At 45.5% G+C, this 72089-nt stretch overlaps 1 protein-coding gene across 1 annotated transcript; it reads left to right on the top strand.

The window, feature by feature from the left end:
- The first annotated feature begins 10628 nt into the window (after window positions 1-10628).
- On the top strand, window positions 10629-48950 carry LOC142257470 (uncharacterized). The gene is made up of 4 exons (XM_075329600.1): window positions 10629-10746; window positions 10828-10895; window positions 11097-11199; window positions 47080-48950. The coding sequence occupies exons 1-4, from the start codon at window positions 10662-10664 to the stop codon at window positions 48942-48944; spliced, it is 2121 nt and encodes a 706-aa protein (XP_075185715.1). The 5' UTR covers window positions 10629-10661; the 3' UTR covers window positions 48945-48950.
- The last annotated feature ends 23139 nt before the right edge of the window (window positions 48951-72089 follow it).

Raw genomic sequence — 72089 nt, forward strand, 5'->3', positions numbered from 1 at the left:
CAACAAGCATGTGAACGCCAGGCGGTTCCGGATGGAATCCCTCCGCTCTGTCATTGCCTCAATGTCTCAAGGAGATTTCCTTGCATCAATAGACATCAAAGATGCTTATCTCCATGTGCCGATTGCTACAGAGCACCAACGTTTTCTACGTTTCGTGATAGGAGACGACCATCTCCAGTTCGTAGCTCTGCCATTTGGTCTGGCGACAGCCCCACGGGTTTTCACCAAGGTCATGGCGGCAGTGGTAGCAGTCTTGCATTCTCAGGGACACTCGGTGATCCCTTACTTGGACGATCTACTTGTCAAAGCACCCTCTCAAGAGGCATGCCAACACAGCCTGAATGTTGCGCTGGAGACTCTCCAGACTTTCGGGTGGATCATCAACCTTTCAAAGTCAAACCTGGCACCGACTCAATCACTAACGTATCTTGGCATGGAGTTTCATACTCTCTCAGCGATAGTGAAGCTTCCGCTGGACAAGCAGCGGTCTCTACAGACAGGGGTGCAGTCTCTCCTTCAGGGTCAGTCGCACACCTTAAGGCGCCTCATGCACTTCCTAGGGAAGATGGTGGCAGCAATGGAGGCAGTCCCGTTCGCGCAGTTTCATCTGCGTCCTCTTCAATGGGATATTCTCCGCCAATGGGACGGGAAGACAAATTCCCTAGACAGGAAAGTCTCCCTTTCTCAGACGGCCAAGGATTCTCTGCTATGGTGGCTTCTTCCCACCTCATTATCGCAGGGAAGATCATTCCTGCCCCCATCCTGGGCAGTGGTCACGACAGACGCGAGTCTGTCAGGGTGGGGAGCAGTGTTTCTCCACCACAGGGCTCAAGGGACGTGGACTCAGCAGGAGTCCACCCTTCAGATCAATGTTCTGGAGATCAGGGCAGTGTATCTTGCCCTATTGGCCTTCCAGCAGTGTCTGGAAGGCAAGCAGATCCGAATTCAGTCGGACAACTCCACAGCGGTGGCATACATCAACCACCAAGGAGGGACACGCAGTCGGCAAGCCTTCCGGGAAGTCAGGCGGATTCTGATGTGGGTAGAGGAAAGAGCATCCACCATATCAGCAGTTCACATCCCGGGCGTAGAAAACTGGGAAGCAGACTTCCTCAGTCGCCAGGGCATGGACGCAGGGGAATGGTCCCTTCACCCGGATGTGTTTCAGGAAATCTGCCGCCGCTGGGGGGTGCCGGACGTCAACCTAATGGCGTCTCGGCACAACAACAAGGTACCGACCTTCATAGCGCGGTCTCGCGATCAAAGAGCTCTGGCGGCAGACGCCTTAGTGCAAGATTGGTCGCAGTTCCGGCTCCCTTATGTGTTTCCACCTCTGGCACTCTTGCCCAGAGTGTTACGCAAGATCAGATCCGATTGCGGCCGCGTCATAGTCGTCGCCCCAGACTGGCCGAGGAGGTCGTGGTACCCGGATCTGTGGCATCTCACGGTCGGCCAACCGTGGGCACTACCAGACCGTCCAGACTTACTGTCCCAAGGGCCGTTTTTCCATCGGAATTCTGCGGCCCTGAACCTGACTGTGTGGCCATTGAGTCCTGGATCCTAGCGTCTTCAGGATTATCCCAAGGGGTCGTGGCCACCATGAGACAGGCTAGGAAGTCCACTTCTGCTAAGATCTACCACAGAACGTGGAAGATTTTCTTATCCTGGTGCTCTGCACAAGGAGTATCTCCCTGGCCATTCGCGTTACCTGTCTTTCTTTCCTTCCTGCAATCTGGGTTGGAAAAGGGCTTGTCGCTCGGCTCCCTTAAAGGGCAAGTCTCGGCACTATCCGTGTTTTTTCAGAAGCGGCTAGCACGACTTTCTCAGGTGCGCACGTTCCTGCAGGGGGTTTGTCATATCGTACCTCCGTACAGGCGGCCGTTAGATCCGTGGGATCTAAACAAGGTCCTTGTTGCTCTACAGAAGCCGCCCTTCGAGCCTCTGAGGGATGTCACTTTCTCGACTCTCACAGAAAGTGGCCTTTCTGGTAGCGGTCACGTCTCTTCGGAGAGTGTCCGAACTAGCGGCGCTGTCCTCCAAGGCTCTTTTCCTGGTGTTCCACCAGGACAAGGTAGTGCTGCGCCCCATTCAGGAGTTTCTCCCTAAGGTGGTATCCTCTTTTCATCTTAATCAGGATATCTCCTTGCCTTCCTTTTATCCGCATGCAGTTCATCGGTATGAAAAGGATTTACATTTGTTGGATCTGGTGAGAGCACTCAGAATCTACATTTCCCGTACGGCGCCCCTGCGCCGCTCGGATGCACTCTTTGTCCTTGTCGCTGGTAAGCGCAAAGGGTCGCAGGCTTCCAAAGCCACCCTGGCTCGATGGATCAAAGAACCAATTCTTGAAGCCTACCGTTCTGCTGGGCTTCCGGTTCCATCAGGGCTGAAGGCCCATTCTACCAGAGCCGTGGGTGCGTCCTGGGCATTACGACACCAGGCTACGGCTCAACAGGTGTGCCAGGCAGCTACCTGGTCGAGTCTGCACACTTTCACCAAACATTATCAGGTGCATACCTATGCTTCGGCGGACGCCAGCCTAGGTAGAAGAGTCCTGCAGGCGGCAGTTGCCTCCCCGTAGGGGAGGGCTGTCTTTGCAGCTCTAACATGAGGTATTTCTTTACCCACCCAGGGACAGCTTTTGGACGTCCCAATCGTCTGGGTCTCCCAATGGAGCGCCGAAGAAGAAGGGAATTTTGTTACTTACCGTAAATTCCTTTTCTTCTAGCTCCTATTGGGAGACCCAGCACCCGCCCTGTTGTCCTTCGGGATTTCTGGTTGTTTTTCGGGTACACATGTTGTTCATGTTGAATGGTTTTCAGTTCTCCGACGTTACTTCGGAGTGAATTTGTTTAAACCAGTTATTGGCTTTCCTCCTTCTTGCTTTTGCACTAAAAACTGGTGAGCCAGTGATCCCACTGGGGGTGTATAGCCAGAAGGGGAGGGGCCTTACACTTTTTAGTGTAATTGCTTTGTGTGGCCTCCGGAGGCAGTGCTATACACCCCAATCGTCTGGGTCTCCCAATAGGAGCTAGAAGAAAAGGAATTTACGGTAAGTAACAAAATTCCCTTCTTTTCTTTACGAGCACTAGTGGAGCTGCCCAGGGGCTACAACTATCTCTGATAACCCCAGCCTCCTTCATTTCTCGTAACATTTCCTTGGCACACTGATACTGTGCGGGGGGTACAGGGCGGTATTTCTCTTTAATGGGATGATGATCACCCGTGGGGATTTGATGTTTAACCCCTTTCACCTGCCCAAAATCTAGGGGGTGTTTGCTGAAGACCCGCTCGTACTCCTGTACCACCCGGTAAATCCCATGCTTTTGGTGCGAGGGGGTGGAGTCAGTGCCTACATGTAATTTTTGGCACCAGTCTTCCAGCTGCCCCTTGGAGCCCATTGTCTTCCGCCTGGTCGGACGGGATCAAGGGTTCCACTGCTTTAATGGTATTGTTGCTGACAGTGTACAGTTTTGCTACAGTGGCGTACCGGGGCAATTTGGCCTCCTCCTCCCCACAATTCAAGACACGGACGGGCACTCTCCCCTTGCGGACGTCTGCTACCCCTCTGGCTACCAGGACTCCAGGCCTACTATCCGAATACACTGGTTCTACCAAGGCATGGTAATCCTGACCCTTGAGGCCTATTGCTGCCCGACACCATATCAACATTTCACTTCTTGGGGGTATTGCAATAGGGAGGGGGTCACTTACCCTCACACTGCCAATTTCTCCTCCGGCCAGCTCTACCTGCTGCCTTCTCATCAGGGCTCTGATCTCCCTCTGTAGGGCACGCTGCTGCCCGGAGCTGGCAGTTTCAGACGCCTGTTGCAACAAAATTATCACTTCGGCAATACAATTTTCTATCACATTTGTACCAATGGTTAGCAGTGGGTCAGATTCTTTGCGATCAATATCTACAATTATCATCCCCTGACATGGCAATTCCACCCGCCCCACTTTAATGGTTACTTCTTTGTACCCAATTTGAGGTAAGGGCTGACCATTACTGGCCACAATTGTTAAATCATCATCTGGGCCATGGTCAATGTCTGAATCAGCCCAATATCTTTTGTACAGTTTGTAGGGGATGGTTGTTACCTGGGACCCCGTATCCAGGAGGGCATTCAAAGGGATCCCATCCAGCACAATGGGAAGGACCGGTCGTCCTCCCACATACTTGCTGCGGCTGGGGTTTGAGCCGGGCTTCCTTACACCTGGGGGTTGGCTCCTGGCCCCAGGCTCGGCCCATTTAAAGGACAGCGTCGTGCAATGTGGCCCGCCTGGCTGCAGCGGCGGCAGATCGGTTGTCCTGTTGAATCATACCGGTCTGTGTCTCTGCCTCGGGTCGGCGGAATCCTCCTCTGTCGCATCCATGGGACGTAATCTGGGCTGGAGGCCAACTCGATTTTTGCAGGCGAGGGGGTCATTTGTAGAGACTGCACGGTCTTGGCAAGGGCAGCCACAGTCTTGGCCAGCTCCTGGAACTGCTGCCTGAGCTCTGCAGTGGGATCCTTATCCAGGGACTGCGCCTCAGCCCCTGCAGTGGCTCGTGTTGCAGGCACCACCCCAGGGTACGTGATAGCAAGAGGCCGGAGGGGTACTGGGTCATTCGGTGTAGATTCTCTCAATACCCTGATGGCCTGGTCCTTAAACTTTGCAAAGTCCAGAGCAGGGTTCTGCAGGACCAGGATACGCAGCTGGGTCCTGTGGGCATCTGACAGGAGCCCCTCTATGAACTGCTCGGTTAGGAGTTTGTCTCCTTCACGCACACTCTCTGGGTCCACCTGTTTAACTGCTTTCAGGGCCTCTTGCAGGTTTAAGGCATAGTCCCTTATGCTGTCTGTGGCCCGCTGCTTGCACCCAAAGAATCTCATCTTTATCTCTGCTGCGGTGCGGGTGTCAAAAGTACTCTTCAGCTTGGCCAGTATCTGGGCTGCTGTCCCTTTATCTGTATCAGGCCAGGACTTCGCTTCACGCTGGGCTGCGCCGGCTAGCTGTCCCATTAATATGCCCACCTTCTGGCTCTCAGTCAGCGGATACACCCGGAATAAGCTGTGCAGGCTTTCTCTGAAGTCGCTCAAGGTATGGGACTCCCCGGAGTACTGCGGCAGCCATTCTGCTCCCGGTATGTACGGCATGGTGATCGGCATTACCGGCGCTACAGTGGGGGCTGGGGCGACGGCGACTGGGACTGCTTCGGCCGGTGCTGCGGCGCCTTGGGCGATGGCAGCCACCTGCTCTCCCTCTGAGTCGGACATCTTCCTCCCCCTTAGTGAACCTTACCAGGCTCCGTTCACTTTTCAAATTTTCTTCTGGGTCGCGCGGGGTTAACAGCGCTCTGTTCTGATGGCGCGCTCCCTTCGCGCTCTTTGTCAGGCACGCCCCCCTTCTTCCTGCGCTCGGCGCGGCTAATGGTGGCGGCAATTTACAACCAGTACACAGTCTTTTAAGCACAATTCCTGCAGGCGCACAGTACCCGGTGGGACCGGGCACGAAATCCTGTTCGTGACGCCAAAAGTTGACTCGCCCACCCCAGGGCTATGGGACACCCGGTGCCGGGCCGGACTAGTCCGGTGGTGGCTGGGCCCGGCTCCGTGGCCCTGGTGGGTGTCAGTAGAATATGTGGCTGATGACTTTAAGTTTGTGTTCGTGACGCCACCTGTGGTATGCGGCTAATAAGCCGCCGCTGCTGTGTAAGGCCTCCGGGGTGATGAAGTGGCAGCAATGATGGTACTGCTCCCCACAGGTGGAGCGGTGCCCCGGGACACAGTTGGTGCTTGTGGAAGTCTATGGTGTTGTGTGACTAGCACGGTGCAGGGCCGACAAGCAATGAAAGAAACAGGCACAAACAGTAGTCTCTTTACCTTCTCCTCTTTTACTCGGCAGTAGTTTAGTCCAGGGAGACCGTCACAGATGGTAAAGATGGTCCGGCCGGCCTGGAAGTGCCTGGGGTGATCTTTGGCCAGTTGAGTATGAGGCCTACTCCTTAATCTTTCTTTGCTGTTTAGGACACTGCACTTTGGGTTAGCAATTGCCCTCTTTCTGCTGGGACTGGTGGTTCGTCCCTTCTTCTGTGGGGTAGACTGCGCAGGCCTCTCTGGTGCTTCACTGCTGGAGTCCACACCAGGCCCTTGGGATGCAGCTGTACCCTCAGTTTGCTTCTGGGCCAGGGGCTTGCAGCTCCCCTGCCCTCCGGATTCAGCCACCAGGGATGGATTTTATGCCCTGGCAACCACAGACTCCGATGTCCGAGTCTTCTCTATGCCTCTCTGCACCTCTTGCTTCACTGGGCCAAGCTATTCCAGCTCTAGGCCCCAGTTCCACAAGGCAGCACTACTCTCTGTCTGTCCTCCTTCACTCCTGTCTCCAGACTAACCACTACTTCCTCCCTTCAGCCAGACTTAAGGAATGCTCCCTGAAGTTCCAGGTTCAGAGCTCCCCCTGCTGGCCGGAGGGAGAACTGTGTTGGGTGTTAACTTACTGGCCAATAGATCTCCCAATTACCTCCAGGCTCAGCATTAACCCTTTGGGAGGGCAATGCTGTTGTGGCGACCAGGTCCTGGGGCGCCACAGATGCCTCTTGTTATGGATTGGGAGCTGTACTCAGCCAGGTGAATGCAGCTGGGGAGGAGCACCCCATCGCCTATCTCAGCCGGAAACTGCTGGACCGAGAAGTGGCCTATGCAACTGTTGAGAAGGAATGCCTGGCTGTAGTATGGGCCCTTAGGAAACTAAGGCCGTATCTGTATGGACGAGAATTCACTGTGGTTACTGATCACAATCTCCTCACCTGGCTGAATAGAGTCTCTGGGAACAATGCACGCTTACTACGATGGAGCCTGGCTCTTCAACCCTATAACTTTACAATACAATATAGAAGGGGCAGCCAACACCAAAATGCAGATGGATTGTCCAGGCAAGAGGAGCCCTGAGTCAGGTCCACCATGTTTACGTGTACTTGACAAGCGACCTGTTGAGGTCACTAGTCCGTACACAAATTGAGGGGGGAAGGGGTTTTAACAGAGTGTCCCTCCCCCGCCTGTGCTCATGTTGTAATAGTCTATCTATCCTTGAGTGTCCTCTATGTACTATTGGTGGGGGATTGTTTGTTCTTCTCAGCATGGGACTTCTCCAATCCACAACTTGGTAAACAGAACAGAGCCAGGAGTCTAAAGTCCATTCATGTATCAAGTGTCTAGGTGGAGTTGGACTCTTCTGCCCACCTAAGGGGCTGATCCCAGGAGAGAAGAACAATGAGACCCATGTTAGTTCAGTTAGTTGAATCTTGGCTGGAGAAGGACTAGGATCTATAGCTGAGGCTGGATCCTAGAGCCTGTGTATGGACTGTTACAGATTGGAGATCAGTGGCAACGTGGGATTGTGTTTTCTTGTTCACCCTGTTGGACTCAAGGAACTCATATAAAGACCATTGCCATATTTTCCCTGGCGTTGGAATACCGGGAGGCGCCCCTGGATCTTTTGTTTTGTTGTGGACTCCTTGCAGACTTTAAGGATCCATATTTATGTTTGGTGCTTTATCTTTGTGGTTCCAATAAAGCCCTTTGGATTGTTCCTTGGCCTGGCGTCCCTTACTGCTCTGCCGCATACCCAGTCACAGCCACGTCCTTCACTGAGGGATCCCTGAGTGTGTGCGACCCTGTTGGGAGTGCACGGCTCTCGCTTGCTCCTCTGAGCCGGCGTCCATTTTCCCATCCTCGTATTCAGAAACTGCTGTGCAAGAATCGCGCCACATCGGGGATTTATTTTTATTATTTATCATGACTTTCGGCATGCTCTCTTCTTCACTAGTATACTCTATCCTCTGTGAGCTCCCACTATGGGTGCAACAGTAAGTCCTGGACTATACATTGCGGGGGGAGAAAGCGACACACCCTGAATTACACATGGGGGGGAAGAGAGACAGACCCCGCACTACACATGAGGGGGAGAGAGAGAGCGACAGACCCCGCACTACACATGGGGGAGAGACCGACAGACCCCGCACTACATATGGGGGAGAGAGAGAGCAACAGACCCCACACTACACATGGGGGGAGAGAGCGACAGACCCCGCACTACACATGGGCGAGAGAGAGCCGGTTCGTGCCATGATGAGCACCAGCCGATCCCGGATAGTCGGCGGTCACTGCTGGTGCCCGTGAAAGTCTGTTAGTGAAGTGTCTCCGCACTACACATGGGCGAGAGAGAGCGACAGACCCCGCACTACACATGAGGAGGGGGAGAGAGAGCAACAGACCCCACACTACACATGTGAGAGAGAGAGCGACAGACCCCGCACTACACATGGGGGAGAGAGAGCGACAGACCCCGCACTACACATGAAGGAGAGAGCGACAGACCCCGCACTATACATGAGGGGGAGAGAGAGAGCGACAGACCCCGCACTACACATGGGGGAGAGACCGACAGACCCCGCACTACACATGGGGGAGAGAGAGAGCAACAGACCCCACACTACACATGGGGGGAGAGAGAGCGACAGACCCCGCACTACACATGGGGGAGAGAGAGAGCGACAGACCCCGCACTACACATGGGGGAGAGAGAGCGACAGACCCCGCACTACACATGGGGGAGAGAGAGCGACAGACCCCGCACTACACATGGGGGAGAGAGAGCGACAGACCCCGCACTACACATGGGGGAGAGAGAGCGACAGACCCCGCACTACACATGGGGGAGAGAGCGACAGACCCCGCACTACACATGGGGGAGAGAGCGACAGACCCCGCACTACACATGGAGGAGAGAGAGCGACAGATCCGCACTACACATGGGGGAGAGAGAGCGACAGACCCCGCACTACACATGGGGGAGAGATAGCGACAGACCCCGCACTACACATGGGGGAGAGAGAGCGACAGACCCCGCACTACACATGTGGGGGAGAGAGCGACAGACCCCGCACTACACATGGGGGAGAGAGAGAGTGACAGACCCCGCACTACACATGAGGAGGGGGAGAGAGAGCAACAGACCCCACACTACACATGGGGGAGAGAGAGCGACAGACCCCGCACTACACATGAGGGAGAGAGCGACAGACCCCGCACTACACATGGGGGAGAGAGAGCGACAGACCCCGCACTACACATGGGCGAGAGAGAGCGACAGACCCCGCACTACACATGGGCGAGAGAGCGACAGACCCCGCACTACACATGAGGGAAGAGAGAGCGACAGACCCCGCACTACACATGGAGGAGAGAGAGCGACAGACCCTGCACTACACATGGGGGAGAGAGAGCAACAGACCCCACACTACACATGAGGGAGAGAGAGCGACAGACCCCGCACTACACATGGAGGAGAGAGAGACGGTTTATGAGTAGCTCCTTTATTCTTGGTCCTAAAATTGTCCAGTTTTTAAAGTATTCCAGTCGCCCGATCTGCTGCACAGTCTCCTCCTCAGATCGGATTCAGTTGGTGCCGACAGAATAGAGGGAAGACGACATCTTATCTTTTCAAATAATTTCCCTTATTCTCTGCAGTTATTTTTTTTGTGTTCTTAGTTGATTTTTCTCAACATAATCTCATCCTCATTACAATAAAGGATCTTCTGTCGTTTTCTTTTGATTTTTCCTGATTGACCCATAAAAGATGAATAAGGACAAAGACCAAATTATGGAGAAGATATTAAACCTGAGTCTGGAGATAATCTTCCATCTTACTGGAGAGGTGAGAGGTTCTGATGTCGTCACATTACATCATTATCTATGGGAATAACAGAGGATATGACCGGGGAGGTGAGAGGCTCTGATGTCATCACATTACATCATTATCTATGGGGATAACAGAGGATATGACAGGGGAGGTGAGAGGTTCTGATGTCATCACATTACATCATTATCTATGGGAATAACAGAGGATATGACCGGGGAGGTGAGAGGTTCTGATGTCATCACATTACATCATTATCTATGGGGATAACAGGATATGACCGGGGAGGTGAGAGGTTCTGATGTCATCACATTACATCATTATCTATGGGGATAACAGGATATGACCGGGGAGGTGAGAGGTTCTGATGTCATCACATTACATCATTATCTATGGGAATAACAGAGGATATGACCGGGGAGGTGAGAGGCTCTGATGTCATCACATTACATCATTATCTATGGGAATAACAGAGGATATGACCGGGGAGGTGAGAGGCTCTGATGTCACCACATTACATCATTATCTATGGGGATAACAGAGGATATGACCGGGGAGGTGAGAGGTTCTGATGTCATCACATTACATCATTATCTATGGAAATAACAGAGGATATGACCGGGGAGGTGATGGACTCTAGAAATGTCTGTAGTGATATTATTAATGTCTCCACACTCAGGATTACACATTAGTGAAGACCTCTAGTGATCGCTGTCAGGCCCCTGTGTCTGAAGGACGGGCAGGAACCCTGAGCCCAATCCCGGGGCCTCCACCTCACCCCCGGATTCATGAGGACATCAATGACCAGAAGATCCTAGAACTCACCAACAAGATGCTGGAGCTGCTGACTGGAGAGGTGACACTGCTGGGAATGCTGGGACATTATACAGGACGGCACTGGAGGATTCTGGGTGATGATGATATCATTGTGTTGTCAGGTTCCTATCAGGTGTCAGGACGTCACCGTCTATTTCTCCATGGAGGAGTGGGAGTATCTAGAAGGACACAAGGAGCGGTACAAGGAGGTGATGATGGAGGAGCCCCAGCCCCGCACATCACCAGGTAATAGACAGGACTGAATACACCCGGCCTATAATTATCTGTATGTAATAATGATGTCCGTCCTGTCTGTGTCTCCTGCAGGTCTCTCCAGTACGAGGACGACCCCAGAGAGATGTCCCGCTCCTCCTCCTCCTCCACAGGACCCTCAGGTAGATGGAGATCTCCCCTATGAGGTGTAGACGGCTGTGACCTCCTTGTGTTCAGTCTTGTTTTCTCCTCCAGTATTAGATGTTTTATACTTGTGTAATGAGAGCGGTGGAGACGGCAGGATCACCGCTGACCACAGACCTCACATGTCCGGATCTTATCTCCATTATTCCTGGGAACTTTTAAAATATTTTGTTTTGCAGCTTTTGGATCCGGATAAAGATCTGAGTAAAATTAATTCTCCAGAGAGAAATGTGAGGGGCGATCAGCGGAGTAACGAGGAGATTCCTACAGTTCACCGCCCCGGTGAGTACAGACCACCCAATAACGCACACAAGTCACACATTCCTATTTTCCACTCTTTGCTGTGTCAGTTTCTCCAGCGGTATATTAACCCTTCATGTACAATACACATGAAATGTGAATGAATCTGGGATCCCGGTGCAGGTGATAACACGGGATGTGCAGTTATGTTATAGAGGAGAAATACAGCTGGACATGAATTCTGCCGATGTGAGCTAGGATGAGCTCCAACTCTTTCCTATTATCCGCGGTCAGGGCTGATGAGGGGTTTCTCCAGTTTAGGGACCAATAATCCGTTATCTATCACACTGATGTCAGTGTGTGACAGATACAGAACATGGAGACATAAAATTAGGGTCCAGTGTGTTTTAAAAAAAGAATTTAGGGGGTTGTGACCTGGCTATGTCCCATCACGAAGCATGGGACTTTCCCAGTCGCTAGGACAACCACTGGGGGCAGCACCACATGGGGTAGAAATACACTAGAACAGAACCTTCCTGGGCTCAGCTTGGGGTAACACCTAGCACTGACAACTGGAGTTTGCGTTTGTCATTCTTCATGGGCCCGTGGCTTGTAGCAGGAGGCTCGGCCCAGGTTCCGTATAGCAACTGTGAGACACTTCACTAACAGACTTTCACGGGCACCAGCAGTGACCGCCGACTATCCGGGATCGGCTGGTGCTCATCATGGCAGTGGACTGTACTCTGGGGCAGCGCCTGAACAACTTGTGAGTAATTGACCTGCCTCTCATTTACCGGTGCCGTCGCCCAGCGTTGCGGTGTGAACGGAGACTACCACCACCCCCGTACTCCATCATCCTCCCCGGGGTAATCCCGCTCCGCCTGTGGGGAGCGACACCATCCCGGCTGCACCCAACATCTGCCCCGGTGAGAGATCCAGCAGCGGCGGCCGCATACCTGGCCGTGTATCACAGGTGGCGTCATGATCATCTAATAGACTTTTCTAACCGTCACCCCCATCCTGCAACTACCGCCTCCATCCTTCCTACCACCCTTCGCCATCCCTTCCTGTATGCCTCGGGGCAACGGGACTGGGCCAAACCACCCCGTGATGGTACAGAGGATCTGCACTCTGGACCCGGTGACAAGTAGGTGAAAAACACCTGCCCCGTGGGATGCTTCATATGGATGATACCGAAAATAGGAGCTGCAGAAAAAATATTAGGGTACGTTTCGTGCCAGAATCTGTTAAATCCAAAGACCTTCCTTGTACACTACAAACCATCTTTAACGAGATCCTAGGCGAACCCCCTAACAAGATGTTGGAACTAGATAGAGCTCTTAGGGCCCTGGTCCCTAAACCTGTGGAAAATGACCACCCGAGAGATGTGATATGTAGAGTGCACCGCTATATTCTGAAGGACCCTATTATGCTCAAGATCCACAGTGGGGCCTTAGTTTCATTTGAAGATGGACAAATCCAAATTGTGCCTGATTTGTTCTGTTTCACTTTGCAAAGGCGGAAGTCCCTGTAACCACTATTGGACATGCTTTGCTCCTCTGACATCCTGCACAATTGGGGCTTCCCATTCCGCCTTCAGGTTCGCTACACAGGACGCATGCAAATCCTTTGATCCCCCTCTGATATGCCTTTCTTCTCTGCGGCCCTGGACATCCCCTTGGTTGCCATTGAGGACTGGCTACACTTTTTGATGGGACCGAGGAATGCTGTGCCCTCAAGTGATCAGCAGTGCACTCTCCGCCTGGGTGGAGGGGGGCAAACAGTTTCTCACCTCCCTTGATGGGTCGTTTTCCATTCCACATGGAATTGCTGGACTGCCCCGTCACCAGATCCATTTGACGGAATCGAATTCATACCTACTATTGCAGGAGACGCACTTCAAGAATGGCTATCTCCGCTGCTTCAAGGATAGGTACTATACCAAGTGGATACACCGCTCCAATCCAGAATCAAAATCAAAAGGGGTATCAGTAGGTAGCCATGAGGTTTTAGGCACAAAAGTCGACTATAGGGGTGGTTTAATTTTTTGAAAATAAGTGTTAATTCTTCCCTTTTCACCATTGATAATTGGTATTTGCCTAATAGAGACCCGGCGACAACTTGCTCCTCCCTCCTGTCCTCACTGGCTGACTTTGCAGTGGGGATCCTCATCGTAGGCGATGACCTGAACTTCACTGTTGACCCTAAGGGCTCATTCACATGACCATTCCGTTTGTCCTGGTCAGTTCCTGTTTTTTTGCGGACCTACTGACAGGACCATCTTTTCAATGTCTTTTGTGTAGGATCGGATGGCACATAGAAGCACTTCCGTGTGCATTCGATCCTACAAAAAAACACATCGGATGCCGTATGTCCATTCCGTTATTATGGAACATGTCCTCTTCTGCAGTGCGAGCAGCTGTGGGGATGATGAGTGTTGCTGTCAGGAGGATAGTAAAGTTCATTACCTGCGGTGTTTCTGACCGCCGTGTTCTTAAATCACCTCTCGCGGGCGGCCCAGACTGTGACTAGCGGTGACGTCACAGGCCGCTCGCGAGAGGTGATCTGAGAATGCAGCGGTCATTGAACTCAGTCTCCAGCGCTGACATCAGGAGTGCAGCGGTTTCCATCACCGCAGGTAATGCACCTAGCTAACCTCCTGAAGTCAGTGCTGGTCATGCCCTGCAGTGACCTGGGCTGACCTATTGATGTTAGCTCAGGTCACCACACTGCTCCGCCAGCCAATGGGGAACATTCTGTTCTTCATTGATTGGGACAGTGAGTATGGATCGTCGTGGGACCCCCTTATTGGATTACGCCAGACCCGGATTTGTTTGTTCTTTCTAATTGGTGAAAATCTTTTTTTTTTTTATTTTATTTAATTTTTTTATTACTTACTAGGTCAGTGATGTCGGGTATCTGATAAACGCCGTGACTTCACTAATGCCAGGGCTTGATGCCAGGTGACATTACACATCTGGTATCAACCCCATATATTACCCCGAATGCCACTGCACCAGGGCATCGGGATGAGCTGGAGAAAAGCACCAGGATTGGCCCATCTAATAGATGTGCCACTTCTGGAGCGGCTGCGGCCTATAGGGCAGCTGTTCTGATGTGACTGATAGACTGGCAGTTTCACAGAGGCTCTAAACAGTGGGTTGGGGTCAAGCAGGATAGCTCAGAGATACCATTACACTACTTTCTGTGGACTAGTAGGGGAGGGCAGGGTTCGGGTGGAAAGGGAGGTAAACTTTCTTTGTACAGTTCGGGTGGTATGAGGTCAGAAGGTGCTCTCTTTTGGGGCACGGCCCGCTAACCAACCTCTTAAACAACTTGGAGTCTCCCCTGGGTCTAACTTCTAGACGTTTTTTGGGGTTTAGGTGTTCTGAGGAACACCGTTTTTTCCATGTTCTTCTAGGAAGCGTATTGCCAAACTACAATGTCCTTTTGGCCAACAGGCAAGATCTTTGTTAGAATATGTTCAGCTGAAATCCTTTTTATCCACTCAGGACAGGGAGAGGATATTCATAGCCCCCCCCACTCAATTCAAAAAGCTGTTCCTACGTAACTCTCCACCTGAACATTCCATCTCGTTTATCTATCCAAAGGGATTCGACTGACAGGCCCAACTTTATCTCTCTGTGGAGGGAGGAGCTAGGGGTCGACATTTCTGAGGATGGGTGGAACAGGGCATTTCTCTGGTCTCTCAAATTATCTCTGGCATGTGCAGCTAAGGAGAAAAATTAAAAAAATACTTACCTGGTGGTACCAATGCCTGTCCACGTTACATGCTATTTTTCTTTCAGTATCTGACAGGTGTTGGCAATGTAATACAGAAAAAGGGTCGATGTTAGATATCTGGATGTTGTGGTACACTGCAATCATTCTGGGAGTCAGTATTCTCCGTATGCCAAAATGAGTTGGAAAGTGTGGAGGATCTCGCCCAGGTGGCCCTTCTCTTTGTGCTCGCAGAAGAGGGACCTGCTGCGCTTCTGCTTAACTGCAGCTCGAATGATCATTCCTAGAGGCTGGAAATGGATATGGTGTCCCACTTTGATGGATTAGCTAGAGGAGTTGGCCAGTCTCTGGAGAATGGAGAATCTCATGGTAAAAATTGGTGGATCCACTGATAAATTTATCCGGGTGTGGGGGTCTTGGATCATGTTCTTTGATTCCCCAGAGTTCCAATAGATCGTTGGGAATTCTTGAGGGTGGAGTGGCTTTCCCCTCTCGTTTGTCTTTTTTTTTTTTTCTTCCTTCTTTCCCCTCTTTCTGTCCTTCTGTTCCTCATACTTATTCCTTTTTTTGTTTGGGAGCAGAGTCATACGGCCTGTAGATTGTTTTGCCTGTTCTTCCTGTATGGCACCCGCACGCTCTGTTTATTCAGATTTCTATTCCCATTGTATACCTGTATTTTATGTATTGTCATGGGACCCTACTGAGTTGACTTTCCTGAGGTCCTATTATCAGCAAATGTAATTACTTAGGTGTCCTGTTCTTATAATATGAAGGGAATCATTTCCTCAAAGCTGTGTTGAGACCCTAATTACTTTATTATGAGGTGTCTATTTTGTCGGTCTGTTACTGTAAGTCTTATTTTACTGATGTAAAAGGAAAAATGTAATAAAAATAGATTTAATACATAAGTTATTTAGGCAGGGTTGATTGCGGTAAATTAGCTGCGGCTCCAAACAAAACACTATTTTAATGGGAGAATACTAAAATTGCTGCTATCTGAGAGTGTTAGTACTTATAGAGTTCAATGGCGTTGGGTCGACCAAAGTATCTCACAAAAGCCAGTTACGCAGCAGTTGATGGCTTTCAATTACCTGGTCCAGTCCCAAACAAAACACCATTTTAAAGGAAGATTTCTAAAATTGCTGCTATCTGCTGCAAGATCAAACAAACAGTCCCAAGGGATGATTCCAATACATTCTATTCTGTAATAAGAGTTTGCTTACGTACGTACCTAATTATACATGCTCAAGTCATGCGTTAAGGGATGGGGAAGTGGACATGGTGCTGAAGTTGGTCTTTTTGGCTGTGTGACAGGGCAAACTTTGCCTGCTTCTGCAGGAGGACCTCAAACATCCCCTTGTTCTAAGTTCCTATTTTACATAGTTACATAGTTACTTAGGTTGAAAAAAGACCTAGGTCCATCTAGTTCAACCTTCCTCCACCAGTTCTACATTTAGTCACTAAGTCATTTATAACCAACAATGTTTTGTGTACTGGAAATCATCCAGCCCTGATATAAAAGCTGTTATAGTATCTGCCATTACTACCTCTTGTGGTAGTGTATTCCACAGTCTGACCGCTCTAACTGTAAAGAACCCTTTCCTATTTAGGTGTCGGAATCGCTTTTCTTCCACTCGCAGTGAGTGCCCCCTGGTCCTTAGTACTGTCTTTGGAAGAAATAAGTCATGTGCCAGTCCTTTATATTGACCACACATGTATTTATACATATAAATGAGATCTCCTCTGAGACGTCTTTTTTCTAAGCTAAACATATCTAACTTTTTCAACCTGTCATCATATGGGAGGCCTTCCATTCCTTGTAATAGTCTAGTTGCCCGCCTTTGAACTGACTCTAACTTCTGAATGTCCTTTTTAAAATGTGGAGCCCAAAACTGGATCCCGTATTCCAGATGTGGCCTTACAAGTGATTTATAGAGGGGTAACAATATGTTGGGATCACGGGATCTAATCTCTCTTTTTATACACCCTAAAATCTTGTTTGCTTTTGCAGCTGCTGCTTGACATTGAGTGCTGCTGCTCAGCTTATTTGTAATGAGAATACCCAAGTCCTTCTCCTGTTCTGTAGTCCCAAGTTTACTTCCATTTAATGTATACGCAGCTATAGGATTACTCCGTCCTAGGTGCATTACTTTACATTTATCAACATTAAATCTCATTTGCCAAGTATCTGCCCATTCTGACATCTTATCCAGATCTTTTTGTAATATTGTACTATCCAGGTCAGTTTTTAATATCCTACATAGTTTGGTGTCATCGGCAAAGACTGACACTGTACTATCAATCCCATCCACAAGGTCATTAATAAAGAGAGTAAAAAGAATCGGTCCAAGCACAGATCCCTGCGGCACCCCACTGCTGACTATAGCCCATTTAGAGAATGTACCATTTATGACTACTCTTTGTTTCCTATCTTTTAGCCAATTCCTTACCCAGTTGCATATTGTGTCCCCTAGTCCTTGCTTCTGGAGCTTTAGTATAAGGCTATTATGTGGTACAGTATCAAATGCCTTTGCAAAGTCCAAATAAATAACATCAGCTGCATTACCAAAATCCAGGTTTGAACTTACCCCCTCATAGAACCCCAACAGGTTGGTTAGACACGACTTATCTTTCATGAATCCATGCTGTTTGTCAGTTATCATATTATTTTCTGCAATATATTTTTGCATGTCATCCCTTAAAATGCCCTCAAAAACTTTGCATACTACTGATGTCAGGCTTACTGGACGGTAGTTGCCTGGATCTACCCTCTTACCTTTCTTAAATATCGGTACCACATCAGCAATCCTCCAATCCTGAGGCACCAACCCTGTTACAAGTGAGTCTAAAAAGATGAGATACAGCGGTCTGTCGATTACGGAGCTCAATTCCCTCAATATTCGTGGATGAATGCCATCTGGCCCTGGGGATTTGTCAATGTTTAATTTACTCAGACGTAGGCGTACTTCATCTTGTGTTAAATTAATTATATCGGGTGGTGGACTTTGATTTTTCACTTGTTGAATGATCCCTGGTACAGTCAGTTCCTTGGTGAATACAGATGAGAAGTGCCTATTTAATATCTCAGTCTTTTGTTTGTCCTCTATAACTAACTTGTTATTATATTTTAAGGGGCCAATACTATCCTTTGTTTTCCTTTTGGCATTAATGTATTTATAAAAGATTTTGGGATTTATTTTAATGTCATTGGCGATTTTTCTTTCAGTAGCTAATTTTGCTTGTTTGATTTCTTTTTTACATTTCCTATTGATATCTTTATACTCCTGCAATGCTATTTCTGTATTCTCAGCCTTTAAGATTTTAAATGCCCTTTGTTTTTGTTTTATTATACTTTGTACAGTCTTATTTATCCATAGTGGTTTCTTTTTATTCCTGGACATTTTATTACCAGAGGGTATACGTTTTTTACAGGACTCTAGTAGTATATCCTTAAACTTACCCCATTTATGTTCGGTATCCCAGTTACCATGACTTTGTCCCAATCTACACATTTAAGCTCTTCCCTTAATTTGTTGAAATCAGCTTTCCTAAAATTCCAGGTTTTAGCATTCCCCCTTTGAAATGTTCTATTGAATATTATGTTGAAGCTTACCATATTATGATCGCTGGTGCCCAAGTGCTCCCGGACCTGTAGATCTGAAATTGTATCCGGTCTATTTGACAGGACCAGATCTAGCAAATTATCTCCCCTGGTCGGTTCACCTACCATCTGAGAGAGGAAATGGTCTTGAATGGTAGATAAGAACTTACAGCTTTTAGCAGAACCAGAAGATTCTATGTCCCACTGTATGTCTGGATAATTGAAATCCCCCATAATAAGAACCCGATTATTATTATTAGCTGCCTTTTCAATTTGTTCCAGCATTTCACCCTCTATTTGTTCAGGTATGTTAGGAGGCTTATAGCAAACTCCAATTAGCATTTTTCCATAGCATTTCATGCTATGAGGGCACAGTACACCACTGTTGAAACCAGAACAGTGCGAGCACACGGTCCATTCTCACTAGCCAAGAGGCTGGACCACATAATCCTCACCGTGATCCTCCTTCCTCCCACCATGACTAGTCCCAGGAGACAAGTCACCCCACACGTGAACACTCAGAGGAGCTCTTTACCTTTCCACTCATGGCTGCCTCTGGCCTCTCACCGTGCATATTTTGAGAGAGACATGAGGAGGTCGTGTGCGATAATTCCCTAATATTTGAGCAGCTGTGGTCAGAAGAAGCCGATGGTGGGAAACTGCAATTACTGTCTCCAGAGGTGGATGATGATGAGACACAATTGTCATCAGGTCAGGTTAAAAGCGAATGATACACATGTTCATAGCCGGCTTTAGGCATGTGCGAGTTGTGCGCCGCACAGGGCGCCGGCAGGCCGACAGCAAAGGGGGCGCCTAGGGAGCAGCTGTTTACTTTCACTTTGCTGCTCGAGCCCCTCCCCCCTCCTCTGTGCCCTGCGTCTGGTCTCCTCCCGCTTGGCACAGCCTCAGGCAGGGGGCGCCCTCCTCTCCTCTACCTACACAGCCTCCTGCAGAGAGCGCCCCTCCCCCTTCCTCTGTGCCCTGCATCTGGTCTCCTCCCGCTCGGCACAGCCTCAGGCAGGGGGCGCCCTCCTCTCCTCTCCCTACACAGCCTCCTGCAGAGAGCGCCCCTCCCCCTTCCTCTGTGCCCTGCGTCTGGTCTCCTCCCGCTCGGCACAGCCTCAGGCAGGGGGCGCCCTCACCTGCTTTCCGCTCTGTGTTCTCTCCTGTCTTTACCATAGAGAGGGGGAGGGGCAGCAGCTCTGTCGGAGATGCAGTTACAAAAGTCACACTGAACTCCTGGAGCCCAGGAAGTGACTGTGAGTATAACATGCTGTGTGTCATCTGTAATGTATCATGTGCTGTGTGTGTGTGTTATGTATAACATGTGTGTGTCCTGTATACTGTGCAATGTCTGTCTGTATATCCGTCTGTCTGTCTGCCTGCCTATCTCTCTATTATATACCTGTCTATATATCTCAATTATCTATCCTTTATCTATTATCTATCTATTTATTATCTATCTATATCTATTATCTGTCTGCTTATCTCTCTATTATATATGTCTATATCTATGTATCTCTATTATCTATCTATCTTTCTATTATCTATCTATCTGTCTGATATCTATTTGCCTATCATCTATCCAGCATCCGTCTGGTACAGACACCAGTCAATGCCCCAGAAAGCTCTCTTAGGCTGCTTTCACACATCCGGTTTTTGCAGTGTGGCTCAATCCGGCTCCAAAACCTATGCAACAGAGGCGGCGAAAAAAACGGATCCGTTGCATATGTTTTTCCATGCGGCCCATCCGTTTTTTGACGGATGTGGCTTGATACTGAGCATGCGCAGTGTAAAAAAACGCATCTGGCGGCCGGATGCAGTTTTTGCTGCAGGACGCCGCATCCGGCGTCCATAGGTTTGCATTGTAAATCGCGCCGGATCTGGCGCAATGCGGTTTTTGCTCCGCACAAAAAAAGTGCCAGGCAACGTTCCATCCGGCCGCCGCATGGGATAAATATGCCGCATCCGGCAAAAAACGGACACAACGCAAGGCCATGCAGCACAATACGGCGCTAATGCAAGTCTATGCGGAAAAAACGCAACCGGTGGCAAAAAAAAAAAACAGTTGCGTTTTTTCTGCAAAGCGCTGTATTGTGCCGCTCAGCAAAAATCGGATGTGTGAAAGCAGCCTAACTGAACAAGGGACCCACCGGCAGGGGCACCACTGGCATCAAAGATCCAGAGCTCCGACCCAGAACTTCTTGGCCGGAGCCCCAAGTCTTCTGCAACCACCGCACTGAACTATGTCGGCGTCACCCCGATACAGTTCAATCCTGTGACAGAGCACAGAGCTCCCTGCTCTATCACTGTCCGTCTGTTAAGCCACAGACCGCTGCAGGCCTGTGTCTTAGGAGACCGTATATCCACAAGGGCACTGCAGTGACATCATTGCATCGCACTGCCTCCGCAGGCCACCATAGAAGAAAATATGGAGGCTGCGGTTCTGGGAATCAGGATTAGGTGAGTATAATTTTTTTTTATGTCTATATGGGATCTGTGAGGGCTCCTGTTGTATATAAGAGGCTGTGTGGGGGCTCCTGCTGTGTATAGGAGGCTGTGTGGGGGCTCCTGCTGTGTATAGGAGGCTGTGTGGGGGCTCTTGTTGTGTATAGGAGGCTGTGTGGGGGCTCCTGCTGTGTATGGGAGGCTGTGTGGGGGCTCCTGCTGTGTGCAGGAGGCTGTGTGGGGGCTCCTGCTGTGTGCAGGAGGCTGTGTGGGGGCTCCTGCTGTGTGCAGGAGGCTGTGTGGGGGCTCCTGCTGTGTGCAGGAGGCTGTGTGGGGGCACCTGCTGTGTGCAGGAGGCTGTGTGGGGGCTCCTTCTGTGTGCAGGAGGCTGTGTGGGGGCTCCTTCTGTGTGCAGGAGGCTGTGTGGGGGCTCCTGCTGTGTGCAGGAGGCTGTGTGGGGGCTCCTGCTGTGTGCAGGAGGCTGTGTGGGGGCTCCTGCTGTGTGCAGGAGGCTGTGTGGGGGCTCCTACTGTGTGCAGGAGGCTGTGTGGGGGCTCCTGCTGTGTGCAGGAGGCTGTGTGGGGGCTCCTGCTGTGTGCAAGAGGCTGTGTGGGGGCTCCTACTGTGTGCAGGAGGCTGGGTGGGGGCTCCTACTGTGTGCAGGAGGCTGTGTGGGGGCTCCTGCTGTGTGCAGGAGGCTGTGTGGGGGCTCCTGTTGTGTGCAAGAGGCTGTGTGGGGGCTCCTGTTGTGTGCAAGAGGCTGTGTGGGGGCTCCTACTGTGTGCAGGAGGCTGTGTGGGGGCTCCTACTGTGTGCAAGAGGCTGTGTGGGGGCTCCTGCTGTGTGCAGGAGGCTGTGTGGGGGCTCCTGCTGTGTGCAGGAGGCTGTGTGGGGGCTCCTGCTGTGTGCAGGAGGCTGTGTGGGGGCTCCTGCTGTGTGCAGGAGGCTGTGTGGGGGCTCCTGCTTTGTATAGGAGGCTGTGTGGGGGCTCCTGCTATGCATAGGAGGCTGTGTGGGGGCTCCTGCAGCGATTTGCATATAGTTGTGTGGCCTCTAGAGTTAACTCCTCCTGTGGACCCCACACACCCCAGTCCAACCCATCTATCTTTTCTATAGTATCTATGTGTATGTCATGTATATGGTGTAATTTACGCAGTGGCAAAATGACTGGGCCTGTGGGTGATGGTGGCCATTGCTATTTTCTCGGATGCATGGTTGAACACCATTGAGGACTGGATGACCACTGGCTCTCTGTTTCGCCCTTGCTCTGCAGCTGTGGGCCCTGGATAGGTGTAATGACATCAGGGGGAGCCTGGGATGTGATGCCAGTGGGCCCTGCAGCTGTGGCCAGAGTGGGTGCAGAGCATGTGTAGGGGGTAATAGATACATATATATATTTACTAGCTGTAGTACCTGGCGGTGCCCGGGATAGTAACTGTCTCTCTCCCTCTGTCCACTCTCTGTCTCTCTCTCTCTCTGTGTTTCTGTCTCTGCCTGTCTGTGTTTGTGTTTGTATGTATCTCTGTGTGTCTCTGTCTCTGTGTATCTCTGTCTCTGTGACTATATCTGTGTCTCTGTGTCTGTCTCTGTGTGTCTCTGTGTGTTTCTGTCTTTGTGGGTCTCTGTGTGTGTCTGTCTGTGTATCTCTGTCTAGGTGTCTGTCTCTGTGTGTCTCTGCCTCTGTGTCTCTGCCTCTGTGTGTGAATGTGTCTCTGTATGTGTCTGTGTTTCTGTGTGTGTCCGTGTCTTTGTCTCTGTATGTGTGCCTGTGTGTCCCTGTGTGTGTGTCTCTGTCTGTGCGTCTGTCTGTCTGTCTCCGTCTCTTTCTCTGTGTCTCTGTGTCTCTGAATCAGTCTTTGTGTGTCTGTCTCTGTGTGTCTCTTTATCAGTCTCTGTATCAGTCTGTCTCTGTATCAGTCTGTCTCTGTATCAGTCTGTCTCTGTATCAGTCTGTCTCTGTATCAGTCTGTCTCTGTGTGTGTCTTTGTGTGTCTCTGTATCAGTCTCTGTGTGTCTCTGTATCAGTCTCTGTCTCTGTGTCTCTCTCTCTCTGTCTCTATATCAGTCTCTGTGATTCTATGTCTGTGTCTATGTCTCTGTGTGTCTGTGTCCCTGTCCCTATGTGTGTCCCTGTCCCTGTATGTGTCTCTGCATCAGTCTGTGTGTGTGTGTGTGTGTGTGTGTCACTCTCTGTGTCTCTGTTTCTGTGTCTATCTCTGTGTTTCTGTGTCTCTGTATCAGACTCTGTGTCCCTGTGTGTGTCTGTGTATCTGTGTCTCTGTGTTTGTCTCTATTGACATCATATTATCTGACACATTACCTGTCTTAAAAAAAGAATGTCCTTTGTTGCCTATAGCAACCAATTACAGCTCTTATTAATGACCTGTAGTTCCCAGCTCCATTGATTTTAGTGTAAGCAGGTTTTTGCAGCGAATAACTGTAAAGTGCTGGGTTAAAATTTCTCATCAAAACATAGTCTGTGACGTTCCCTGGGTCACATGAGGCGTCTGTGCAAAATTTCATAATTGTAAATGTGACGGTGCAAATTCCTATATTGGACGGACGGACGGACACACACACACACACACACACACTCAGCTTTATATATTAGATTATACACCCTAGATATGCCCTGTACATGTCACGTATAGTGTGTAATGTGCTGTAATTCTGAATATTGACCTGCCATATCATATAGGTGTGTAATATGCGCTGTGTTAGGATTTCACTTGCCGATTCGAGTAGTTGTCACCTGATCACTCACTTGTGATTTGCAATGTGTGGTCATCTGCCGAATGACGTCTCCTCCTGTTCCTCTCAAATTGAAAATGATAACAATGAGAGAAGCAGGAGGAGACGTCATTCAGCAGATGACCCCGAGTCTGCAAATCACTTGTGAGTGATATCATTGGCAAATGAAATCCTAACAGTGTGTATTACACATTTTGGGGGTTCGACCAGTCAATGTGCAGAATGTCAGACACAGGGGAGACACTGGTCAGTCTAGGGCAGCAGAGCAGGGAGAAGCCACTGGGCACCGGCCTCCCGGGCTCCTCATCCTGACTGCATCGTCCTCGACAGAGATAAAATGTGTTTTATCTGAAATGTAGAAGCATCAGAGTAAAATATACAGGACTGCAATAATGGAGCCGGCGTCTGATTCCTTCCACGCGGGGGTCGTGCAGAGGAATCGGCTGTCAGATTCCTCACCTGGTAGAAAATAACAGTGGAGTCTCGTATGTTACCTGGCATCACTGCCGTCTGCACATCACATGGAATGGTTTAGGGGATGTTCACACAGGGCATCTTTTATACCACAAATATGCAGTGTTTTTGTCCCAAGAATGCACCAAAAATGCACCGCGGCAAAAACGCATAAAAAAGCAATGTGTTTTTGACACATTTTTACCGCTTTTTGCCTAATGCGGTTTTTAAGTCTAATCTATTGACTGGAAGGGTTCAAAAACGAAAACAAAAAAAGAACTGACAGCTGCATCTTCAAAAATGCAGCCAACAAAAGATGCCCAGTGTGGACAGCAAAAGAGCAATCCCATAGACTTTGCTGGGAGGAGGAAATGCATGCAGGGGCATCTGTGTGACCTCAAAAATGCTACAAAAGATGTCCTGTGTGAACTTAGCCTTAATGTTGTTATGAAGGCGCCATTCTATCAATGTAATGCATCGTCAGCAGCTGAGGTGTGTATGATGAGGTCCTGCAGCAGCTGAGATGTGTATTATGGGGTTCTGCAGCCGCTGAGGTGTGTATTATGGGGTTCTGCAGCAGCTGAGATGTGTATTATGGGGTTCTGCAGCAGGTGATATGTGTATTATGGGATTCTGCATCAGCTGAGGTGTGTATTATGGGGTTCCGCAGCTGCTGAGATGTGTATTATGGGGTTCTGCAGTAGCTGAGGTGTGTATTATGGGGTTCCGCAGCTGCTGAGATGTGTATTATGGGGTTCTGCAGCCGCTGAGTTGCGTATTATGGGGTTCTGCAGCCGCTGAGTTGTGTATTATGCGGTTCTGCAGCAGCTGAGATGTGTATTATGCGGATCTGCAGCGGCTGAGGTGTGTATTATGGGGTTCTGCAGCCGCTGAGTTGTGTATTATGGGGTTCTGCAGCAGCTGAGGTGTGTATTATGGGGTTCTGCAGCAGCTGAGATGTGTTTTATGGGGTTCTGCAGCCGCTGAGGTGTATTATGCGGTTCTGCAGCAGCTGAGATGTGTATTATGGGGTTCTGCAGCAGCTGAGGTGTGTATTATGGGGTTCTGCAGCAGCTGAGCTGTGTATTATGGGGTTCTTCAGCCGCTGAGGTGTGTATTATGGGGTTCTGCAGCCGCTGAGGTGTGTATTATGGGGTTCTGCAGCAGCTGAGATGTGTATTATGGGGTTCTGCAGCAGCTGAGATGTGTATTATGGGGTTCTACAGCAGCAGAGGTGTGCATTATGAAGTTCTAGAGAATATTACATTATTCGTTGTGGATTTATCTTACAAATTTTCCAACAAAATTATTTGCAGCATTGCCAAATGGGGTGTGCCCAGTCTGGTTAATAAAGGGATTACAAAATATAGGCCGTAGTTCTTCCATACACCGTGCCCCTCCCTCATGGTGTGTATGTGGTGCTGCACCTCAGACTGTTCAGGTCAGTGGAGCTGATAGGCAGCGACACATACACAGTGCCCCCCGTCCTCATGGTGTGTATGTGGTACTGCACCTTAGTCTGTTCAGGTCATTTTAACTGAGAGGCAGCGACACATACACAGCGCCCCCCGTCCTTATGGTGTGTATGTGCCGCTGCACCTCAGTCTGTTCAGGTCATTGGAGCTGAGAGGCAGCAACACATATAACCTGATGACTCTTTATTATGTATAAATCAGAGATTTTTTTTCTAATTTCTTACATTCCCCTTTAACATCTGTATTTTGGACTTTTTGGTCCGGCGTACACACAGCATCGGCCGCCGGCTCCATGGTGCCTTGTCTGCTATCATCTGGTACATTTATCCTCAGGATTTGTATAGTAGATGCTGATCCCACCAATGGGACGACGACCTGCGCCCCTCTAAGTGTATAGGAATTTATACCATCTCTCCACAAAGAGCAGCAGCGCCTCATTCTGCAGATACATGTGCGCCCCATTGGGGGATCCATATGTACCATCCATAATGTAATATCCAGGCATACAGAATGTACAAGATGAGAAGACCCCAATAACAATAATTTTAGATGTGGTGGAATTAATGTGGATTGAGAATCAAATTCTCCAGCACAAATCTGGAGGACTTTATTGTACATTTGAAGAAATCAATTTTCTTAGGATATAAAAAAAATGGCCTCTGATCCTCATTTGTTTCCTGGAAACTGGGTAAAAAAATCAGAAGGGGGGGGCACCAAAGGGCAGTTTTGCACAGGGCGCCATTCAGGCTAAGGCCGGCCCTGCATATGTTGGCCACAACAAAATACTGATTGTGCACCTTTTTTGACCCACAGCACAAGGAGAAATTTTCATCTCTCCTTCCGGTATTAAAAAGGGCTAATAAAATGCAACAATACCAGAAGGCCAATTGTTAACCAGTTGCTCAAAAACCTCCCCTCAGACAATGCTGCAGCAGAGTTCCTGTTTATTTGGCCACCCAAGGATTACCGAGCAAGGGCAACAGTCAGAGGCAACACTGGCAAATGCACAATGTACAGGACCTTGTAACTTTTCCTCTAATCGTCCCAGCACCAAGGGACGGCTGTGCGGGATACCCTGACAAGCAGGGGGAAGTTGATGAAGATGGTAAAGGTGTAGATGTTAGGGTGAACTCTTAATCAGAGATCACTTATTGCCTGCTGCCTGGCCTAATTGTTGTGGGTCAAGTGCATGCGTAAAGAAATCACACGAAGACACAGTCGGATGTGAAATATCTTCTTGACAACAGTAAAGATGGCACCGAACAGCAGCAATACAGAGCATGCGTCCTCTGATATACCCTAGGGGCGTACACAAGTTCGGATATGCCCATTTAGTGGGACAGTTCATGAGCTAGCCAATGGGGAGATCCGTGTTGCTGTTGATGGGCGGGTTTGACTTCAGTGAAGGAATCCATGGTGTCATCTGATCTGTGGGTTGGTCCTCTAGCTTGGCCAGTGGGTCTTCTGCTTATATAGTGGTCTTCTTACATCTGGACACTCCTTGTATTCCAGGCAAGGTGTGGAGAACAGGAAATAGCAGCCATCTTTATATCTGTGTCATGTGTATGATCTGAAACCTGAATTATGTAAGGCAAATTGACATATTTCCCACAATCTCTTGTCAAGAGGTTAATTAAGTATTTCATCTTATGGCTCTCCTCAACATAGATAGGTGACTGTACCAGTGTCCTCTGTGATTTCTCAGTGCCATAGAACTATTGGGTGTCCAAGCTGTACACGTGCCACAAACTCTCCTTGTACGCCTTGGAGGTGCTATGCCGCACTGCTGCTAGCGTCCTGTCTGAGCTGATTTTTAGTGGCGTCGGGGTCATCACAGTAGATAGACACAGCCGCCTATCACAGGAAAATGCAGACAGGCTGACTTATACAATTGAACAAGGGTTTGATTTACCCACACTTTATCACACCACTAGATGACGCTTAAGGCTATGTTCACATTTCCGTTGTTTTGCATCAGTCACATGCGTTGCTTGACGCATGTGACTGGCGCGTTGTACAACGGATGACAAAGAAAAGAATTTCATTGTCGGACTCAGTTGTGTGAGGGAGGCGGAGTTCGGGGGCGGAGTTCGGGGGCAGAGCGGAGGACGTCAGTGCCGCAGTCTGCATGGCTGGGGACAGGTGAGTGAGTGTGTGTATGTGTGTGTGTGTGTGTGTGTGTCTACATGCGTGTGTACTCTATATGCGTGTGTACATGTTGAGTGCAGGAGGGGGCGGCGCATGAGGGGGCGGAGCCGAGCGGGGCCGTGGAGCTGAGGACGTCAGTGCCGCGGGGACTGCAGGGCTGGGGACAAGTGAGTGTGTGTGTGTGTGTGTGTGTGTGTGTGTGTGTGTGTGTGTGTGTGTGTGTGTGTGTGTGTGTGTACACATGCGGAGTGCGGGAGGGGGCGGAGCCGAGTGGTGAAGTGTCAGCCTCCTTGCACACTGTATCCAGGGTAAATATCGGGTAACTAAAAGTAAAGAACTTTTTGCTTGGTTACCCGATATTTATCTTGGTTACCAGCGTACACCGCTTAGGGCGGGCTCCCTGCACCCGTAACCACTGTAAATATCGGGTAACTAACCAAAGCGCATTGCTTGGTTACCTGATGTTTATCCTGGTTACGGGGGCACGGAGCCAGAGAGCGCATGCTCAGCAAAATTCTACGGATCGCGCTGCTCAAAAAACGTTACAGGCTGCATTGCTCCCGCCCAGCGGTCAGTTACAAAACGACTGACCGCGACGCAGCGGATGCAACGCAGCATCATCAGTCGCAATCCGTCACTAATAGAAGCCTATGGGGAAAAACAGGATTCCTGCAAAATATTTTGCAGGATACCGCAATTCTTCTAGGCCACGGATTGTGACTGATGCAAAACAACGGAAGTGTGAACTTAGCCTAAGTGACCGAAAATGTAAAGTTTTGTAAGTTGTATTAACATACGTCCCTTCCAATCCACACTAGGGTATATGGGTTTTTTCTCATCCTTCTCCTCTTTCTTCACCATGTCTTGATGCTTATGATCCATGTATACCCTGTCCCCTGGGGTAATTTTTGTTTTACATAGTGCATTGGCTCTACCACTCTAGGAGTGTCACTCCTTACAATGGTAACCAATGACATTACCAATGACACAGGTTACACTCGTTCACGACTAGCCATGAAAGAGGAGATTGCTTTCCATTACTTATTTGTAAAGGTGATCACCATTTTGTTGCTGCTCCGCACCATTTTCCTGACCCGGGTTTCAGGCCTGACAGATAACACTGAACATTTTGGAAGGTATTTATAAGAAATCCGTCTCAATGCGATGGATCTTTGACATTCGCAACGTTTCCGTGTTTCCAAAATCTAAGTATCTGACACGTGTAAGGGTGCCAGGGGCGGCAATCATGGGCGAGAGGCTGTGTTTTCACCCTGGTACCCTACAGACACAGAGGGGAGAGCTGAGATTTCACCTGCTTGTAACAGTACGTCTCCTCCAGCTTCTCCTCGTCAAGGTCACACTGTGTTGTTCCGCGTTCAGGGTTATTAAAGGGAACCAAACATCAGGACTTTAGTCTATAAGGTAAAGCCATTCAGTACTAGCGCTATCAGGCACAGGCTATACATACCATCATGTGCATAACCCGCCCGGATATTATCAGCAGAGGTGCAACTGTCAGTCAAAAAGGTGATGAATTTTTAAACTTTACAACCTTTCAAAGCCTAAACATCCGAGCTGCCCACTAAAGGTGTGTACAGCCTGTGCCTGATAGTGCCTGTACTGCACTGGCTTTACCTTATAGACGAAAATCCTGATGTTTGGTTCCATTTAAAGAATAAAGACGAGTCCACAACGTTTAAAAACTGCAGATATTTTACTTGTAACACGTTTTGAACACCGTTTCCTTTTGCTTGTGACAGGTTTCAAACAAAGTATTACCATCTTAGGCTGCTTTCACACTTCCATTTTTTTTCCCATCAGTCACAATGCGTTGTGTGCTGAATGGACTGATGCGTTGCAGATAGTGGTCAAACCGATGTGACTAATTCCTGTGAAATAACGGATCCATTGTAATTTTGCTTCCGCCGATCATAGGCTTCCATTATAACACACAACGGACGACGACACATCCGTCGGAATCCGTTATTTTGCCGCTGAGAAAAAAAACATTACATTCTGCGTTGCTTCCGCCCGACAGTCAGTCCATAAACGACTGGTCCGTCACATGGCAGATTCAACGCAATGCCACAAGTCACAATCTGTCGTTAATACAAGTCTATGGGGAAAAAACGGATTCTTGCAGGATACCGTAATTCCTCAAGGCGACGGATTGCAACTGAAGGAAAAAAACGTAAGTGTGAAAGCAGCCTTAGTACAAACCAGCTCTTCTGTTTTCGGCTGCAGACAAGTTCACACCAGCTACAATGTGGGTGGAGGTGGTTGGTGGTCATCTAGGAATCTATGATTAGAGGTACGTGCACGGGTATGTTACTTCTTTGAGATTGCTCCTAGAGTCTGTTCCCCAGTGTCAGTTGCCACTGTCTGCACTGTTCACACACGCCGCTCTCTGGTGCCTCAATGGCGCTTCAGCTCCAATCCGGTCCTGGACACCTTTGCTTCCTCCTGTCACTTACTTCAGCCTTGGCTTACTCTACGCACTATTCTTACATCTCCAAACCCATGAAATGCTCCACACTATATCCCCTTCACTGTGGACCGGCTTTTCTGGTTAACTCAGCCCTGTCAGTGTACCTGAAGCCTAAGCTTATCTTTCCAACTAGGGAACCCAGGAATGGTAAGTCGACATCTAATGATGGCTGGTAGCACTGCGCTCATAGACACACACACACACACACACACACACACACACACACACACACACACACACCAATCCGTTCTGGGACTGTGCTTGTTAATCAAGGTACTCGTTCAGCAGAGCAAGATTTCCCATAGGAAATCATTGCAATGCTGACGATCCGTTCCACAACTTCTAAAATGTCCCATCCTGGTCCCGTATTCTGTCATTCCACACATGCACAAACACGCACAAACACACACAAACACACATTCACACATGCACACGCACATATTATATGCTCACCTTACCTTCCGTTCCATCGCAGGTCTCCTGGGACTTGCAGTTCTCTGGTACGGGGCCGGGCTATGTATCGCGTTACCATAACGACGAGGCAGGAACTTTCCGACCAGAGCGCTGACGTCAAAGGCAGAGCCGCTTGCCTCTGATTGGCCAGCGCTCTGCCTTTCATTAGCGGTGACAGGAAGCTCCTCCCTCGTCGCTATGGATGCAGATACACAGCGTGGACTGGAACGCAGCGGCACACTACAGCACCCAGGAGGCCGGCGATGAAACGAAAGGTAAACAAATTATGTTATATTATATGCTCACCTTACCTTCCGTTCCATCGCAGGCCTCCTGGGTCTTGTAGTTCGCCGCGAGGACGTCGCGATGTACCCGGGAACTACAAGAACCATGAGCCCGGCGGTGGAACGGAAGGTAAGGTGAGCATAATACTGTATGTGCATGCGTGTGTGTGTGTTTGTGCGTACATGTGTGTGTTTGTGTGGACTGCAAGTGTGGGTCAGAGTGTGGTGGATGGACGAAACCGGAAGTGTTTGCAGTGAGAATTTCGCTCGTACAGCAAAGCTTTCTCGTAAAGCGGGTTACAAATTTACAGAAAGCTTTGCTTGTTAAGCGAAATTCTCGTTAAGTGTGTTACTCGTTAAGCGAGGTACCACTGTATTTTTAATACAAAATTAAACTCACTGTTTATTTAGTTTTTATTTAATTCTAGTTTCACTGAAGCACTGGGGGCTGCCATCATGGATTTGGTGTTTGTAAGGACAGTTATTCACCTCCTTTATGGCAGCTTCCAGGGCATTGACTCTGATAGTCGGACACCGACTCTATACTTAATACAGTGACAGCTCCCTGCTGTGACCTGTAGACGCGCCCCCTGGGCTGTTCAGATCAGAGCAGAGGGAGGAGATCGGCGCCATCTTTGTGCAGCTCACAGCGTATGCTGTGTGTTTCACTTTCCCCCTTTGTCACCTGTTCGGCCTGTGTGAGTACCGGCGCCCCTCCCCCTGCCGCCACTGCTGCTACCCTCCGTGCATGCATGCAGAGCATTGCGTGAGTATCGGCGCCCCTCTCCCCGCTGCCGCTGCTGCTACTGTCTCCAATGACACCCTGTGTGATACTGTCTGCTGAGCCGTGTATCTAATCCTCTCCTGTGTGATGCTGTCTGCTGAGCCGTGTATCTAATCCTCTCGTGTGATACTGTCTGCTGAGGTGTGTATCTAATCCTAAACTGTGTGATACTGTCTGCTGAGCTGTGTATCTAATCCTATCCTGTGTGATACTGTCTGCTGAGCTGTGTATCTAATCCTCTTCTGTGTGATGCTGTCTGCTGAGCTGTTTATCTAATCCTCTCCTGTGTGATACTGCCTGCTGTAATTGGTGACACTTTAGATATTTGCGGTCACCAGCAAAATGGCTCTGCACAGTGATCCTAAACTTCATTCCCTCTTATCCTTTTGGAAACCCCCAGATTGGGAGGGGGAGCTGTGACATCACACACAGGAGAGCAGACTCCGCCCACTTTACTGCAGTTGTAATGTGAGATATTTCTACAGTAGGATTTCTGTAGGATTTCAGCAGTTGCTCCCCCTAGTGTTTAACAGTGGAAAATGACAAACCTTTTTTTTTTTTTTTATATATTTTGCTCAATTACAAACAAATAATAATATTTAAACAAAACCAGGCTCGGTCTGGCCCGCCGGGGGTACCGGGGAATCCCCCGGTAGGCCTCGGGCCTTCAGTGGGCCCCTGTGCTTTACTTAGTGCGGGGCAGTGTATAGTGCCGTGGTGCCGCCGTTTTTTTGGGGACCGGCGTTATGTGCGGGCAGAGTGGGCAGGGCCCCCACGTTCTGATGAGCCCCCCGCTCCCACGCTCTGAGGGCCCCCAGCCTTTCCATCACAAACTGCAGCGATAGCACAAGTTCCGTGTTATCGCTGCAGTTTTGTGCGGCTGCAGAAGGACCTGCGGTGACATCACAGTCATGTGATATCACCGTACGTCCTGCACTGCGGAAGTCCCAGACCTGTCCTGGAGACCGCGCTGCTATTCAAATGTACGCGCATCTTTCAGACGCGCGTACATGTGAACAGTGCGGCCGGTGACAGGACTGAGGCAGAGGAGCTGCTCAGCCCCTCACCGACACAGCGACCGCCATCACACTGCCGCCGGAACAGCAGAGGAGAGGACGCGCAGGGCCGCAGGTAAGCGCTCAGGAGCCGAAGAAAAAAAAATGTATATCTTCTCACCTGTTCTCCTCGTTCCCCCGCTGCCTCCAGCTGCTTCCCAGACCGCAGGACACCGCTCCGGCTGTGTGCTCCTGGGCAAGTCCGATGCCTGCAGGAGCTGCCGGTAATCAGCTGATGAAGTCTCCTGATGCATCAGCTGATCGTAAGTCTCGCGGTGACGCCGGCCGGCTTAAACGATCAGCTGATGCCATCAGGAGACTTCAGATGATTACCGGCAGCTCCTGCAGCGGTCGGACGTGTGTAGGTTTTTTTCTTTTTTTTTTTTTTTTGCAATCAGCTGCTGTGTGATGTTCTTTAGCCCCTTAAACCTGACACAGCATCTGATCGCTTTGTCTTCCAGCAAACCGATCAGATGATATTGGATTTGGATTGGACGGCGCGGGACCCTTGACCCAGGATTACTGTGGAGGGGGGTTCTTTATTTCAATAAAGATGGAGTCACTAATTGTATTGTGTTTTATTTCTAACAAAAATATTTTTCTGTGTTGTGTTTTTTTTTATCTTTACTAGAAATTCATGGTGGCCATGTCTAATATTGGCGTGACACCATGAATTTCGGGCTTAGGGCCAGCTGATAATGTACAGCTAGCCCTGACCCCATTATTACCCAGCGAGCCACCCGTCACCAGGGCAGCTGGAAGAGTTGGATACAGCGCCAGAAGATGGCGCTTCTATGAAAGCGCCATTTTCTGGGGCGGCTGCGGACTGCAATTTGCAGCGGGGGTGCCCAGAAAGCTGCACCAATCCCCAGCTGCCTAGTTGTACCTGGCTGGACTCAAAAATTGGGCAAAGCCCATGTAATTTTTTTTTTTTATTCTTTTATGAAATTCATGAAATAAAAAAAAAAAGGGGCTTCCCTAAATTTTTGGTTCCCAGCCGGGTACAAATAGGCAACTGGAGGTTGGGGGCAGCCCGTAGCTGCCTGCTGTACCTGGCTAGCATACAAAAATATGACGAAGCCCACGTCATTTTTTGGGGGGCAAAAAAATCCTGCATACAGTCCTGGATGCAGCATGCTGAGACTTGTAGTTCTGCAGCTGCTGTCTGCTTCCTGCATACACTAGTGAATGGAGCATGCTGAGCCTTGTAGTTCTGCTCCCCCTGCCTCTCCCTCCAGCATACAGTCCTGGATGGAGCATGCTGAGCCTTGTAGTTTTGCAGCTGTCTGTTCTCCTGCATACACTAGTGGAGAATGATGAACATATTGAAGAAGGAAATGACATCAGACCTTTTTTCTTTTTTTTTTCCAACAATCTTTAATGGCATTGTTCACTGATAAAAAAACACAATGAGCAAAAACGCATGCGTTCTTTGCAGCTTTTTTTGCGTTTTTTTGCCGCAAAAAAATGCACAAAAACGCAGCGTCAAAAAAACGCAGTGTGTGAACTTCGCCTAACGTGTGTGTGTGAACAACAGCATAATAGGGGTCAGGAAGGGGACAGGAATGAGGATTTTACTAAAGGATGGGGGGCCCATTCAAACATTTCACAAGGATGGGGGGCCCATTCATACACTGCACAAGGATGAGGGGGACCATTGCTACACTGCACAAGGATGGGGGTGACCATTGCTACACGGCACAGGGATGGGGGGGCCCGTTACCTATATACAGATCTCCTGTTTATAAAGTCATCTGTGATCACTGTATTACCTGTACACTGACACTATATACACAGCTCCTGTGTATAATGGCACTGATGGTAATAGTAATGTTATTAGTATTGTGGTTTTTATTCATGATCATTTTAATGTAATATTCGTCATTGTGTAGTAGTAATATGTGGTCTTTTCATCGTTTGGTGGTATTTGTCTCTTGTATGTAGTATTATTTGGTAGTCTGTTCATAGTGTCGTGGTATTTTTCCCTTTTATGTGGTAATATTTGGTTACTATGTGGTCTAATTATGGTGTGGCGGTATTACTCTCTTGTGGTTGTGTTTGATCACTATGTATTGGTAATATGTTATCTGGTCATGGTGTGGCGGTAATACTCTCTTGTATGTGATTGTATTCGGTCACTATGTGGTGGTAATATGTTGTCTGGTCACGGTGTGGCAGTATTTCCCCCTTCTATGTGGTGGTCTTGGTATATTGGATTGCGTTCTGTCTGGAGGTCACTTTTTCTCTCTATCAATATGGGGAAGATTCTTTATTTCCAATAGTTTAAATATTTGAATGTTTAACCCCTCGCTGTCCTGTGATTATTACAATGCAACAAATATGTACTTACAGAGGTTCTCCAGCGAAAACAAGTAATCTCCTTTACTAAGGCCACGTGCACACAGTATTTGGTGAGTTTTTTACCTCAGTATTTGAAGCCAAAATGAGGAATTGTAAAATCAGTAAAATGAGAGAAAAAGTATAATAGAAAGACGGGCACCGCTTCTGCATTTTTCACCCACTCCTGATTTTGGCTACAAATACTGATGTAAGATACTGACCAAATACTGAAAGTGTGAACGTGGCCTAAGTATGTGATAACTTACTTGTTGGGGTCTGATTGCTGGGACCTGCACTGATCTGCAAAATGTGCAGCTTCTATACCCCATTACACTGGGGCTCATGTCTGACTCGACCTCTGATCCATTCATTCCCTCAGTGGCTGTGAGCGCTGCTCTTGTTATTATCTGACTGCTCCACAGAGGATGGATAAAGCTGCGGTCACACATCCCACCCCACAGAGGATGAATGAAGCTGCGGTCACACATCCCACCCCACAGAGGCTGAATGGAGCTGCGGTCACGCATCCCACCCCACAGAGGATGAATGGAGCTGCGGTCACACATCCCACGCCACAGAGGATGAATGGAGCTGCGGTCACACATCCCACCCCACAGAGGATGAATGGAGCTGTGGTCACACATCCCACGCCACAGAGGATGAATGGAGCTGCAGTCACACATCCCACCCCACAGAGGATGAATGGAGCTGCGGTCACACATCCCACCTGCCGCTGCATTGTATAATGGGCATATAAGTGCCCTGTCAGGGATAAAAATTCCTCATTCTTTGATTGGTGCGGTTTCCACTGGTCTGGTTCCACCGATCAATAAGTTATCACCAACCTAACCTGTGGATCGGTGATAACCTGTCACCAAAGATCGCATTACTGCAAACTACTGTAATTATACATCAGTTATTGTGTGTGCACAGGAGATGTGCAGGAGCCGCCTGTGCTTTACAGTCAGCGCTCCACTATAACGGGCATAGCAGCTAATAGATATTTGCATATAGCTGTAGGGTGGTGGGCCCCTAGAGTTATTTCCCCTGGTAGGCCCCAGACACCCCAGTCCGACCCTGAACAAAACATTAATACTTTCCATTTTTTCAGTTATTGAAATTTTTTTTTTTTGGACGATACCTTCCCTTTAAACATCCTACTACCATTATACATACAGTATAAACACATTCTACATTGTTGTAAAACCAGTGATGATGTCTTCAGGGGGTGCAGGTCGCAGACCACTCTTCTACACAAGCACAGATTCACCTAAAACATGCTTCACACCAGTACGACAACCACGATACAGGCCTGTGCTTTCCATAATGTATCGCAAACAAGAAAAAAAAATTTAGTGTCTGCTCCGCTCCATTTTCCTGACACAGGTTTCAACCCAACACAACTACCACGATAGGGGCTCTTACTGCGCTTTAATTCTTCTTATAGAGTAGCAAAATGGAATCATTTTTTATGCAATGTTTCTAATATCTTTACTATCCACATATTGTTCACTAGGCACATATTCTTCACTAGGCACATAAACCGCTTTCATTTGATTTCAAGTCACGTTCTTGCTTTGTTCCATCTTATTGGATTTCTAACTGTCCAAATGTCACTATCATCTGATGGAAATGAGTGTTCATTCTCGTTACATATATTTCTTCCACAGTCCACATGATTGCATCTTTTCATTGACCGATTCATTCTGTTAAATGTTTCAGAAATTTTAATACAATTTATTCAGAGGCCATCCTCTACGTGTCTTCTAGGGTGTATTGCAGTCCCTCTTTCTAAATTTTGTCCACCATTGTACATTGTGGAACACCAGCTTTGGCATGATCAGTCCTTCACCTGAGCTCTTTATCAGTTCCCATCTCCTGTATAATAAGCTCCACAGATCTCCTCTCTCGGTGGGAGATATCCTCTGATTTCTTCTCTGTACAATACCCTCTAAGGGACACATTCATTGGAGAAGCTATCCATTTCTCTGAATGTGGATGTGGCAGACATCGTCCCTAGGGATAATTTTGGGGTCCACCATTACACATAGTGGAGCAGCAGCATTGTCACACACAGTTCTACCAGGGCCTTTACCTGAGCTCTGTACCAGTTGCCATCACCTGCATAATATGCTCCACAGATCTCTTCACTCACTGGGTGATATATCCTCTGATTTGTTCACTGTATAATACCCTTCAGGAGTCATGTTCTTTCATTGGAGAAGCTGTCCATCTCTCTGGTTGTGGATGTGGCAGAAGTCGTCCCCAGGGTTGTGGTGAGTGCACACCGACACTTCAGACCCCTATCCTGGGGGAAGCTGGGTCCTCATCAAATACACAGCACAATGTTAAAAAATTAATGTTATAGACCCTAAATTAATCTGTTGATCCTGAGCTGAAACTGGCCTGGACACTGGGAGGGATAATGATAAGAAAATAAAGTCTTTACTGAATACATCCAGTATACAAACTCAAGTTGTGGATTCTGTGTCTCCTAAAACATCGAGCTGTTGAGGATTGAGACTCAAATGGTCTCTCGGGATCTGACTACTGTTTCAAATTTTAATGTCATGTGTGCACATGAGAATGAATAAGATAACGGACTGCGAGTCAGTTATAAACCTTCTCCATGACAGACGCCTGAGATTCCGTCTCAGTTTATTGTTCAGAAAACGTTATAGTTCTAGATAAGAAAAGGGTATAGACAAAATATAGTTCAATTAAATATCGCAGCTCGGGCTCAGGGCATGTAGCAACTTGCATAGTCTCTACTGGATTGGTTATGTGTTAGGCTACATCAACTAAACTACATATTTGAGCTGATGAAATGGCTGAATTAAGTATTTTGGTTTACTCAATTCTTACCCTCAACAGAGCAACAAGAAACCAAGGAAAATAAAAGCAAGTCTGAAGGTCATAAGTGTAACTCTCAAGACACAATGCTGAAAAACAAAGCGTCTGCAAGAAAAATTAGTTGAATTGATTATTGGAAAGAATAGTTATGCATCCTAAAAAATATTGTTCAAAAGGTTATTCATCAGTGGCATGCAAAACAAAACCAATTAATAAAAGTCAAGACTGTGCTACGCTGGTATATAACAAAGATCACGTACTAGAGATAAATCTAGAATATCTAAAACTTCACCACAACATGACTGAGGGTCCTCCCAAATTTCCAGTAGTGGGCCACCTGTGGGCCCTCCCAAATATGAGAGAGGTCTCCCAAATGTATGAGTGAAGGCCGCCTGAGGGCCATCCAAAATGTATGTGACAAATAACGTTGAGCGTAGACCCCATTGTGTTAGTTTTGGGTGCCAACCCCTGCAGTCAGACTGGTGCATATCTGGGTCAGCATTAGGGAACTCTTAGCCTGTTTAGGGTACTTTGATTAGATGTCCCCTGGTTTGTCTATTATTGTGTGTATAAGGATGCAGTAGTAAAAGAAACATAATGTCCCTGGCCACATGCACTTCTGCATATACCGGTCATTAGGTGAACATTGCGATTAACTGCGTTGGTGTCGGTTGGTGATGTTGTAATTAGAGATGAGCAAACCAGTTCGGTAAAGGTTCGCCAATTGCAAATTCGGTACAAGCCTTAGTATGTTCATTTGGGCTTGGTAACCCCAAGCACTTTCCCCAAAATTCGCTGAGCTTCTGTTTTGTTCAGTTTCTGCACCCGAACACTAGCCACTTTCCAGAAAAGGCTCTTGTAATGGCATTTTCTGCTTTGGTATAGGATTGTGGTGCTGTCTGATGTGGGTTGTGTAAAATCAGTGGAGGAGGTGAGGACTCTAGATCGGAAGAAGCCTTTTGGCGTGCCGCGCCATTTTTTTTTTCTTAAGTTTATTTGCAGATGTTCTTGCAGCCAATCATGACGCAGCAAACAGCCACAAGATTCAGACACCAGGGCTTCTGTGCTTTGCTGCCTAAGCCACATGTGTCCATATATATTGCGGACCTGTTGCGTCAGCGCCATTTTGTGAATGTGAAACCTTAGGGAAGATGCTGCCTGTGCTGTTAGTTCGCTTAGGGAGTTTAATGCTAGGTAGTTGAGATAGATAGGAGAGCGATAGTTTAGAATAGGGAAGTGCAGTGTAGGGAAAGGTGTGTGTGTGTGTGTGTGTGTGCCACAAATCGGCACATTTCATGATAGAAATAAGGATTGGAACTTGTAGTGCCTGCTAAAGAATTGCCAGTGAAGCATCTAAATAGGTATTGCTACATATTGCTGCCTGCTCCAAATTACGCAGTCCAACACATTTATAGGTATTGTTACTCAATAGTGCCTGGCCTAAAAAGGCTGCCGGGGAAGTACAGTACAGACCAAAAGTTTGGACACACCTTCTCATTCAAAGAGTTTTTTTTATTTCCATGACTGAAAATTGTAGATTCACATTGAAGGCATCAAAACTATGAATTAACACATGTGGAATTAAATACTTAACAAAAAAGTGTGAAACAACTGAAAATATGTCTTATATTCTAGGTTCTTCAAAGTAGCCACCTTTTGCTTTGATTACTGCTTTGCACACTCTTGGCATTCTCTTGATGAGCTTCAAGAGGTAATCACCGGAAATGGTCTTCCAACAGTCTTGAAGGAATTCCCACAGATGCTTAGCACTTGTTGGCCCTTTTGCCTTCACTCTGCGGTCCAGCTCACTCCAAACCAGCTCGATTGGTTTAAGGTCTGGTGACTGTGGAGGCCAGGTCATCTGGCGTAGTAACCCATCACTCTCCTCCTTAGTCAAATAGCCCTTAGACAGCCTGGAGGTGTGTTTGGGGTCATTGTCCTGTTGAAAAATAAATGATGGTCCAACTAAACGCAAACCGTATGGAATAGCATGCCGCTGCAAGATGAAGTGGTAGCCATGCTGGTTCAGTATGCCTTCAATTTTGAATAAATCCCCAACAGTGTCACCAGCAAAGCACCCCCACACTATCACACCTTCTCCTCCATACTTCACGATAGGAACCATGCATGTAGAGTCCATCCATTCACCTTTTCTGCGTCGCCCAAAGACACGGTGGTTGGATCCAAAGATCTCAAATTTGGACTCATCAGACCAAAGCACAGATTTCCACTGGTCTAATGTCCATTCCTTGTGTTCTTTAGCCCAAACAAGTCTCTTCTGCTTGTTGCCTGTCCTTAGCAGTGGTTTCCTAGCAGCTATTTTACCATGAAGGCCTGCTGCACAAAGTCTCCTCTTAACCCCTTAACAACCCTTGACACACCGTATGCGTCATGAAAGTTTGTGCCTTCCCGACCTTTGACACACCGTATGTGTCATGGCGGGTTTCCATTCCTGCAACGCTGGTGACAGGGTTTACTGAAATGTCACCAGCGCAGCAGGTACGTGAGGACCCGTAGTTGAGCCCAGGGGGGTGACTTTGCCCCCCTGTGGCTACACGCACTCTGTTTGGCAGTTGAAAGTGTCATTTTCACTTTCAATCAGAACGATTGTAATATTTCACCAATGAAACTTGGTGAAATATTACAATCCAGCCATGGCTGATGATGCAATATCATCTGCCATTGGCTGGACAGGGTGACCCCTGTGTCATTCCCACCCCCTTGATCTGATTGGAGCTAGTGTCCATGTGATGCTATCCCTCTAATCAGATGTCGAGGGGCGGTGTTACCGGTGGGTGCCCGCCCTCTTCAGCCTCTTCCTGTCACTGGAGGGCAACGCTGAAGATGAAGGTCCCCTGCCTCCGCCGCTACCGCGATGTGCCGCCACCGATTGCCATCTGCTGCCACTGATCGCCATCCGGTAAGATTCACTCCCCTCTGTGCTGTCTTCCCCTCCCCTCTGTGCTGTTCCCCGCTTTACCATGCTGTGTCACGCCCCCCCCCCCCGGCCTTCCTCGGACCCCCCCGCCGTTCAATTTCACCCCCCCTCGCTGTCCGATTCCACCCCCACACTGAACTCCGCTGCCTTACCCGACTTCTGCTCCGCTCCCTGTGATCACTCACCGCCGATGCCCTGGCTTCTGGTTGCTGCTGCCAGTGATCACCTGCCCCAGTGATCATCCCCCCACCCCAGTGATCATCCCTGTGATAACCTTCCCACCCTAGTGATCACCACCCCGCCCCAGCGATCGCACCTGCACCCCTGCGATAACCTGCGCCCCTGCGATCTCACCTGCGCCCCAGTGATCACCTGCGCCCCAGTGATCCTGCGCCCTGCCACAGTGATCCTGCCCCAGTGGTCATGCCCCCTGCTGATGGCTCCTGCATCTTCTCACCCCCTCCTGCCCTCCCCGCGCCTGACAGCCCCCTCCTGCACTAGAAAGTTTCACCAAACACTAGCAAATACACACATACACTATAATAAAATTTAGGGGTTCTTTTACACACGCATACAGCACACACAAAATGTCCTGCTTGTCCCAGTCACAAAGGGTGTACTCAGCTGAGGAGGTATATGCCTTTATTACCTCAGAAGCTGATAGTGAGGGAGAGGACCCCACTTTTCTCCCACTCTTCCTCCTCCACCGACAGACTCACCACCACGAAGACGTTGTAGGTCAAGAGATGAGCCGGAGGCCGTGAAAGAAGAGCCGGAGGCCATGGAGGAAGACCCACAGCCAAGTGTGAGTAACCCCGAACCTAGTGCTAGTCTGTTGTGAATGATCCGTATTTTGTTAGACTGTTCAAAATTCAGCCGGTCAGCAAGCGCCATTTGACTTTTTGAGCTAATTTGCCATTCAAAACGTCAAATGGCACACCTTCCCTTCCGAGCCCGGCCGTGTGCCCAAACAATTGATTTCCCCCACATATGAAGTATCTGTGTACTCAGGAGAAATTGCACAAAAAAAATGTATGGGCATTTTTCCTTATACCCTTGTGAAAATGCTAAATTTTATGGCTAAAGTAACATTTTTGTGTAAAAAAGTAAAATCTTATTTTTTTCTTCCACATTGCTTTGGATCCTGTGAAGCACCTAAAGGGTTAATAAACTTCTTGTATATGGTTTTGAGCAGTGTGAGGGGTGCAGTTTTTAGATTGGGGTCACTTTTGGGTATTTTCTGTCACCTAGGCCTCTCAAGGTCACTCCAAATGTGATGTGGTCCCTAAAAAAATTTTTTTTGTAAATTTTGTTGCAAAAATTAGAAATTGCTGATTAACTTTGACCCCTTCTAACTTACTAATGAAAAAAAAATTGTTTTGAAAATTGCGCTGGTGTAAAGTGGGCATGTGGGAAATGTTGTTTAGTAACTATGTTGTGTGACATATCTCTCAGATTTATGGGCATCAAATTTCAAATTTTGAAAATTGCAAAATTTTCACCAAATTTCCAAAATTTTCAAAAATGAACGCAAAAAAAAAATCGGTCTAAATTTACCACTTTCATGAAGTACAGTATGTCAAGAAAAAGCAATCTCAGAATTGCCGGGATCTGTTGAAGTGTTCCAGAATTATAACCTCAGAAAGGGACACTGGTCAGAATTCCGCAAAATGGCGGGGTCAGTAAGGTCAAAATAGGCTGGGTGGTGAAGGTGTTAACAGTTGTTCTATAGATGTGTCTGCTGCTAGAACTCTGTGTGGCATTGACCTGGTCTCTAATCTGAGCTGCTGTTTACTTGCAATTTCTGAGGCTGGTGACTCTGATAAACTTATCCTCCGCAGCAGAGGTGACTCTTGGTCTTCCTTTCCTGGGGCGGTCCTCATGTGAGCCAGTTTATTTGTAGTGTTTGATGGTTTTTGCCACTGTACTTGGGGACATTTTCAAAGTTTTCCTAATTTTTTGGACTGACTGACCTTCATTTCTTAAAGTAATGATGGCCCACTCATTTTTCTTTACCTAGCTGCTTTTTTCTTGCCGTAATACAAATTCTAACACTCTATTCAGTAGGACTATCAGCTGTGTATCCACCAGACTTTTGCACAACACAACTGATGGTCCCAACCCCATTTATAAGGCAAGAAATCTCACTTATTAAACCTGACAGGGCACACCTGTGAAGTGAAAACCATTTCCAGTGACTACCTCTTGAAGCTTATCAAGAGCATGCCAAGAGTGTGCAAAGCAATAATCAAAGCAAAAGGTGGCTACTTTGAAGAACCTACAATAATAAAACATATTTTCAGCTGTTTCACACTTTTTTGTTAAGTATTTCATTCCACAAGTGTTAATTCATAGTTTTGATGCCTTCAATGTGAATCTACAATTTTCAGAGTCATGAAAATAAAGAAAACTCTTTGAATGAGAATGTATGTCTTAACCTTTGGTCTGTACTGTATGTAAAAAGAGTTTCTTGGTAATTTTAATTGCCTGCTCAAAATTCTGCTGACACAGTTATAGGTATTGTTACTTATTAGTGCCTGGTCTAAAACGTTGCTAGGGAAGTATGTAAAAAGTAGTTCTTGGCAACTTTACTTGCCTACACAAAATTCCGCAGTGAAATACATTTACAGGTATTGTTAGTGCTGGCTGCTGACAATTTGCTATTGAACAATTTAAAAGGGTCTTCTTGGCACTTTTCTGTGTATGCTCCAAATTACGCAGTGAACCGCATTTGTAGGTAGTGGTACTTTTTAGTGCCTTCACATTATTGCCAACTCAGGCAGGAAATAAATAATCTTTTGTGCCAGGTGTCTGACAGGTGTGAGCGTTGGGTTGTGAAATATCTGCTTGAAAGGGGAAAGGTACATCAACCAGGAGTGGTAAATTACAACGAGGTTGTCGTGGAAAGGGAAATAGGCAGGGTGTTGGAGGTGTACGTGTGGGAAGTTCCATTAGGCAAAGGGGTCTAGTGAGCAAACGCCGGCTCATCCTATCCCAAGAGCAATGAGAACAACTGTTACTGGACAGCCTACTCCACTAGATTTCTTTGACAGCCACACATCGCTTGAACTTTGAAATGAGGCTGATAGAGAACAGGTGCTGGAATGGCAAGCGCTGTATTAAGTGGCATCTCCTCCTCTTCCTGCACCTCAACATCACACACAGTTCATTCTTCCAAGGTGCCACACCAATTACAATTGTTTGCGCTCACGTCACAAATTGCCAACCTTCAAAGTGACTGTGGGAAACCACACATGCAAGAGTCTCAAGAGCTGTTCACACATACTATCCCATGGGCATCACAGGTCCACTCTAAAGATTCCCAGACTGAAGAGGAGGAAAGTATAAGCACTAATGCCCAAAATCTTTGTGAATTGGATCCTGGCCCGGACAAAGTAGGTTCCCAGCAGGATCCTAACCCTCGTCAACTGATGTTAACTCTTGGCGGTAGAGGTGAAAATGGAGGGAAGCAATTGATGTCACTGTTCTGCTGTCTGTCTGAAATGTTTTTAAACATTTTTTTTATTGAGTTTTAAAATGTAAATGCCAGGCAACATCCTGTGTGTAAGCCAATGCAGTTAGGTAGTGCTTAAATTAGTATGCATCAGAGAATGCAGTGACACAGCTGCAGAGTTGTGCAACACTATCCAGGCCGAGTTTGATAAACTGCTGTCTCCACTGAACCTGCAGCCAGGGAAGGTCATGTGCCATTACGGTGCAAACCTAGTGGCTACATTACGCCTGGGCCACATCACATAAGTCCTGCATGGATTAACCTGGTTGTCAAAATATTTCTATGGCACTATTATGTCCTGGATCTGCTGCTGCAGAAGGTATGGCCACTGTCCGTTCACTTTTTAAAATTGAAATCACGGGCCACAGCCTGTGTATTGCATGGACCTCCCAGCTCTTTTAAGGCCCTATGGCGAGAGGACAATTGATGCTGCTATCTGCCTGAAAGCATTTTGAATGTCAAGATTACAATATGGGTCTCCAAGTTTTCTTTTGGGTAGTGCCAGTCTTCTGGGAGCAAGAGGCCTGCACCTGCCACTCAAACATGTTTTTAAATGTCAAGACTATAATATAGGTTTCAAAGTTGTTTCTTGTCTGTATGGTTATGGGAGCACGAGCCATACACCTGTCTCTCATCCACCTCTATATTTCTTATGTCAATAGTGTAGAAAGCTAATGGCTATGCCAAAACAGTGGTACTGCACTGTAAAATGTATTTCTGCTGTTTTGGAAGGATTTGGCCCCCCCCCCCCCCTCCCTAAAGGTGTTTTCTCTGCTTCATGTTTGGCCTCCCTTTGAATTCAGTGGGGTTCAGAAAGGTTTGATAAAGTTTCAGAGTTTTGTTCGACTAACGCACTGTATGTTTGGTTAGGCTCGCCGAACCCTGAAAGGTTCACTCATCTCTAGTTATAATATACGTGCTGTTGTAGGGCAAAGAAATAGTTGCACTGGGGAGTAAGTCCCGAAGGCCAGCCGCTGCCATATGGTTGCAGCAAGCCTCAGTGTCCGGTAGCCTAAATGGCCACATTTCCAGGGCAAGCAGTCTGTAAAGATGCCCGTTTAGTGTTTGGTCCTGTGGGTGGGTGCTTGTTTGGCTGACTGTATATTTTAATTTGCAAGTCAAGTCCTGGATTACGGATACTTTAATGCTGGGCTGGGAAAAACGTCTGACAATGTTGCTGATGGTGCTTGTGAATGTGCAATGTCTGGTGCCTGGCAGGTGTCATCTGTGCCTGGACAGGGGATTGGCAAGCATGCAGCACTCTGTACTTTTCTTCCTCCTTCTCTACCTGGCCCACATGCAAAGCTTCTTCTTTAATTGGGAGTATGACGCATTTGAGGAGGCACCAAAGCAGGATGGTTAAGCTGATTATGGCTTCATCATCACCCCATCTTCGTTGTTTCCTCAATTTTTTGTAGAAAGTCACAGATTTCAGACATCCATGTTCATGAGTCAGTTTTTATGCATGGGGGCTGACCAGAATACCTCATGTTGGAGCTGGTATTATAAAGTGCGATGGAATATATTTGGCGCTATATAAATAAAAATTATTAAGCTGTATCTGTTATTCAACTAATGCCTTCTGTTGGTGAGAATGCCTGGGCAACTACATGTGCAATGTGGAGTTCTAGCGTGGTCACGTCACACAGCTGTTGTTAAGCTGAGGCGGAGGGTAATTCAGACCAGGATGAAAGGAACTAGAGGCAGGACCCTCCAAAATTTCTGGTAGAGGGCCACTTGTGGGCCTTCCCAAATGTATGAAAGAGAGATTTTCAAAATGTATGAGTGAGTGCCCTCCAACCATTATTGTTAAGGATTGCATGTTGAGTCTGTGGATATGGTGGGAAAAGGAGCAGCAGGAGAACCAACCCCCCGCCCCCCCAAAAAAAAAAGATCCACAGATAACATTTTGTGTGCAGTGTGTCTGGAGTTAAGGGGGCTTTACATGCTACGATATCGTTAATGTTTGCTCGTCGGGGTCACATTGTTAGTGACGCACATCCGGCGTCATTAACAATATCGCAGCGTGTGATACTTACCATCGACCTTAGGCGACCTCAAAAATGGTGAAAATCGTTCACCATGGAGAGGTTGTCCCAAACTCAAAAATCGGTAAGGGTTGTTTAGCGTTGTGATTCATCGCTCATGCGGCAGCACACATCGCTATGTGTGACACCGCATGAGCGAGGAATGTCTCCTTACCTGCCGCCGGCCCCAATGCGGGAGGAAGAGGTGGGCGGGATGTTTACATCATGCTCAGCTCCGCCCCTCCGCTTTGATTGGCCGGCCGCTGTGTGTCGTTGCGTTTCGCTGTGATGCCGAACATCCCTCTCCCTTGAAGGAGGGATTGTTCGGCAGTCACAGCGACGCCGCCGACCAGGTAAGTACGTGTGACGCTACCGTAGCGATAATGTTCGCTACGGCAGCGATCACAAACAATCGCATGCGCGACGGGGGCGGGTACTTATACGCTCGCTATCGCTACAAATTGCTAGCGATATCGCTACCGTGTAAAGCCCCCTTTAGTGTAGGGGCAGCTTGTTGTGTTGGTCATTGAAGGGGCAAATTTTACAAAATCTGTTTATTCTTTTCACAGAAGATTGTGGCATTATACAGAATACATATGAAGAGCAAGTAATTGTCCCAGATCTACCCTCAGTCCTTCACACCCAGGATCCGTCATCTGCTGCTTCTAAACAATGTGTTGATTCACTGCAGAATGTTCAGCAAAATAAAAGCCACAGAAAGGGTGTTAAACAACAAAGAGCGCACATGGGGGAGAAGCCGTATTCATGTAATCAATGTAGAAAGTGTTTTACCCAAAAGTCGGCTCTAATTTCGCACAAAATAATTCACAAAGGAAAACCATTTTCATGCCCAGAGTGTGGAAAATGTTTTAGTTTGAAATCACAGCTTGAAGTTCATCTAAAAACTCACACAGGGGAGAAGCCATTTTCTTGTTCAGAATGTGGGAAATGTTTTAGTTGGAAATCAAAGCTTAATGTCCATATAAGAACTCACACGGGGGAGAAGCCATTTTCATGTTCAGAATGTGGGAAATGTTTTATTCGGAAATCACATCTTGATAGGCATATAAAAACTCACACAGGTGAGAAGCCATTTTCCTGTTCAGAATGTGGGAAATGTTTTATTCTGAAATCAGAGGTTAATGTGCATCTAAAATCTCACACGAGGGAGAAGCCATTTTCATGTTCAGAATGTGGGAAATGTTTTAGTTGGAAATCAAATCTTAATAGCCATATAAAAACTCACACGGGGGAGAAGCCATTTTCATGTTCAGAATGTGGGAAATGTTTTATTAGGAAATCACGGTTTGTTGACCATTTAAAAACTCACACAGGGGAGACGCCATTTTCCTGTTCAGAATGTGGGAAATGTTTTATTCAGAAATTAGCGCTTAATGTGCATCTAAAATCTCACACGGGGGAGAAGCCATTTTCATGTTCAGAATGTGGGAAATGTTTTATTAGGAAATCACAGTTTGATGACCATATAAAAACTCACACAGGGGAGAAGCCATTTTTATGTTCAGAATGTGGGAAATGTTTTATTCGGAAATCAGAGCTTAATGTGCATCTAAAATCTCACACAGGGGAGAAGCCATTTTTATGTTCAGAATGTGGGAAATGTTTTATTCTGAAATCAGAGCTTAATGTGCATCTAAAATTTCACACAGGGGAGAAGCCATTTTCATGCTCAGAATGTGGGAAATGTTGTCGTTTGAAATCACATCTTAATTACCATATAAAATCTCACACCGGTGAGAAGCCATTTTCATGTTCAGAATGTGGGAAATGTTTTATTCGGAAATCACATCTCGATATGCATATAATCACTCACACAGGGGAGAAGCCATTTTCATGTTCAGAATGTGGGAAATGTTTTATTCTGAAATCACAGCTGGATTGGCATATTAAAACTCACACAGGGGAGAAGCCATTTTCATGTTCAGAATGTGGGAAATGTTTTATTCTGAAATCACATCTTAATAGGCATATAAAAACTCACACAGGGGAGAAACCATTTTCCTGTTCAGAATGTGGGAAATGTTTTATTTGGAAATCAGAGCTTAATGTGCATCTAAAATCTCACACGGGGGAGAAGCCATTTTCATGTTCAGAATGTGGGAAATGTTTTAGTTGGAAATCAAATCTTAATAGCCATATAAAAACTCACACGGGGGAGAAGCCATTTTCATGTTCAGAATGTGGGAAATGTTTTATTAGGAAATCACAGTTTGATGACCATATAAAAACTCACACAGGGGAGAAGCCATTTTTATGTTCAGATTGTGGGAAATGTTTTTTTCGGAAATCAGAGCTTAATGTGCATCTAAAATCTCACACAGGGGAGAAGCCATTTTCATGTTCAGAATGTGGGAAATGTTTTACTTGGAAAAAACATCTTGATAGACATATAAAAACTCACACCGGGGATTAGCCATTTTTATATTCAAATTGTGGGAGATGTTTTATTCAGAAATCAGAGCTTAATGTGCATCTAAAATCTCATACAGGGGAGAAGCCATTTTCATGCTCAGAATGTGGGAAATGTTGTCGTTTGAAATCACATCTTTATTACCATACAAAATCTCACACCGGTGAGAAGCCATTTTCATGTTCAGAATGTGGGAAATGTTTTATTCAGAAATCACATCTCGATAGGCATATAAGCACTTACAGATGGGAGAAGCCATTTTCATGTTCAGAATGGGGGAAATGTTTTATTCGGAAATCAGAGCTTAATGTGCATTTAAAATCTCACATGGGGGAAAAGCCATTTTCATGTTCAGAATGTGGGAAATGTTTTAGTTGGAAATCATGCCTTAAAATGCATATAAAAACTCACACGGGGAGAAGCTATTTTCTTTTTCAGAATGTGGGAAATGTTTTATTAGGAAATCAGAGCTTAATGTGCATCTAAAATCTCACACAGGGGAGAAGCCATTTTCATGTTCAGAATGTGGGAATTATTTTACTTGGAGAAAACATCTTGATAGACGTATAAAAACTCACTCCGGGGATTAGCAATTTTTAGGGTATGTGCACACTAGGCGTTTTTTTCACGCTGCGTTTTTATGTGCGGTTTGGTCTCAAAAAATGCACCCGCGGCAAAAACGCATGCGTTTTTACCGCGTTTTGGTGCGTTTTTTGCTGCGTTTTTGCTCACTGCGTTTTTAATCAGTGAACAATGCCATTAAAGATTGTTGATGAAAAAAAAAAAGGTCTGATGTCATTTCCTTCAATATGTTCTTCATTGTATGCAGGAGAACAGACAGCTGCAGAACTAGTGTATGCAGGAGAGCAGACAGCAGCTGCAGAACTAAAAGGCTCAGCATCCTCCATCCAGGACTTTATGCAGGAGTTTTTTGCCCAAAAAAAAAATGACATGGGCTTCGCTATATTTTTGTATGCTAGCCAGGTACAGCAGGCAGGTACGGGCTGCTCCAACCCCCAGCTGCCTATTTGTACCCCTCTAGCAATCAAAAATATAGGGAAGCCCCCCTTTTTTTTTATTTCATGAATTTCAAGAAATAATTAAAAAAAATGACATAGGCTTCGCCCAATTTTTGAGTCCAGCCAGGTACAACTAGGCAGCTGGGGATTGGAATCCGCAGTGCAGAGTGCCCAAGCTTTCTGGGAACCCCCGCTGCGAATTGCAGTCCGCAGCCACCCCAGAAAATGGCGCTTTCATAGAAGCGCCATCTTCTGGCGCTGTATCCAACTCTTCCAGCTGCCCTGGTGACGGGTGGCTCGCTGGGTAATAATGGGGTTAGGGCTAGCTGTATATTGTCAGCTGGCCCTAAGCCCGAAATTTATGGTGTCACGCCAATATTAGGCATGGCCACCATGAATTTCTAGTAAAGATAAAAAAAACACAACATACAGAAAAAATATTTGTATTATAAATAAAACACAACACAATTAGTGACTCCATCTTTATTAAAATAAAGAGCCCCCCCTCCGAAGTAATCCTGGGTCAAGGGTCCCGCGCCGTCCAATCCGGATCCAATATCATCTGATCGGTTTGCTGGAAGGCAAAGCGATCAGATGATGTGTCAGGTTCAAGGACGTGAATCACATCACACAGCAGCTGATTGTATAAAAGCCGATTATACAATCAGCTGATGCATCAGTAGAAAAAAAAAAAATACTGAGTCACGTCCGTGCTGATTACGGGCAGCTCCTGGAGCGATCGGATGAGAGTCCGATCCTGTCCCATCGCTGCAGGAGCTGCCGGTAATCAGCTGATGAAGTCTGACGGCAGGATCAGCTGATAAGCCGGCCGGGCGCTAAAAAGCTGGCGACACCGCGAGAATTACGATCAGCTGACGCGTCAGGTGCCGCATCAGGTGATCAGCGCCAGGTCCTGCATCCATCAGACACGTAGCCCGGGAGACTGCACACAGCCAGAGCGGCGGTACCGGGAGAGGATCTGGGAGCATTTTTTCTACTGTTCACTTTTTTTTCGCCGCTGCCTCCACCTCCCGCCCAGACATGACGCCGCACGGGAGTTGACATGGCACCGGGCGGGTTGTGGAAGCAGCGGTGGCGGTACCGGGAGGATTCACGCTTCTGTGTTTACCAACAGAAGGAATCCTCTTCCTGTACACAGCACTTTAGTACCCACCCCTTCCGTTTATAGCTGCGTTTTTAGTCATAGAAACGCAGCTATATGCGTTTTTCATTGCGTTTTTGAACATCTCATTGAACTCAATGGGTGAAAAACGCAGTGAAAAACGCAGAAATAATTGACATGCTGCGTTTTTGTGGTCACCACAAAAACGCAGCTACAAAAAAACGCTGTGTGCGGACAGCAAAAATGAAAACTCATAGACATTGCTGGGGAAGCAATGTCACTGCGTTTTCAGCACAAAAACGCTGTAAAAAACGCCTAGTGCGCTCAAGGCCTTATATTCAGATTGTGGGAGATGTTTATTCAGAAATCAGAGCTTAAAGGGAACCTGCCAGCAGAAATTTCGCGTTAAACCTAAAAGATTCCCCTTCTGCAGCTCCTGGGCTGCTTCTAGCAAGGTTCCTGTTGTTATTGTGCCCCCTTTTAGCCCAAAATAAAGACTTTATAAAGTGGTACCTTTTTGTATGCAAATCTTGTAAATCGTACACGGGGGGCGGACTGTCTGGTGTCAGTTACTCTGCCTCCTGCAGATTTACTCCGCCCCCCATCGCTCATTTTCATATCTCCGGACGCCACCCTGTGCTCCAGGGGTCCCCGCGCATGCTCAGTGCCACTCTAGCGGGACCGTGCACTGTGCACATTGTGACCGCTGGTGACGTGTTGCGCAGGCGTGAGATTATTCGGAAATCAGAGCTTAATGTGCATCTAAAATCTCACATGGGGGAGAAGCCTTTTTCATGTTCAGAATGTGGGAAATGTTTTAGTTGGAAATCATGCCTGAAAATGCATATAAAAACTCACACAGGTGAGAAGCTATTTTCTTGTTCAGAATGTGGGAAATGTTTTATTAGGAAATCACAGTTTGATGACCATATAAAAACTCACACAGGGGAGAAGCCATTTTTATATTCAGATTGTGGGAGATGTTTTATTCAGAAATCAGAGCTTAATGTGCATCTAAAACCTCTCCCAGGGGAGAAGCCATTTTCATGTTCAGAATGTAGGAAATGCTTTGCTGACAGATTCACTTTTGTTAGATACATGGAAATTCACACGAGGTAAAAGACATGTTTGTTTAAAATGTGGGAAATGTTATAGCAGTAAATCAACTCTTGCCTTAGATCAGTAGATGGCATGCTTCCAAATTGTGGTAATGCATTTTTCCCATCGGCCGTGAGCTGCCTGGTACGCATGCGCAGTTCTCTTGCGGTCTCCTCCCTCCGTGCACTCCATCTCTATGCACTGGGCCTCCGTGATCTTGTGATTTCCACGTGACCCGGAGCCCGATGTGGTGCGGCGGTTGGGCTGGCCCGCTTCGAGGAATGCTCATGCATCAATCTCTGGCGGATCATGCACTGATTGGACACTGGACCTTTTTATACTAACGTTCATGCACATGATGTCACTCCCTGACGAAGGCTCACGCCGAAATGGCCGTCGGGTGGGTGCTCTTCTCTATCAATAGCGGCAACACTTTTTTGCAGTGCAGGATTGCGCGGTCTGGTTTGCTCTCTGTATCGAACTTGGTAAGCAGATCTCTGTTTACTATCTTAGATGATAGTATGTTCTATCCTCTGTATAGCCTATTTACATATGATCCTTTCTGTATGATTTGGAATAATATGACATCACACCAAGGGCTCTGGTTACTAATATGGAATATATAGTTGCTTTTAATCAGTGCCATTAAATACTTTGTTAGCACATTGCAATTTACATTCCCAGATCCTTTGATGTAAATCTACCATAGGTGGTCATTTTTGTACACATTTCAGTCTGTAATCCCTGGGCTGTTTATATTACTTCCGTTATACTTAGCATTTGCAATTTTTTATATAATCTGTGCCTGCCTGGATTACCATTTTCCGGTATTGTAATTTATACCTATATTAATATCTATGTATACTTTAACATTTAGCAATTACACTTGCTGTGGGAATTGTGTGCCTTTTTCCTGACCTGTGTGGTCACATTTTCCACCCCCACTGTATCACCTTCTATAACTTAATAAACAATTGTTTGCATTAATGTGATGTCTGATTGCTTTTTCTGTTTTTTTCATTAGCTGACGTCAGACATACTGGCAGATGTCAGTTGACGTCTCCTAGAAATTCCAATGCTGGGGGCTGAGAGAGGCAAATGAATCCGGTGGGGTCTAGTGCAGGACCGACAGAGGAAGCCACCTGAAAACAATGCTGTGTTGGGCAAGTACCAGGGGAAAAGCCTAGCAGTGTGAGGGATCCTGAGTGAGCGTCGGAGGCAAGACGAGACAGAGAAGGGGTGAAGCAACCAGTTCGGTACACCCCAGAAGAAACAACCCGGACACCGGAGTCCGAGTCTGCACGGGTTTAGTCAGTCCCAGCAGAAAAGTCTGGAAGGCGAGGGGGACTTCAGTCTCCCAGCACAGAAACACTTGTAGCACAGCCATCAATAGAGCCAGGGATCGCAGCAGAGTTAGTGGTGCCCAGGAGAACAGTTCATTACCCCTGCTATACAAGTGAGAGACACAGGAGAGGTCAGGGCCAGGCTTAAAACAGCCCAGGACTTAGACACACAGCAATAAGGAGGCCTCAAAACTCACAGATGTGGAAATCCCAACTGCCACCTGACCACCCGGACTGTACCCCGGACTTATCCCTGCTAACATCAGTAAAGATGCAGAAGGAAAGACCCAGTGTGTGTGTGACAGTTATTGCTATCCAAGGTCCTGCTTTCACTATAGACTGTGTTTGCCTAAACATGGGGAGCCACATCTCAGCAGCCTTGAAGAGACCGATATCAAGACTTGTGTGGTTAGCTGTCTCCCTGTGTGTGAAATCTCGATATTTTCCAAAGGCCTCGGGGACATCGCTCCTTCATCATCACCTTGGAGGTCTGCAAGCAGCGTTGGTAACTTTACCGAGAGCCGTAGGTGGTGTCACCAGACACTATTATTTTATTTATTTTTACTATTGTTTTTATCAGACTTTTAACTGCCACCAGGGCCACGGGAACGGGCACAGCCACCTGTGACAGTCCCCCGAAAACTAAAAGCCCGAGACCGGGTACCCACGGCCCTGGGTTAGGCAGCTCCACGGGCAAGAGAGACGGAGGACACCTCCGCTGGAGCCTGGGAACGGGAGCATATGGTAATACTGCTGGCAGGTGAGAGGGCACCCGCGCTGGCCTGGGAGTGGGGAAAGGCGGGGATACCACATTGGGGCCAGGACCGGGCGCTACACCTCTCTGTCGTAGTCTATCCATATCTTCATCAATTGTATTATTAAAATCCCCAAGGAGAAGGAGGGGCAAAGCATGAGCCTGCGCTGCAAACTTAAGAGCTTCCTGCAGAACTTTTCTTTAGTATGGCGGTGGAATGTACACTGCCACTCTGATATATGGAACGCCAAGCAACTGTGCCAATAGACAGACATACCTCCCTTCTTCATCTATTTTGACTGACTGACATACAAAAGGTACATTTCAGTGTACTAGCAGGCTGACCCCTCTAGCATAGTTTGAGTTAGTAGAGAGAACGTGATTACCAACATTTGTGAATAAGAATAGCAATGGTAATAAAATATAACTTTTAATGAGTTATTAAAATGGCTCAAGCTCCAACAAAGATCATCACCTAGTGATCACTAGTACCACAAGAAAATATATATTAGCACCCTGAGAAAAGCAAAATGCAGTTTACGGGAGATAGGGGACTTCAATTAAACAACTAGCACCCCTCTCTTCCTTCTCATAGGTCTTCAACCTATACACTCACTCGCAAATTGATGTCATATGTATAATACGATCAAAAATTGCACACAGATAAAGTACCTTTGTGCATTGAACCACACAAAGTGCCATTGTGCAATAAGTAAACATATGACTAAAGTGTAATATGCACATGTAAACAGGACTGAGTACAACCAGGGATTAAATAGAAGACTTTTTTGTTGTTCTGAATGTGCAGCCTAAAGAAAAATCAAAGTGCTATAAATTACAATTATGGGTGGCAGTTGGGTACGTGCTTGCCAACCAGCCCCACTGCTGACCAAATATACTGCTATTACCTCTAGAAAGATGAGGGGGGGCCAGGGTTATGGGGTACTCGGTCCCGGGAGGTGTATAGCTGGGGAAATCTCACTTGGTGGCCGTTGCCCGGTTCCGTGCCCTGGTTGCTTTTTAAAAGGGGGGAATATTTACATGGGAATTAGGAAAGAAAGTTTATACGTGATGCCACTTGCGGTTTGTGGCTATGTGGATGGATCCGCTGCTGCACAGTTCTTTCTACTGGGGCTAGTGTTGGTGGCAGCCTGGATGTTAGGCCCTCTGCAAGCAGGGCCAGGCCCAAGAGGGTAGGTGATGCAGATGGGTGTAGAAAGAAGGTAGGGCACACAAGGGGTTGCAGTGTAACTGGTTCCTTTGCTCACAGTAAGATGGAAATTAGTCACCCAAGGAAGGCTGGTTTTGACCGCTGGTCCCCTTAGTCCTAATGCCGGTTTGGTGACCTGTTGGCTTCTTTCCCCTGTACCTGACTTTGGTTGGTGGGTCCCCGTGGCTTGGAGAGGCTGGGGGTCCCCTCCTGGTAGTCGCTTAACAAAAGTCCGTATGACGGTAGCGTGAACCCTGTGGGGACAGTCTCTGGTCCTGTCCCCGGTTCTCTTATTGCTACTGTGTCCCGAACTTCAAGGTCAGTGAGGTCCTTGATGGTCCCCTCACTGTGCAGATTTTATCAGGTCTAACTGGAGCGTTTGCCTGACCTAGGATTGTGTACCCAATTGGTGCTTTGGTTCCGGGAGTACTCCACTGTACTCCACCGGCAAACAGTTGCCTGGGCCCTCAGGTCACTGTCACACCCCTGTCAGTGCTTCCACTTGCTCCCTCCATCGCCAACTCACTCTCTGTCTCCTCTCTGACTGTCCATTGTCTGCCCCCCCACCTGGTCACCTAGTGGACTGGATCGGCTCCACCTCTAAGCGGCCATCCTTAGGTCCAACCCTAGTTTGGTACCAGTTTATGGGGAATTTGGGGAAAAACAGGGATGAACTGGAATGTTTTGTTGTTACTGGCACTGGTCTTCTGGGTCCCTGGGGGTAGGCCTTGCATGCTGGTGGGGAAGTAGTACCTTGTAGCTCCCTGATGGCTTCAGGGGCACTACATTCCCCCTTGGTTAATTCCAGCACGTCCTCGGGCTGCAAAGTGATACAGGTTAACACTTTTATTTTGCATATTAAATATCAACGTTCTTCCCACGCAGGGGAGGTTTTGGCTTTAACGTTGCAACTAGAGTACCCCTTTCCCTTCACCCACCACCCAAAGGTCCTGGTCCCAAAACTCTCTAGGAGGCAGGTCACCGTTTTCTCTGGTGGCCAGGTCTCGGCCGCCTCTGCCGCAAACCTTTCCTGCACCCATCCTCTCCTTGGTGGCGGTGTCAATTAGGGTCCACTGGTAAGGTTGTACTCTGGTGCTGCACAACTGGTGCAACTATTTACAGGGTAAAGTTTTTGACTCCTGCCAGTCCTGCAGTCTGGGTCCATTTTTTATCAATTATGCAAAACCGGTTAATGCAACATTTTTAAACTCTTATTTTCTATATTTAAACTGGAACAATCAACAAAAGGAACATTTTGGGTAGCTTAGCAGGTTATAGCTACCAGGGTACTGGAAAGGGGCCAGAGATCAATTGGCCTCCTGGGATCAGCACTCACAGTCTGGGTACACTGGTCCCGTGCACCTCTACTGCCTCCTGGTGGCAGCTGTGGAACTGGTGCTGTGGTAGGAGTGTTGGCGGAGACCTCCAGAGGATCTTTCTCTCAGGGTCTCAGAGGAGGATTCCAAATCAGAACTGTGCAGATGTATATGAATCAGTAGAAATGACCACACAGAGACATGTCTCTATCCGGGAGAAGCTAGATGCTCTTCTGACCCTTGTATTCAACACATAGCATATATATACAACTTACTCAATATATCCACGTTATCTATTAACCAACAAGCTAGCCGGGTATAGTTCATTTCTTGTTCGAACAGCCTTAGCAACATTCGTTAGTAAAACATTCAAGTGTGTTTAGACAGAGATGAGAGTCTATGAATGGAACAATGTCAGTTACTTATTCTCTTCTATTCATGAATGTCAGTTAGCCATCTGAAACTACAGATAAGCATTCTTCTATGACTAGAAGAATGCTAGTCACCTATCTGAAACCACGATAAGTACTGTATCTCTTCCATTCATGAATGTCAGTTACTGATTCATGACTTAAAACTTATTCTACTTAGCCCTGAGCATAATTTGTTTTGGTTATACATACCGTTAATATTTCAATTAGGTATATATGGAGAAGCAATACATAAAGCATTCAAAGGACAGATTATATTATTATTATTATACTGGACAAACGATTCATAGCCTAGGCCTTCACAGTCCTCCCTTAATAAGATTATCTGTCCTACACCATGAGGGCTACCCAGAGACTACAGTGTCCCACAGCTATGGTATATAGGTGCGTGCTACTCACACCCTCGGGTCTTTCCTAACATCTTCACCTCAGTTCCCACAGAGGGGACCTGAGCCCCGTGTTGCCCTTCTATAACAACCTCCTAAGTTTGATTTTGGGTCGTTGAGCTTTGATGGTAACCATTGTGTCAGTTTTGGAGGGGGCTACAGGTGTGTGTAATACTGAAGGGAAGGTTGCCATGGCTATAGCCTCGTTTGTCCCCTTATTACAAATCTTCTTACAGCAAGGCAAAATACAGTAAACAGTAATTATAGCAAAAGCCAACACTAGAAGGGTTATAATCCCTACCTGAATTAGTATCCCTTTCAGTGAAGTCATCCAACTAAACCAATCACCCCAAGGATTTGTTACCCCTGAATTTTCTTTCAATTCTTTAGATAAGGAATTTAATTGTTTCAGGGCCTGGGTGATCTTACCGTTTGGGCCAGTTTCGTCAGCGACATAAGTGCAACAGGCTTCCCCTATCATTGCACAAACACCTCCTTTTTCTGCTAACAACATATCCAGAGCCACCCGGTTCTGGTTAGCTAGTAGGGTGGTTTGACCCAACTGGATTGATATTCCAGTTAGTGCATCCCTTGAATAATTAACAAACCTTTGCTGATTGTAATACAGGTAATTTATCCATGCAACATTTTTATTAACCGTGGTGATCGGAATTAGAGACTCAAACCCTGCTGCTACTTCATCTCTTGCTTTATACTCATTTGGGACCCCCCTTGGGACTCCAATTACGCCTATATGTGGATCCTCCAGCAGATCATTAGTCGACACAGCTGTACAGGCCCTACCCATACCTTGTACACTGATTTTTATCTGCTCAGGGCTAACTTCATGATTTTCTGGTGCTATAAGGATTGGCATTAATACTTTCATCAGGGGACATCCAGCCTAGATCTCACTTTCAGGTTCCCACATAACCAATATATATTTGCTACCGAATGGGTGTGGTTATGGGTCAACTGGGTTATGTTTGCATCATCCTTTTCAGTGATATTATGGGAACAGTAACCGGATGGGACTAGCCCATAATTTCTTTGGACGCATGTATTATTCAAAGTAATGCAGGTATAATTACCGGGGTATATTGTGATTCCTTGTGCTGGTTGGAGCATTTTGGTTACTATAGGGTACTCATTTTTCCAATCCTGACACTCTGAACCTCCCCCATCATTTTCCCGGTATAGGCTAAGGAAACAATTTAACACCACATCCTTAATATACAAAGGTACTGAACCAAGGTGAGGCCGGGCAGCAGGGCCGGCCTTAGCCTGAATGGCGCCCTGTGCAAAACTGCCCTTTGGTGCCCCCCCCCCTTACTGATTTTCTCCCCAGTTTCCAGGAAACAAATGAGGACAGGCCATATTTTTTTATATCCTAAGAAAATTGATCTCTTCAAATGTACAATAAAGTCCTCCAGATTTGTGCTGGAGAATCTGCTTGTCAAATCCACATTAATTCCACCACATCTGAAATTATTCTTATTGGGGTCTTATCATCTCGTACATTCTGTATGCCTGGATATTACATTATGGATGGTACATATGGATCCCCCAATGGGGCGCACATGTATCTGCAGAATGAGGCGTTGCCGCTTTTCGTGGAGAGATGATATAAATTCCTATACACTTAGAGTGGCGCAGGTCGTGGTCCCATTGGTGGAATCCTGAGGATAAATGTACCAGGTGATACCAGACAAGGCACCATGGAGTCGGCGGCCGATGTTGTGTCCAAAATACAGATGTTAAAGGGGAATGTAAGAAATTAGAAAGGATTTTTGCTTTATACATAATAAAGAGTTCTCAGGTTATATGTGTCACTGCCTCCCAGCTCCACTGACCTGAGGTGCAGCACCACATACACACCATAAGGATGGGGGGGTGCTGTGTATGTGTCACTGCCTCTCAGCTCCACTGACCTGAACAGACTGAGGTGCAGCACCACATACACACCATAAGGACATGGGGCACTGTGTATGTGTCACTGCCTCTCAGCTCCATTGACCTGAACAGACTGAGGTGCAGCACCACCACATACACACCATGAGGACGGGCGGCACTGTGTATGTGTCGCTGCCTCTCAGCTCCACTGACCTGAACAGACTAAACTGAAGTACCACATACACACCATGAGGGAGGGGCACGGTGTATGGAAGAACTACTGCATATATACTGTACTCCCTTTATTAACCAGACTGGGCTCACCCCATTTGGCAATGCTGCAAATAATTTTGTTGGAAAATTTGTAAAGTAAATCCACGCCGAATTATGTAATATTCTGCAGAACTTCATAATGCACACCTCAGCTGCTGCAGAACCTCATCATACACACCTCAGCTGCTGCAGAACCTCAAAATACACACCTCAGATGCTACAGAACCTCATTATACACATCTCAGCTGCTGCAAAATCTCATAATTTACCTCAGCTGCTGCAGAACCCCATAATACACACCTCAGCTGCTTCAAAACCCCATAATACACATCTCAGCTGCTGCAGAACCCCATAATACACACCTCAGCTGTTGCAGGACCTCATTATACACACTTCAGCTGCTGCAGAATCTCATAATTCACCTCAGCTGCTGCAGAACCTCATAATACACCTCGGCTGCTGACAATGCATTACATTGATAGAATGGCCTTCATAACGACACTAAGGCTAAAGCGGGCTTTATAGACAATGACATCGCTAACGAGATGTCTTTGGAGTCACGGAATTTGGGACGCACATCCGGCCTCGTTAGCGATGTCGTTGCGTGTGAAACGCAGGAACGACCGTTAACGATCAAAATTACTTACCTAATTGTTGATCGTTGACACGTCGTTCCTATCCCGATTATCGTTGTTGCAGGACGCAGGTAGTTCGTCGTTCCTGCGGCAGCACACATCGTTATGTGTGACACCGCAGGAATGAGGAACATCACCGTACCTGCGGCCGCCCACAATGAGGAAGAAAGGAGGTGGGCGGGATGTTCGGCCCGCTCATCTCCGCCCCTCTGCCTCTATTGGGTGACCGCTTAGTGACACCGCTGTGACGCCGAACGAACCGCCCCCTTAGAAAGGAGGCGGTTCGCCAGCCACAGCGACGTTGCTAGGCAGGTAAGTACGTGTGACGGGTGTAAGCGATGTTGTGCGCCACGGGCAGCGATTTGCCCGTGACGCACAACCGACGGGGGCGAGTGCTTTCACCAGCAACATCAGTAGCGATGTCGCTGTGTGTAAAACCCGCTTAAGTTCACACAGGATATCTTTTGGTGCCTTTTTGAGATCACAAAGATGCACCAAATGCATGCATTTCCTCCCCCCAGCAAAGTCTATGGGATTTCTATTTTGCCGTCCACACTGGGCATCTTTTGTTGGCTGCATCTTGGTTGCGTTTTTCAAGATGCAGCATGTCAATTCTTTTTGCGTTTTCATTTTTGAACTCTTCCAGTCAATAGATTAGACTTAAAAACCGCATTGGGCAAAACGTGGTAAAAACGCATCAAAAACACATTGCGTTTTTAATGCGTTTTTGCCGCAGTGCGTTTTTGGTACATTCTGTGGGACAAAAACGCTGCATATTTGGTGTAAAAAAAAAAAAAGATGCCCCCGTGTGAACATACCCTAAACCATTCCATGTGATGTGCAGACAGCAGTGAGGCCATGTAACATATGAGACTCCAATGTTATTTTGCTACCAGGTAAGGAATCTGTCAGCTGATTCCTCTTGCACGACCCCCGAGTGGAAGGAATCAGACACCGGCTCCATTATTGCAGTCATGTATATTTTACTCTGATGCTGCCACATTTTAGATAAAAGACATTTTATCTCTGGCCGAGGACGATGCAACTAGGATGAGGAGCCCGGCAGGCCGGTGCCCAATGGCTTCTCCCTGCTCTGCTGCCCTAGACTGACCGGTATCTCCCCTGGGTTTGACATTCTGCACATTGACTGGTTGTTAAAAATATACTCAAATACATTTTTCTTCAAATACGTAAAAGCGCATGAAAGAAAGAACTTCAAAAATGTAAAAAATAAATGTAGTTTATATATGATAAAAATGATTGCTAAAGTATAAAGTTGCAGTTCAGTTACAGAAAAGGAAAAAAATATACTTCATTAGCTTACGTAAGAAAAGTTCAATTAGTCTTTCTTGAGTTCCTGAGAGAGCAACCATATCTTGCTTCGTCTTGGGTAAATGCAGGATCAAAGGAACAGACAGACATGCTTCTTAGAGGCTGGCTAGATGGATGGGATGGATCAGCTTCGACATGTGTGGATTGACTCTCAGAGCAAGAGTGAGCAGCCACCCCCTCCCACCGTGTGTTATAGGACAACTGTCCAATCCATATAGGGTGTTTCAACTGAACACAGTTACACATGACATAATCACTAGAAGTTTCCAGAAGGAAGGATATATATAAATATATATATATATATATATATATATATAAAAATAGGTACCATGCTATGTCAGCATCTATCCATACTTAATACAGATACCTTATTATTTATTCCTTATAAAAACTTTATCAATAAGCTATGCCCTTCCAATATAGACAAAACTGTGAAAACATATAATATGTCCTACTATAAAATGTTTGATAACTAGATGTATTAATTGTAATGTTTTTACAATTCCCCCTTGAAGCGGGTGAATTATTAATTATTATTAATGAAACCCCAAAAATGAATTAATACATCATTAAAATAACAAATCTTCTTTCCTTATTTGGCGATAATGGATTAATATCAATAATAATGATGAATAATAATCAATTTGCATTATTCATGTTGTAAGTTCAATAATATAATAATGTGGATTCATGTTATGGTAGGCCGTGACTGATAATCATATAAAAAAAATATATAATTACAGTTAGGTCCAGAAATATTTGGACAGTGACACAAGTTTTGTTATTTTAGCTGTTTACAAAAACATGTTCAGAAATACAATTATATATATAATATGGGCTGAAAGTGCACACTCCCAGCTGCAATATGAGAGTTTTCACATCCAAATGGGAGAAAGGGTTTAGGAATCATAGCTCTGTAATGCATAGCCTCCTCTTTTTCAAGGGACCAAAAGTAATTGGACAAGGGACTCTAAGGACTGCAATTAACTCTGAAGGCGTCTCCCTCGTTAACCTGTAATCAATGAAGTAGTTAAAAGGACTGGGGTTGATTACAGGTGTGTGGTTTTGCATTTGGAAGCTGTTGCTGTGACCAGACAACATGCGGTCTAAGGAACTCTCAATTGAGGTGAAGCAGAACATCCTGAGGCTGAAAAAAAAGAAAAAATCCATCAGAGAGATAGCAGACATGCCTGGAGTAGCAAAATCAACAGTCGGGTACATTCTGAGAAAAAAGGAATTGACTGGTGAGCTTGGGAACTCAAAAAGGCCTGGGCGTCCACGGATGACAACAGTGGTGGATGATCGCCGCATACTTTCTTTGGTGAAGAAGAACCCGTTCACAACATCAACTGAAGTCCAGAACACTCTCAGTGAAGTGGGTGTATCTGTCTCTAAGTCAACAGTAAAGAGAAGACTCCATGAAAGTAAATACAAAGGGTTCACATCTAGATGCAAACCATTCATCAATTCCAAAAATAGGCCAGAGTTAAATTTGCTGAAAAACACCTCATGAAGCCAGCTCAGTTCTGGAAAAGTATTCTATGGACAGATGAGACAAAGATCAACCTGTACCAGAATGATGGGAAGAAAAAAGTTTGGAGAAGAAAGGGAACGGCACATGATCCAAGGCACACCACATCCTCTGTAAAACATGGTGGAGGCAACGTGATGGCATGGGCATGCATGGCTTTCAATGGCACTGGGTCACTTGTGTTTATTGATGACATAACAGCAGACAAGAGTAGCCGAATGAATTCTGAAGTGTACCGGGATATACTTTCAGCCCAGATTCAGCCAAATGCCGCAAAGATGATCGGACGGCGCTTCATAGTACAGATGGACAATGACCCCAAGCATACAGCCAAAGCTACCCAGGAGTTCATGAGTGCAAAAAAGTGGAACATTCTGCAATGGCCAAGTCAATCACCAGATCTTAACCCAATTGAGCATGCATTTCACTTGCTCAAATCCAGACTTAAGACGGAAAGACCCACAAACAAGCAAGACCTGAAGGCTGCGGCTGTAAAGGCCTGGCAAAGCATTAAGAAGGAGGAAACCCAGCGTTTGGTGATGTCCATGGGTTCCAGACTTAAGGCAGTGATTGCCTTCAAAGGATTCGCAACAAAATATTGAAAATAAAAATATTTTGTTTGGGTTTGGTTTATTTGTCCAATTACTTTTGACCTCCTAAAATGTGGAGTGTTTGTAAAGAAATGTGTACAATTCCTACAATTTCTATCAGATATTTTTGTTCAAACCTTCAAATTAAATGTTACAATCTGCACTTGAATTCTGTTGTAGAGATTTCATTTCAAATCCAATGTGGTGGCATGCAGAGCCCAACTCGCGAAAATTGTGTCACTGTCCAAATATTTCTGGACCTAACTGTATACTTCCCTAAACCTAAAAAGATGCAAAACAAATCCGGTCACCATATGATGTCCTCTGGGTTGATGTCTTCTTATCTCCCATGTAATCTGGCATAAACACAGTCTCTTAGAAATAAATCCTTTGATAAAAGATGAATGGTTACCAATTTAATACAGTCCCGTATTGCGTTTATCATCGTTAGATCAAGTCCATAAACTTTATTCTTTATTACAAAGTCCATAGCCAATGTTGATAAACCACAGTTCATGAGTGTAGAAGAATAGCATAAGTCTTTGATGTCTGTGCAGTGTAATTTACATTAGTCACCTTTATCCTCCGCGCTGCCTGTTGTCAAATCCTGGAACAGATGTTAAGACGTTCTTGGTCAGCACGACAGGGGTTAAGTTTAACACGTTATTGCTCTCCTTAGTAACTGTAGTGAGGTTTTAATGCACAGACCATGTGTCAGGGTTGTCCATCCTGGAACCATAAGATCACTGTCTTTCTGAGGTCCAGACGCGGTAAGTGTTTTGTATGTAACACAGTCTTATTTGGACCGTTGAATTTCAGCCTTTTAACCCTTTTTGTAGAATCCCTTTTAACTTTAGAAAAATTAATAAAAGTATTTTATCTTAATCTTGATTGAAGTCTTCATTCCCTAATCTAAATACCAAATATGGCAATAACTATCACTAATAAATGTCACAGCATATCATAACTCTAATACTATAATACCATGTCATTATTATTATCGTAGAAGTATTAATATAATTGATACTTAGAATGATGTAATAATACTGCATAATGGTATAGACAATAGTATTCTCATGTAATGACCTTTTTTTTTCATTGGTGTAATTACCTTTCCAAACCCATAGGTGGCAATGTGTTCAATGTAACCAAAATGTAATATAAAATAATATAATATGTACCTATAACATGTACCATATTATAAATATGAAAGGCAACAATGGGGCTTATTTAGTTAGATCATTTGTAAAATTATAAACCAAAGCAAATAACCTTTTAGAAAAGACTGGATGATTCCATCAAAACACAATATTATACATTATAAATTATTATTGATTAAGAAATATAATATATATTATTTGTAAATATAGGAAGGTAAACCTAGATGTACCTCGATCTTCCATTTTTATTACTCTAATTTAATTTATTTGATTTGTCTATTTATTAAATAACCTACTATATAAGAAAATGTGTAACTATAAGTAATATTTCATCCTTATTGTGTTAACATACTAATATAAGAATAATGTATTACTAGGAAGTAAATAATTGTATATATTGATGAAGGAAGTATTCTTTTCTTCCAAAAAGTGGAACTTTCCCTTTTAATATGATTCATATTTAGTAAAGTAATATTCTTATATTAGATATTACTTAACTAAATATTGAAGTGTTTCTCAATTGATATATTTAAAATTTGAAGGAAAAATAAAAAATTGTAGAATTAAAATTTTGATTAAAAATTTGAATATTAAATAAAAATAATTAATATAAAAAATAGGAATAAAAGGAAAAATGAAAATCGGAATAAAAATAAAAATTGAAATAAAAATAAGGCCTTCTATGTATATAATACTTATGTCTTTAATAATACATAACCTTAATATTACCAGTATCTTATAGGATTTCCATACCTATCATATCAGTAGCCTATAAAAATAATTAAGTCATGTAACTTTGCAAATAATACTCTTCTCTTAGTATATAAATGCATTATGATATACTTCAAATATATTTTTTTTATTCCCAATTCTTCCTTTGTACTTGAAATATTAATTATTAAAGTATTCTGTAGACACATATATTAATCAAATATAAATGTGTGATTGAGACCAAACCTTTTTCTTTTAATATCATCAAATATGATGTTATAAAAATTAATATGTCAAGATTAAATTAAAATTTATGTTGTATATCTTCAAGACCATATTATAAATATCACTTACATATTTGAAAAGAAAAATGATTACCAATCTGTGTATCAATAAAAAGAAGTAAGTAACACAAACCTGTATAAAAATCAAAACGTTAAAACCTTATTCTTGAATGTAATTCTTCAGAATAAACCCTTAATAAAGATCCTAACATATCTATACTAAAGAAATATGTCTATATTTAAAATATATTCTGTATAAATTCCTTCATTATTTATACTTATGTACTATAACTTATTTATTCTAAATAATATACATATATTATATATATATATATATATATATATATATATATATATATATGTATATCTCCTCGAAGTTAAAACAAAAAAAAATCTTTTTTTTTTTTCTTTGGAAGCTTCAAAGACCTCTTCACCAAGTAATTGACATTGGCAGCTGCTCAGACAATCAATCATTCATAGACACATCTATGCACACAAAACTGTCATGGTTCTTTAACATATACATCCACATAGAAACATTGACAGACACATATCCCTGTTTTTGATTTTCAATTTCTCTATGCGCATTTCAAAAATATGATACTAATATGAAGTACTTCTTGAAGTATACGAATAATTTATTACATATACTCATGAGAAATAGGTACCTTTGATAGTCACATACTGTACATTTGACCATAGAACAAACAGACATTTATTACTAGCTGTAGTAATTCAAGTGTCACATGCTCTGGTTACGTGCAAAGAACATTCCATTCCAAAACAGCAAGCAGTTTTAATTACTCCACTCCAAAATTCAGATTACATTTCTAATAACTCTAAGGAAGATATAAATTCATAAAAGAAATGTTAACCTAATGGTCCTCTGACAATTGGTACCTGAGAAAATAATAATTATTATTATTAATCATGCTTTCGCGATTATCCTTACACAATAAGATATATGTTACCTGATTGAGGATAAGTACAAATTTATAAATAAAAAGTTAAATACTTCATCAATCTGTTTTACTGATAAATTCTGAGGGAAATAAAAGAATAAAATTATCATATTTACGATAAAAATGAAACACTTAAAGTAAGTTATACTTTTCCTTATTATTAAATTTTAAATATTATTATTCATATACCAAGATCAAATTATTAATTTATAACATTAAACTATCATTTAACTAAATGAAAATATGAAAATACAACTTTAATTTTACTATCACTACCCTTATATATATATATATACATGAATCTATAGAAGGTATGTATTACATGGATACACTGTATATGAATAATAATAAATATCAAACAATAAAATTAATTTACCCAGAAATCCCCTTTATTTAGCTGAAAACCAAACCTAAATTTTTCTTCAAAGATTCGATCTATTAGATTTATTTTCAACTTGTAGGAATCTCTGAAATTATTTTGTAACTCAAATTTTTTCCTTAAATGAGAAAGAATGTCTCTCTCTGAAAGACCATCCAGCTGTCGCTGGCTGTCAAATTCTCTGGACGACATTTTTTCTTTCACTAGTGACCAGGGGAGAGAATCTGCACAAGACACCTGCTTCTGTCTTTCAGGGCTTTTAAAAATCGCTTGTCTGAGATTGTCGGTATCAGATTTTGTGACAATTTTCTCTTTCATTGAAGGTGACAAGGAAAGAGGGGGGGGGTATGACTTATAATTGACATGAAATTTCCTGCGAATTTCATACATCTTGTCACATAAATATCTGGATCTGGGAGACACTGTTGGTTTTTCACAGAATCTCTCCTTTTTTTGTGTTGGTTTATCGGAATTAATTAATTTCTGTTTTGATTGACTTTGGTGATTTCTAACAAAATCAATAAATGTCGTACATTCAAATAGGGACCTTTTCTTTAATGCCACCGCACAGGCGGCATTATCAAGGAAATTAAATTTCCTTATGAATGTGGAAATTAAAGATTTTAATCTGACATTTGGAATGACCGCCCTATATAAACGTTCAAAAATGGACATAAATGAGAACGTACTTTCATTCTGTTTAATTTGTAATTCCTGCAACATCTCATAATTTGGATCAGATTCATTCCGTTCACAAAAAATGAGATTTCTCAGCCTTATGATATCGTTATCATTTGAATAATCAAATGTCTCATTGTCAGAAGAATTTTTTAATACCAGCTGTCTGAAAAAATGCTGGGGTAACCACATATCAAATATCTGAGTCTTCTCACCATCGGTTAAATTCAAGTTTTCAACGAAACTTTCAAATATCTCTGAATTTCTGCATACATGTATTTTGAGATTATATGCGGGAATTAATTTGCATAAGTCCAATAGATTCTTTCTAAGTTTAATCCCTAACTTAGTCTGTTCTATTTTTAGAAACTGATCGTCGCCATGCTCTCTGACTCCTCCCCCTTCTAGCTCCGCTTTGTCATTTCCTTTTCGGACAACTTTTTCCACGTCTTCTACTCTGGCTCCTCCCCCTTCTGGCTTCTTTATGTCATTTCCTGCTTCTTCTCCAAAGTCCCAAAGACATGGCACATGTCTACGGCCATCTTCAAGATTCTGATTTGCAAAATTACAGTCTAAATCTGACTTTTCATTTGCAACATTACGGTCAGAATTCACAATATTACTGACTGACATTTCAGGTTGTAAGCAGTCTCTGGATCTCTCTATCACTGACTTATGGAATTCCTGAACTAAATGCAATAAATTTCTAAGCTTCTCTCTCTCTTTATTAAAAAATACCTTAGGATTTACTCGTGAATTTGCTAGTTCACACTCAGCATACAAGTCTAACCATAAATTCACTAAACTAGACTTCTCTAAATGCTTACTTTGTTCAGAAAAAGAATTTAAATTAATTGTCTTACCTTGACTTATAATCAGCACTTTTAGCACTTCTTATGGACTGACTTATCCTTTCTACTCCAGAGACACGTCAAAAAAGTATCGTTTGTGGCTTAGCAAAGTTTAAAGTTAAAAAACATTCATGCAACTTGACTTATACGTATTTCCTAGGTTCTGCGTGATTTTTATAAATTGTCGATTCCCGATACTTTGCAGGAGATACTTCTTATTACTTCCGACCCCCCTTATGCAAAGTGAAGGAACAACAAAAAAATTAAAAAAACATGAATGGTTGGCTCTCCAAATGTTAAAAATATACTCTTAAATATATTTTTCTTCAAATACGTAAAAGCGCATGAAAGAAAGAACTTCAAAAATGTAAAAAATAAATGTAGTTTATATATGATAAAAATGATTGCTAAAGTATAAAGTTGCAGTTCAGTTACAGAAAAGGAAAAAAAATATACTTCATTAGCTTACGTAAGAAAAGTTCAACTAGTCTTTCTTGAGTTCCTGAGAGAGCAACCATATCTTGCTTCGTCTTGGGTAAATGCAAGATCAAAGGAACAGACAGACATGCTTCTTAGAGGCTGGCTAGATGGATGGGATGGATCAGCTTCGACATGTGTGGATTGACTCTCGGAGCAAGAGTGAGCAGCCACCCCCTCCCACCGTGTGTTATATGACAACTGTCCAATCCATATAGGGTGTTTCAACTGAACACAGTTACACATGACATAATCACTAGAAGTTTCCAGAAGGAAGGATATATATATATAAATAGGTACCATGCTATGTCAGCATCTATCCATACCTAATACAGATACCTTATTATTTATTCCTTATAAAAACTTTATCAATAGGCTATGCCCTTCCAATATAGACAAAACTGTGAAAACATATAATATGTCCTACTATAAAATGTTTGATAACTAGATGTATTAATTTTAATGTTTTTACACTGGTCGAACCCCCAAAATGTGTAATATACACTGTTAGGATTTAATTTGCCAATTTGAGTGGTCATATGATCAGTCACAAGGGATTTGCAGACTGGGGGTCATCTGCTGAATGACGTCTCCTCCTGCTTCTCTCATTGTTATAATTTTCTTATTGTTATAATTTTCTCATTGTTATAATTTTTCAATTTGAGAGAAGAAGGAGACGTCATTCGGCAGATGACCACACATTGCAAATCACAAGTGAGTGATCAGATGACAACTACTCGAATCGGCAAGTGAAATCCTAAGACAGCGCATATTACACACCTATATGATATGGCAGGTCAATATTCAGAATTACATTACATTACACACTATACCTGACAGATACAGAGCATATGTAGGGTGTATAATCTAATATATAAAGCTGAGTGTATGTATGTGTGTATGTATGTGTGTGTATGTCCATTAAGGAATCCGCACCGTCACATTTACAATCACAAAACTTTGCCCAGACGTCTCATGTGACCCAGGGAACGTCATAGACATTTTAACCACGCACTTTACAGTTATTTGCCGAAAAACCTGCTTACATTAAAATCAATGGAGCTGGGAGCTACAGGTCATTAATAGGAGCTGTATTTGGTTGCTATAGGCAACAAAGGACATTGTTAGTAAAAGACAGGTAATGTGTCAGATAATATGATGTCCATAGAGAGAAACACAGAGACACACAGTGTCACACACACAGAGACACACACAGAGACACACAGAGACAAGAGACACAGAGAGACTGATATAGAGACAGACACACAGACTGATACAGAGACACACAGGGACACAGAGTCTGAGACAGAGACACACAGAGACAGACACAGAAACAGACACAAAGAGAGAGAGACACACACAGAGTCTGATGCAGAGACACATACAGGGACAGAGACACACATAGACTAACAAAGAGGCACACAGAGACACAGAGACAGATACAAAGACACAGACAGAATTGCAGAGACTGATATAGAGACAGAGACATAAAGAGAGAGACACAGAGACACACACATAAACTGATACAGAGACACACAGAGACTCATAAAGAGACTGATACAGAGACACACACACAAAGACATAGACACAAAGACTGATACAGAGACACACAGAGACAAGAGACACAGAGAGACTGATATAGAGACAGAGACACACAGACTGATACAGAGACACACAGAGACAGACACAAAAACAGACACAAAGAGAGACACACACACAGAGTCTGATGCAGAGACACACACAGGGACAGAGACACACATAGACTAACAAAGAGGCAGACAGAGACACACAGAGACAGATACAAAGACACAGACACAGACATAGAATTGCAGAGATTGATATAGAGACAGAGACAAAGAGAGAGACACACACACAGAGACTGATACAGAGACACACAGAGACTGATACAGAGACACACACAGAGACATAGACAAAAAGACTGATACAGAGACACACAGAAACAGACATAAAGAGATTGATGCAGAGACACACAAAGACACACACAGAGACAGACTAATACAGAGACTGATAAAGAGACACAGAGACATGGACACACAAAGACTGATACAGAGGCACAGAGAAAGATACGGAGACACACAGAGACACAGACAGAGACACAGACACACAGAGGAAGTACAGAGAGACGGACATACACAGAAACACAGACACACACAGAGACACATTCACACACAGAGACACACAGAGAGACATACAGGCAGAGACACAGAGACAGACACATAGAGATACACAGAGACAAACACACACAGAGACCCACAAAGACAGAGACACACAGAGACGCAGTGACAGACACACAGAGACAAAGACAGACACAGAGACACATATATAGTCAGAGAGACACACAGACAGAGATACACAGAGACACAGACACAGAGATACACACAAACACAAGCATAGACACACAGAGACAGAAACACACAGGGAGAAGGAGACAGACAGAGAGAGGGAGAGAGACAGTTAATATCCCGGGCACCGCCAGGTACTACATCTAGTAAATATATATATATGTATCTATTACCCCCTACACATGCTCTGCACCCACTCTGGCCGCAGCTGCAGGGCCCACTGGCATCACGTCACAGGCTCACCCTGATGTCATTACACCTATCCAGGGCCCACGGCTGCAGAGCAAGGGCAAAACAGAGAGCCAGTGGCCAACTGCTCCTCAATGGTTTTCAACCATGCATCCGAGAA

The sequence above is a fragment of the Anomaloglossus baeobatrachus genome, chromosome 1 (genome assembly GCF_048569485.1).
Source record: "Anomaloglossus baeobatrachus isolate aAnoBae1 chromosome 1, aAnoBae1.hap1, whole genome shotgun sequence".
NCBI lineage: Eukaryota > Metazoa > Chordata > Amphibia > Anura > Aromobatidae > Anomaloglossus > Anomaloglossus baeobatrachus.

Coding starts and splice junctions, on each gene's coding strand:
- LOC142257470 (XM_075329600.1), top strand. CDS start 10,662: ATGGAGGAGTGGGAGTATCTAGAAGGACACAAGGAGCGGTACAAGGAG. Junction 10,747..10,827: donor CCAGCCCCGCACATCACCAG/GTAATAGACAGG, acceptor TGTCTCCTGCAG/GTCTCTCCAGTACGAGGACG. Junction 11,200..47,079: donor TCCTACAGTTCACCGCCCCG/GTGAGTACAGAC, acceptor TTCTTTTCACAG/AAGATTGTGGCATTATACAG.